This window comes from Glycine soja, chromosome 13 (assembly GCF_004193775.1).
Source record: "Glycine soja cultivar W05 chromosome 13, ASM419377v2, whole genome shotgun sequence".
Lineage (NCBI taxonomy): Eukaryota > Viridiplantae > Streptophyta > Magnoliopsida > Fabales > Fabaceae > Glycine > Glycine soja.
Genome location: NC_041014.1, coordinates 14,053,593 through 14,125,681, shown reverse-complemented (window position 1 = coordinate 14,125,681; position 72,089 = coordinate 14,053,593). Strand labels below are relative to the sequence as shown.

The 72,089-nt window shown below is 31.9% G+C and overlaps 5 protein-coding genes and 1 pseudogene across 7 annotated transcripts in view; 3 read left to right on the top strand and 3 right to left on the bottom strand.

Annotated features, from left to right (window-relative positions):
* The window catches only part of LOC114381176, a 15,010-nt gene extending 10,329 nt beyond the window's left edge, over positions 1-4,681 (bottom strand). The window contains exons 1-10 of one of the 2 annotated variants that reach the window (XM_028340367.1): positions 4,341-4,681; positions 3,369-3,466; positions 3,068-3,154; positions 2,822-2,981; positions 2,604-2,690; positions 1,134-1,883; positions 878-1,020; positions 557-754; positions 320-410; positions 64-229 (exon numbers count right to left, since the gene is read on the bottom strand). In XM_028340367.1, coding sequence (XP_028196168.1) covers positions 64-229; positions 320-410; positions 557-754; positions 878-1,020; positions 1,134-1,883; positions 2,604-2,690; positions 2,822-2,981; positions 3,068-3,154; positions 3,369-3,466; positions 4,341-4,487 — 1,927 coding nt within the window. In that variant the 5' untranslated portion in view covers positions 4,488-4,681. Of the gene's footprint in view, positions 1-63; positions 230-319; positions 411-556; positions 755-877; positions 1,021-1,133; positions 1,884-2,603; positions 2,691-2,815; positions 2,982-3,067; positions 3,155-3,368; positions 3,467-4,340 lie in introns of both variants that reach the window. The other variant, XM_028340366.1, reaches the window with a different exon arrangement.
* A 1,370-nt stretch (positions 4,682-6,051) lies between these two features.
* LOC114382780 (RHOMBOID-like protein 9, chloroplastic) lies at positions 6,052-11,265 on the bottom strand. Of its 2 annotated transcripts, none has more exons than XM_028342389.1 (7): positions 11,039-11,265; positions 9,479-10,022; positions 8,914-9,124; positions 8,624-8,789; positions 7,753-7,923; positions 7,166-7,320; positions 6,052-6,679 (listed from the first exon to the last, which is right to left on the bottom strand). In XM_028342389.1, exons 2-7 carry the CDS (start codon positions 10,014-10,016, stop codon positions 6,406-6,408), a joined length of 1,515 nt encoding a protein of 504 aa, XP_028198190.1. In that variant the 5' UTR covers positions 10,017-10,022; positions 11,039-11,265; the 3' UTR covers positions 6,052-6,405. The 2 variants fall into 2 exon arrangements, with proteins under 2 accessions (XP_028198190.1, XP_028198191.1); XM_028342390.1 differs by having other exon boundaries at positions 10,961-11,178.
* A 12,783-nt stretch (positions 11,266-24,048) lies between these two features.
* Positions 24,049-34,015, top strand: LOC114382061 (O-acyltransferase WSD1-like). The gene is made up of 5 exons (XM_028341294.1): positions 24,049-24,390; positions 25,950-26,519; positions 27,107-27,463; positions 28,555-28,692; positions 33,674-34,015. The coding sequence occupies exons 1-5, from the start codon at positions 24,202-24,204 to the stop codon at positions 33,821-33,823; spliced, it is 1,404 nt and encodes a 467-aa protein (XP_028197095.1). The 5' UTR covers positions 24,049-24,201; the 3' UTR covers positions 33,824-34,015.
* A 5,435-nt stretch (positions 34,016-39,450) lies between these two features.
* LOC114382520 (probable dolichyl pyrophosphate Man9GlcNAc2 alpha-1,3-glucosyltransferase) lies at positions 39,451-49,844 on the top strand. Its single transcript, XM_028341998.1, has 7 exons — positions 39,451-39,541; positions 39,716-40,152; positions 40,750-40,933; positions 41,051-41,158; positions 42,049-42,210; positions 48,747-48,999; positions 49,098-49,844. The coding sequence occupies exons 2-7, from the start codon at positions 39,761-39,763 to the stop codon at positions 49,532-49,534; spliced, it is 1,536 nt and encodes a 511-aa protein (XP_028197799.1). The 5' UTR covers positions 39,451-39,541; positions 39,716-39,760; the 3' UTR covers positions 49,535-49,844.
* Positions 49,845-52,613: 2,769 nt separating this feature from the next.
* LOC114381004 lies at positions 52,614-54,812 on the bottom strand (annotated as a pseudogene).
* Positions 54,813-69,341: 14,529 nt separating this feature from the next.
* Positions 69,342-72,089, top strand: part of LOC114382148 (cytokinin hydroxylase) — a 5,595-nt gene continuing 2,847 nt past the window's right edge. The window contains exons 1-3 of the mRNA XM_028341383.1: positions 69,342-69,667; positions 70,488-70,714; positions 71,297-71,538. Of these exons, the coding sequence (XP_028197184.1) occupies positions 69,388-69,667; positions 70,488-70,714; positions 71,297-71,538 (749 nt within the window). The 5' untranslated portion in view covers positions 69,342-69,387. The remainder of the gene's footprint in view (positions 69,668-70,487; positions 70,715-71,296; positions 71,539-72,089) is intronic.

The following is a 72,089-nucleotide window of genomic DNA, read 5'->3' as shown; positions in this document are numbered from 1 at the left end:
AGAACTTCAGGCCTCATAACATACACAATGCATAATTCATAAACATCATAATTCGTAACATACCTTTTGGAATTGTGCCCTTTAGCTTAAGCACCACAGCATGAGCTTGAGCCACTTCACTTTTCATCTTTTTAAGAAGAGCATCATGCTTCTCCATTCGAAGGGGAGCCACATTTGACAGAACAGCTTTAACCATCTCATTCTGCAACTTCTGCCTAAGACCCTTTTCCTGTAGATAACATGCATACAAAATTATGAACAAAATGTAACAGCAAGGACAATCCAGATACAAAGAACACAACACCTTGTCTGCTGTTACCTTTTCCTTAGCTGCAGCAATCTTGTTTTTTGCTTCCTTCACTTCTTCTGCATGCCTTGAATTTTGATCTTCAATACAACTCCTCAGTTTGCTGGACATATTAAGCAAGTTTTCAACCACTTAAAACAAGATTATGAAGACAACAGAGAAAAAAGAAAGATATGGATAGAGATGAAAACAATAAACTAACAGCAAAATACACGATAAAACTTTTCTAATTGGACTTGAAATACTTACTCAGTAATTAAAGCTTCATCACAAAGAAAATTCAGCAGTGTGAGCTTTTTAGATAAATCCAAATTGTAATATCCACCAACGCCTTCTTGAAGCCAATCCAAAGGAAAATCTTTTAATATATGATCAGATCCAGCAATTAAATCCTCCAATGGTTTCAACCATGAATTATTTCCATTGCTAGTAGTCAAGGATGGAGACCTAAACCCACCAAAGTCATCCATATGACAACCTTAATCCAAGATTCCAAGTATATCATAGAAAAATTATTTCCCCCAAAACTATACACTAACAAATAAATAAAAGCTATAAGGGATAACTCACTCATTTCCTGAATCAGTTAGTATCAAGGTCAACACTCTAATTTGAAACTGAACCACTAAAGTGTTTTGTCCTCGACGCAAATTTTGTTTACGCACTAATTCTCGTAAGATGGCTTCAGCTTCTCCCTTCTTGAGATCAAGAGCCTAATTAAAATAATACGCAGGAATAAATCTTAAAAAGCACTTGATAAAGCAATTATGAATGACTGACAAAAAATTGAAAGAAAGTTGTCAACAGAATTAACAAGAAGGCAAACCTTTCCAAACACTCTGCAAAACTCTAAAAGCTGCAACGCATTTCCAACATCTTCAGGTGGGAGCTCAGTGTCCAATATTTCTGTTAACTCAGTTCCAGGGGGCAAAGGAATTTCCTCTTCAATTTTTTCCACCACTAAATTCATACCAATATTTGGGAACGTTGCTATTCCTACTTGGAACTTGGCACCAGCATTACCATCTACAAGTACAGTGTTGTTCCAATTTTCACCATGCATATGTTTCATATCTGGATGTTTAGAATTGAATAAATAATGTTTTGGAGCCAAAGTCACAGGGACAATGGGATCATTTGCTGGATCTTCAAAAATAGTGTCAGGATTTTTATGCATTTGTGGTTGCACCTCAGAGAAAGGGTTGCCTTTGGCATATTTTCCAAACAGTAAAAGATCATTTGCAGCCTGAGCCTCTGGACTGTCCATCAATATATGAGCAGTATCATGGTTTCTATCTACTTTTGTTTCCTTTTTAGAGACTCCGTTGCAAACTTTAGTTTCATCATTTGCTTTTCCTTTTGCTTCCTCACTTGGAACTTTGCAAATTTTAGGCCTTTTCAGGCTCTTCTTTTTGCCTGCACTCTCAACATTGTTCTCATTAGATATTTCCTTTAATTCTTCACGCTTTGTTTTCTTAGATTTTTTGGTTGATGCCTTCTGACTGATCACAGGGTCAAGCTTTCCATCTGAAGAATTTTCCTTTCCAATTTCTCCTGAGAGAAGTACTACAAGCTCCTGTAAGAGATAACAAACAATCACATCAACTAAAATCCATAAGAGCGTATAAGAGGCTATGATGCATGGCCAAAAGTACAAGTATCACATTAGACCAAATGCTCTAGGTAAATATGACAATTTAAAAAGAAAAAGAATATGGATATGACAATATATGTTAAATAAAATAATTATATTTATAAATTACTTATATTTTATTAACTTGTTTTTCTTGATTTTTGTTCATATAGCTTGTATTTATTCTGGTTTGCCACCACCAGGATGTTATTGCTAATCTTTAATTAATCTCTTGAAAAAATTATTAGAAATGTATAATCTCAATGAAATTTAAATAAAAATATCACACTCAAGTTATGATATTGATCCTTTTTCATTATGCAAGGAAAAAAATATACATTAAAAGTTTTAAAGAGTCTACTTTTGGTACAAATGTACCTGCATAGTACACATATCAATATCCAACAAGTATGATTTGAATACATTGTGCATTTTAAAGTATGGGTGCATCATAGGTAACAAAATTTAATCTAGACCATACAACTAACACGAATAGTTAAGATTAAGTAAGTAAAACAATCTGTATAATCGTAAGGCAAGAATTAACTCCTCTCACTAGATACACCACACATGCACATATGCATATAAACCCTATGCACCAATCAGTAAAACTTATATGCCAATAACTAAGACAAATAAACCAAAATAAAATAACTATGGTACCTTATCTGATGCAATTTGCTTCATAGGTGAAACAGCTTTGCTCACCGGAACCTTATCGGAACTTGATTTATTAACACGTTTTTGCTTCTGTCACCATTAAAAAATCATGAATTTGCATGTGAAGAGGAGCTTCATAAACCAGCAAACATAAGTAAACTTAATTGTCAACCACAAGATATACGGGATGGGGAATGGAGAGAAAAATAGCACACCTTTACCTCAGTAGCTTCCTTTGAAGGAAAAACCCTATTCACCTTGTTCGATTCCAAATCATTAGATTCAGCAGTTTTTGAAACAAGCATTTCAGACACTGACTTGAAACCAGATGCCTTGGCTGTATGAAATAATTGACCAGTAGGTAGTTCACCTTGTTTTTTCCTACGAAGATCACTCCTCTATTAGAATGAACCCACGGATACAATACCAACTCAAAACACACATTCACAAAGATAAAAGAAACTCACCGGCAAAAACTGCAGTTGCAAAAGTTTCTACATTTTGGACACATCCAATTACCCAACTGCTCCACCTCTTCTGCCTTCTCCCCATACCTAATTCACCACAAAAAAATCCTCAGAAGGTAAAACACATTTTGGTGATTTCTACATGTGTGTTTGGAGTTTGGATACTCGTTGCAAAGCAATTAATCTATGGACACTTTTGCAAAGCAAGAAAGTCTTCACCATAAACATGGCCAAAAATATGCTTAACAAGATAGAATGATTCACGGGAAAAAATAACAACGTTTATATTACCGAACCTAACCTGTTTAAGAGGCACTTGTGGCAAAAGTTAATGGGACAAGGTTTCCCTTTCTTCATATTCTTACAAGAAACAGCAAAATCCCTGGTTTTCTGCCGACACTTCAACGTGAAAACCAAGCAAACAAAAATGTTATCATCCAAACAAACCTCAAAATCTAGAACAAAAACAAACAAACTAAACGATACACAAAAAGTAAAAGTAAAACAACATTGAAAACATCATCATCATACAACCCCATCCACCACAGTTTCCCTTTTTCACACAATTCCCACATCCAGATTCCACCCTTAATATCCAGTGTGTAACAACTGGTTCAACAGAATCAGTTATCCATGACAGCAAGTTAGTTCTCCAGCTCAACAAATTCGTTGATATTTAGCTAAGGAGTTACCAATTAGACTTGGTATAAATACCAAACGCATAGTGTAATGATTCATTCTAGAATGAATCGTCTTCGATAGACTTCAATAGAGCAAGGTTTCCCCTGATTTTTTCCTTCTCTCTCTTCAACTCTATTTTTATCTGATATTCAATGGAGTTTCACAACTTTGAGCCCTCTCTTCAAACCACCACACGCCACAACACAAAACAGCACAAAACACAAAGTAAAAGCAAATCTACAACATCACAAACATCGTCATTATTTTCTTTTGGTACAAAACTAAATATACCCTCTACGAAAAACAATCCTACTTCACTATGAGTAACAAAGTTCTCCTTCCAAAAATCTAACCAAACTACGTATACTCAAACCTCAAACTTAAGACTACTCATTCAGCTGAAACAACTTCATAAACCATTACTATATAACCCCACACATCAACCAAAGTTCCCACTTTTCACATAATTCCCACGGTCCCTCACATACCCACATTCAGATTTAGCACTCTCCACAAACCAGCACACCCCACAACGCAAAAACACAAGAAAAAAAGAAACGGGTATTCTCAAAATCTCAAAAAAGAAAAGCACCTGGTGACAAGTTTTCCCATTTGCAGAATCGTAGATTCTGCTTCCCACTATTCGAACTCCGCGAGAATTGGAGCGCTTCGGTTTCACGCCTCCGGCAGCAACCTCGTTCATATTCTGACTCGAGTTGGAGATTGCTGTAATAGCCATTACAGTTGTAAGAACTAAGAACAACACAGAGACCCACCAACAAAGACTCTTTTTGCAAGTGAGTTTCGAACTAAGTCTGAATTTCTTTCTTACAATGAGACATTTCAGCAGCGTAGATTAATAAGGGTGATGTAGTGAAAATTCTAAACGCTCGTTTTTTGGGAACTTTTGTTTTTCCCTCCTTCGACGGTGATGTGGCGGGAACAGGGAAAGTGCGAAATGAATTTGGATTTGCGTGGCCAAATTTGAATTTCGCAGTTTTCGAAGGGTTTCACTTTTTCAACGTTTCGTTCACTCTCTTCTCTCTCCTTCTTTTTGATTAAAAAATGAAGGATCGTGTACTTTAAAACATAAAATTCTTGCAGAATCTCGAATTAAGAACTTCTCTTTTACTCCATTAATTTTAAGATAAATTTTACATTTATCTTAAAGTTGAGATTCAGATTTATACAACATTATCTCTAATGTAAGATATCCCTGAGTTTGAGAGAATCACCATTAAATTTATTTTTATGAGATGTTTAAATTAAAAAGGGTAAAACGAATTATGTATACATTTGAGATCAATTCAAAAAAAAAATCATGTATGGGAGATTATCCTATATTAAATTTGAATCTGAACTTTAAATAAATGGTTTATTTGAAGGATGTAGAAATGTAAAATTTATCTTAAAATTAATTGAGTAAAAGGAAAGGTCTTAATTAGAGATTCAGCAAGGAATAATATTAAGTTATTGAGTTTATAATTTATTTGAAGTTATTGAATTTATAACCCGCCATGCCTGTGACTCATCGGGTTAGTGAACCACGCTAGGTGGGACAAAGCGGGTTGGTGGACTGAAGTCTCTACCCTGTCCTATCAAATTATGATGGGTTGGTGAGCTAACTCGTCCCGTATTGCCAAATGAATTTCATTAAAAAGGAAGCTTATGTATTAGGGACCAAATTAAATATGATACAAAATGTAAAGAACTAAAAGTGTATTTTAGCAAATAAATAAAGAATATAATAATTAGACCATATAATAAAATAATAAGTAGAAAACATTAAGAAAACATAATTGCAAAACTGCATGCCCATCCTTCACTTTTGTTTTCCAATATCTTTAAGAAAGAGCTTTTTTCCACTATGAATATCATTAACAATCTGATCGAAAACCATATAGTACAAAAGAGAAAATTTTGATAGTATTAAAAATGAAAAACTTTATTCAATGTTTTCAAAATATGAAAACTTGTAGACAGTAACAGTGATATATGTTTGTACTTTTAATCACAGTATATTTTATTATTAGCCTTACAAATTTATACATATGTATTGTTCCTGCAACTTAAAATTTCTAGATCTGTGAGAAGATGAATTGGAGACTTTGGAATGTTTGTACTTTTAATGACAGTATATTATATTATTAACCTTACAAATTTATACATATGTATTGTCCCCACAACTAATTTTTTTAGATTTGTTTGGAACAATCAGTGAAAACTCTGAGGCATGTGCTGACAGCATCCGAGACAGAGAAAAATTATGTCTATACAGCTCATTTACAATAAAATGGACTATATAGCACATATTAATCTCTCAATTGTGGAGTGTGTAATTTTTAAAGTGGAGGAAAATAACTTTCTATTTTAAGCATCTATCAAGTATGAGAATTGTACTCTAATCTTGAAAATATTAGTGTTGTGTAACTTAGTTTATTGGGCCGGGGACTGAGCGCGCTTACACAATTATACTTTTGTAACCCTATAATATTTTTATACTAGAAGAAACAGTAGAGCCTAATCTCAGTGATTAGTGCCTCTAATGCACTTCTCACTTTTTACTTCCTTTTTTAAATGTACATGTCTTTGTAGGGCAGTTGTCACTGCCTTCCTTCCAAGGTAAATCTGCTTCAGAAACCTTATGACATGTTGCATCAGCCAAATATCAATATATACTCCAAGGCATCAACAGCTGCTGCATTGACCGATGCCAGTGCATTTGGTGGGGGCTCCATGAAGAAAAGGAATGAGCTTAAAACAATGATGAATATGGTGAATATGAATACTGATTTGCAAGAATCACCATATTTTCTAACAAGTTTAAGTACTTCTTCTTGACCAGTTCCTGATGATGAATCATTCAACTGAAGTATTGGACTAGTTAAAAAGCCATATGCCATGCCTGAGAAGGCTGCTCCAAAGTGTGACCTACAAATCAGTCAGCCACCAAATAAAGGTTTCCATTTTACAATTTAAAGAATATTTTTTTATAAATATAACTTATTTTTTCCTCAATATGTTTCTTCCATTTCTCTATTTTCGGAGAAATTATTGTATGATGTGACTCCACCTCATATCTTTAGTCCTGAATCCTAATCAATCTCCACATGATGTGTAACCGAGTTTTTCCAATTACAAGAAAATGTTAATAAAACTTGGTTATATATCACGAGAAAATTGGCCAGGACCATAGTGATACCAGACCATACAATAATTTCTCCTAGTTTGGCCCTCATGCATATTTTTGACATGCCAAGCTTAACTATTTCACATAACCTTGATATGAAAAGTGGACTTGATCTCATAGGATGAGATCAAATCATTTGCATGCATGTCATTTTAATTTTGAGTTTCTTTCATATTTGTTTGAGTTTCATGAGTAAAACTAATTTTTCTGAATAATGTATGCCATACCATTCGTCAATTGGACCAAAGTGGCTTAATATGAAAATAAGAGCTGTCATAATAACTGCCTTGTGGAACAGGTTCTCTGAAGCATCACTTGCAATAACGTCTTTGTTTTGAATTTGATACATGAGCCAAGCACCAATTATTGCAAATACAGGTCCCTGATTACAAGTTGAAGTTGGCAAGAGAGTTGAAGACAAAACAAAAGGGATCAAACAGAAAGAAAGGTGTTGCAAAAGTTAATCCACCTTCACTAATCATTTGCAGAAAGTTTTGCATGAAATTTGGCATAGTATATGTACTTAATTTAACAAAAATGATTCTCACTTGATTTCTTTCATACCCTTAGAACTTGTGCAAATTCAAAGCCATTATAATTGGAATTTGGGATTAATCAAATTGATGTAGTATCGTTGTTCACAAACATTAAACATGATGGGTGAACGGCAAAATCTTCCTTGGTTTTAGAACTCACATTAAAATATAATTCTCTAGAATTCATTATAATTGAAAAATGAAATATTATAGCATAGTGACTAAAAAAAATGTTGAACTAAAAGGACAATGGTTTAGAATTTTAACATGATACTTACAGTTCCACCAACAGTGGGATCTGGTGTATGTAGAAAACTTATGAAGTTGCAAGCAACTCCACCCAGTATGTAGATCAAGAAAAATGTAAATGAACCATAGCCTTTGCAAACTTGAGGCCCAAATGTTAAAAGGGCCCAACAACTGACAGCCATGTGAAATATTCCTGCATGCTGCATATAAAAAATTACTATGAAGCAGGCATAAGAAGCATAGTCACAGGAGATTAATTTAGCATCTGAAACATATGTCTCTTACACAACAGACAGAGGACACTTTTTCACTTTGGTTTTGCAAAGTGTTTCTAGATATCAAGATTGCATGTGTGATGCACAATATCAACCGATACTAATCATGATAGTTTTAAGCAATGAGTTCCATTCTTTCCATGCAAGTATATTCTAGACTGTAATGGTTGTATTTTAATGCTGTTAGTTTGGAAGTTAAAATTTTAAAATAGAGTCAATTCCAAAAATAAATGTAGTGTAATAACAAAGCGAAAATTTAGAGTTCAATATATTTTTAGTCTCGGCCAATATGACAAATTTTTGTGTGTCTTTCAAATTTTTTTGTTAATTTAGGTCCTCATAAATTAAGTTCTAAAAATGGTTCTTATCACCATTTACTGATGACATGACATGCATCTAGACTTGTCTTCCCACATGTCATCTCAGAGTAGTCGCTAATGTGACTTGCCTAGATGCATATCACCAAAATTCACCATATTTGCAGGGACTAAAAACATTTAACCCGGAAATTAAATCAAACACCAGAAATTAAAGCATGTAATTTTGACAAACGATGATGAGTGTCATGTAAACAATGCTCTATATCTGCAGAATGGAAACACAGACCCAATTCTCAATCTTGTACCAGAAACATTGGTGTTACAAGCCTCCACCATTCTCCAACCATGATCAAATGATTTATCTTTGCTCCATATAGTAGTGGAATAGAAAACAGCTCTAAATCAGAGTTCCTTATAGGACTTGCTATTTCAAATAGAAACACTGCAATGTTTACAGAAGCCAATATGCCACTGCACCAAAAAAAATATTTATAATATGACAAATGTTAAACAAATAATGAGTAAAGAGAGTATGATAGCATCAAGAATAGTCATTGAAAGGACAAAATAAGAACTATGACAGAGCAGGACTTACATTAGGTAGAGACTGGAGGTTTCAACATGCTGCTGTGAATCTATAGCAGACCTTGGACCATGCACACCTTTTAGTCTTCCTATATCCACATAAGCATTTCGTTTCCTAAAGTTTGATCTTTCAATGTCTTTGGTAAGAGATCGTTTTGGTGCTAAATTTTCTTCACTACGATTCTCGACATACGATGGCACATGAGGTTCTTGGTTTGCTCCTGCATATAAAAATACTAACACATTCACCTTTGAAACAAACTTGCTCTTTTCCCAGTTAAACACAATGTTTAAGTGGTTGAGATTTGAGAAGAACTAGTCAACTAGAAGAGAAGGATAATAAGAGAGTGTAAATAGTCTATGCCCTGACAGTGTAAAAGATTTTTACATTATCATCCAATCAAAAAACTGTCATGCATCGTAAGTTGGTTGACTTTTATGATAGTATTTTTCTTAAAAAAATACCAATGATAATTTCTGATTAGTTACCCGTGTAAAATGTTATATACTACAGTGAATAGAAATTACACTCTGAATGAAAAGGCATAATAATAATCAAAGTAACTACACTTTACCACGATTTAGTTTGCCAAGATACTCATCAAGAGATTCCAGTCCAGTTTTTGATCTAGCATGATCATCTATGTGATGCACCTGTATCACCTTGTGTGATGAATCAAATGTACTCAATTTTGCATTATCTTGGAGTTTTCCAAAATAAGAATCTAATGACCTTAGTTGCTTCTCAGTAGAGCTAGAACTTGCTGAACACCAAACTCTGGAAAGGTTTTCTGTCTTTGAATAACATCCCTGAATGAGGCTTAGGTGACTGTCTGAACCACAAAGTTTTGTCACATTCTTATGCAAAGAACATCTGTCATGAAGTATGCTCCTAGTAACATTTTTCTCTTTTATGTTTGATTTTGTGAGGATATTGTTGACTTTGTTCCATGGTTGGCAACTCCTGCAAATTTGACCAGGAATTGAAGAGATGGACCTATGCAGATTATCACACTCAAGCATGAACCTCTTCTCATTCTGCCTCATTATATTTTGGGTTGGCAGATTTTGGTCCTTGTAAGGCGTTTTGTAGAACATAGGAAATGCAGCCATGAAAACCTAAGGAAAACAAAAGGATGAGCCATATCTAAAGGAAGAAAGCATTGTTGTGATCTTGAAAATTACAGTATGTGAGACAAACATAAACCATGATCTTCATAACATTACTGGAATGAAGTCAATGAACCACAATCAAAAACAGACCTTGAGGTTATACCAGGTTTTGTTTGGTTTAAAAAATTTTCTGTAATTACAAAAGTGTCACCTTGCATTCACTTTGTTTCCTACAAGTCTTTGAAAACAGGAAATAAAGTGTAAACAAAGGTATATTTTTGTAATTATTCATGAAAACAGAAATCTTCTATTTTCTATGGTAGTACTCTTGACTTCTGCTTAGTTGCTTTTGGATTGTTTTTTACATGAATTTCTCATAAATGTGGATCCCATATTGAAGCAAACACGCATTTAAGCAAGAAACTGTCAGATAACAAGAATGAAAACCATGCTATTGGGTCTGCGTGCATAGAAAGACAGTGGAGAGAAACCAATCATTTCAAACTTCTTGGGACCAAGTTCGTACAAAAAGAAAAAAAGAGTGTTCAGAGTAAAATCAATAGTTACAGTACTGAAAATCTATGAGGAGAATCACAATAGTAACACTGTTTTTCAGACTATTAACGCTTGTTAAGCAGCCCCAAAATATTTACACTTATATCATAAATGTAAAATTGTACTAATTCTAGAACTGTATAGTATTATTTCAAATTTTACACTAAAATTAGCTTGTGCAACCAAATATAAATAGCCTTTTCTAGCATACAGAAACTTAAAAATTCCTAAAGCAACAGAAGGAGATTCCCGTAAGGCCTTGGTTGTATCGTTTTGAAAATGATGAAAACCAACGTACTGAAATGATGAAGAAAGAAACAAACACTAGACAACATGAAAAATAACTTCCTTCCCCAAAATAGAGGGATAAGGGTACTTGTTAAAATTACCAAAGTTCAAGAAATGATAATAGATAGAAGCCAGCTGAAACTGAAAGGCACAAATGAAAGGTTATTGGACCTACCCACCTGAATCTAATAAGGTGCTACTACAATGCCAAATTAGTATAATTAAGACTTATATCTATAAGCTAAAGAATTGCATAGGAAATCGTGGAGAAGTTGTTACGTAGTACTTCCATTAATGGTATAAGGCTTCATGGTGGTTGTTAATTGACATTGACAATGATACACAATGACAACTAATTCTCTAGTCATTGTGCCTTATCTCTCTTCAGCCATTCATGGTTTGCAACAAGAGATATGCCAAGTTTGTGAGCCAATAAATGCAACTACTAGAATTCGGGTTGGACCCACTTGCCACTTTAAATTAATCTTACACGTTGCGTGCTTAGGCACCTCTAACTTCGTTGGGATTTCAATTCAATCATATGAAAAATGTATGGCTTAGAACTTCTTTGTTGGGGAAAATTAAACGTAATGTGCTAAGGTAAAAATATCTGAAAAAAAGGTTGAAGCATGTGTGGTCGAGTGTTAATTGTGATTTTAGTTTCAATTCTCAATTTTTTTCTGTTGAAAATATATAAAATCCACTATAAATTCTTAATTAAATTGGTGGTCCTCACTCTTTAGTGAATCTAAATCTCAATGTATAAATCTTCATGAATTTATTTGTATAGAAAGATAATTCCAGCAAGGACAATAGTCAATAGGTCTAATGCAAAATTTGATGATTGGACCATTGTTGACTTGTAATACTAATTCTTTCAGCAGCCAATAGATGCATATATAGATATAACACATCTCTTGGAAGAACTTTAACTTTTAAATAACAATTTACTCGAAATTTAATCTGGCCAAGATTATTTTGTTCATGTGTCGTGCGATGTAATATTTTAAGAGTAATTTAAATTTTCCAATTTTGCAGAAAAGAAAAAGGAAAAAGCGCTAGTGTTAATTTATTTTTTTATACAAAAGATGTTTAATTACTATTTTAGTCTTTTAATTTGTTTTTGAAGTTTAATTTGATCCTCTTATTATTAAAATGTTTAATTAGGTTCTCTAATTTTTAAAAATATTTCAATTAGGTCCTTTTATTAAAAGATATCAAAATAAGAGAAGGAGAAAAAATGTTGAATCCCTAATATTGACAAAAAAAATTAGCAATTAATATATGTCGATAAAAAAATTAGGTCCTTCTATTCTAAAAAGTTTCAATAGGTCTCTTATTTTTTTTAAATGAGTTTAATTTAGTTCTATTTAAAATTAAATTTGATTTGATTTTTATGTTTTTTTTGCCGCAGATGAAAAAAAATGACCAAATTGAATCTAATTTAAAAAATAAATGACATAACCAAAGCTTTTAAAAATAAAAGGACCTAATTAAATCACTTATAAAATTAAACAACCTAATTGAACTTTTTTAATAATAATAGAATGAAATTAAACTTAAAAATAAATTAAAGGATGAAAGAGTAATTAAGAAGAAAAAAAAGATTACAATATCAATAACATTTTTTTCTAAAATATAAATGTATACGAAACGTCAATGAATTGATATACATGCAGATCACGACAACTCGGATATAGCAAAGTTTGTGCTGTTCCCTTTTTTGGCATTTTAGTTACCGAATCTCGTTTGGTATGAATTGATGAGTACGATGGGAATATTCTCATTTTAATATATTTTATTCACGTTTATTTATTTATTTTTTTTACTTTCATCTTTATAAAGTATTTTTAAATAAAATTCAAAACCAATATATCTAATCACGCTTTAATTAATTTTATTTAATATCATTTTAAAATTTACCCTTATTTAATTTTTTTAAAACAAATAAAAAATATTTAAGTTTAATTCCTTTAAATATTTAAGTATTGTATGAAATACTAAATGAGATACAATGCAAATAATAAAAAAATTTATTTTTTATTTTCCTAAGATAAAAAAGTTATAACTATGATAGAATAATTTAAAGAGGTAATTATATTGACCCCTATGATTTACTCATCTTACATGTGATATCCCTTCATTTTTTGACCTAACCACCCTCTGGTATTTTTTAAAAATGTCCAGCAAATGAATATTATATTTGATGAATATATTACAAACAATGAAACTTTAGAATAGTTATTTTTCGTTTATAAAATTACTAAATGAAAATTTCACAATAAGATAAAAAAATACAAACATGTTTAAAAAATTAATTAATAAGTTAAAATTAAAAAAGGGATTTAAAAAGTTGGGAAAAGATATAAAGTAATTGTTTTTTCTTTAAATATTATATAAAATGAAAAAATTAGACCTTAGTTAATTTTTTATCTTACTACTGCTAATTTCAATAGTAGCTAATAAAAAAAAAAGAAATGAGACTGTGATGGAACCTCAAAATGTGATGGAAAATCTCTTTGAACCCACCGTTCCCCCAAAACCTCCATATGGGGTTGATGGAGGATATATGAATGTTTCCTTTAGGAAAAAAGTCATAGGATGACCTTCGGTACAGTGCGGTGACAGAAACTTGTTACAAGAGAACGCGATGAAGTTGGAGTTTGAAAATGAGAATAGGTTGTTACCAAAATTCACCATTGAACCGTTGATTCATGAGAACTTGTGCCACCCTTGGAAGAAATGTCTAGTGAGTAAATTACTGGGTAAATCTTTGGGTTTCATGATTATGAGGGAAAAGCTTAAGGCGATTTGGAAACTTAAGGGTGGATTTGACTTGATGGATGTCACCCACAATTTTTATATGATCATTTTTTAGTTGGAGATAGACAAGGAGAAAGTCATTAACGTCATTATCTCACTTTTCGTTCTTGGTCTCCAGAGTTTGTGGCGGTAAAAGCTAATGTGGATATAACCCTATCCTGAATCCGTTTTCCAAGTCTAGGAATGGTGATTATGGGGAGAGTGTCCTTGTGACTATAGCTTCTACTATAGGTAGATAGATAATGCGTAAAATATGTTAGGTTCACATAACGATAAATATATCTTATGCAATAATATTAGTGGACTCGAAAGATTGGATATCAAACTCAAATAATTAGTCATTATTTTCTCAATTATTTAAGTATATTAAATTAAATAGAGATGATTAAAAAGAGGATTTAAATATTTTTATGATTTTGGTTTCTATAAAAAAAACAATTAAATGAATATAAAGAGAGAGGTTTTGAGTTATGATAGGAGTGACAAGGGATTATGACTCACTAGTATCAATTTTCCCTCAATTCTAGTTCTAATAAAATTTCTTCCCTAGTTGATTTCCAAAATCAATTAAAGCCCATGATCAATGTTAGAATATGATATTTGCCTTAAATCAATACCCCAATAACCATGAACTATCAATTTAAGTCAAAGTATAAAATCATTTTTACGGATGATTTATTAAAGATTAACTAATCTATCAGAGATTACCCAAATAATTTGATCATGATATTTGGTGCAAAACATTATCTACCTAGATCTACCAATTACATGCAGATGATCACTATTATGCAATCGATTGAGTATTAAAATGGTCGGTTCCAAATAAATATTAAAATAAGAAAGATAACTAATTAGCATAAAACAAAGAGGAATTCCATTAAGAACAAAGAGAGGAGTACATTTGAATAGTTACATCATAAATCCTAGACTAGGGGGACTAGCCACTCATGATTAGAGCAAAACAAACAACCCTATATAAAGTAAACATAGACAAACCAATAGTTAGGAACAATAATCATGATCCATCCTAGTGGTGTTGTCCATGCTTTTCAGCTCTCAAAATCCCTCAAGGGTCTCTCAAATTCATAAAAAGATAAGAATAAAACTCATGAATAATTATATTACAAGACAAAGACCTTTATATATAGCTTCCTAAAGATAACTACATGAAAAGGCACACTATGGCCATGGTGAATCCACCATACTCGTTGTTGGAAGTGGCGCTGAAGCCTTGGCTATTATGGATTGACTACAACCCTCTTGGTTGACCATAACCCTCACGAATTGACCACGACCATTATTGGATCCTTGACGATGCTCTAGGAGGATTGTTATCATCTAACTATGGTTATGCTAATTACCACAATAGTGGTCAATGGACCACAACCATTATCAAGTGTCGAATTTTCAAATCTTCATAAATTTGTGCAATTTCTAACTCTTCCACTCAATTGAGCGATTGTACTTTTGCAATACAAAACTAGTGTCCAAATGTAAGTTCTATCAAAAAAGTGCATGCTAAATGACACAAAAACTTACACAATATACCACCCAGAAAGTGGTTTATCTATAGACCAATTAAGGTGGATCTCAATGGTCGCATTGCAAGGATGTTGTTGAAATTGATTTAAACATTCTGGTGGTGTTTCATGCTTGATGGTGATTGGTATAATGTGGAATACAAAGGTCTCCATGCCATATGTTCTTTTTGAGGTTGCTATGGGCATGTTACTCGATATTGTCCAAATAAAACTGAAGAGGTGAAGGAATCTCTTAGCGATGATGGTGCGATGGAGGTGACAATAGATACAATTGTGCATGAGTCAATAGGTCAACCAATGAATATCTCGCCATAATCATTGGGCAACAATGAATCTTATGTGTATGCAATGTATGCTTGGTGTGCCTATGACAGGGTAAATGATGAGATATGAGCATAGTAGCCAGGAGAGAAATGCAAGGAAAACCTATACATTAAATGAAAACGTATAACTGAATGCTACCTTGAGAGGTAGTATGAGGTTTATACTCATACAAAGTTTATATAAGCTATCTAAAGGGTACACAATATGTTATGTCTCATGGAGAGGTGACATAAGCCCTAGTTAGGCAAGTTAGAAAAGGATAGTTATGCATGCTTCCATCCAATGTGATAGGAAAGTAGGACCTTAATGAGTGGTCAACAGTAAAAGAGTGATGTTTAGGTGCCTTAGTGCACTAGCAACCTTAGAGTTGATCAAGGTTGTCAACTCTAGGTGCCTAAGTAAAGGTTAAAGTATGGTCCTGGGATATAGAAAAGAATATTTGTTGCGATAGTAGTTGTGCGTATGAGTAACAAGAAAAGAGAGAGACTTTGAGACTTAAGGAAAGAATATTTAGAATAGAAAGTCACCCTAGAGCCTTTAAAATACTCACTAAGACATTATGTTTCATCCCTTTTAGTCTCATATTTTTATAGGTTTGAGCAACTGGGCACCTTAAGGGAGAAAATCTTGGAGCATGGAGTTGCTTGCATAAGATTTTAGTTTTCTACCTCCTAGTACATGAGAGCTAATTTATGTTTTTATGTACATTTGTTATGTTTTGTAAGACACATAAGTGCTAAGAACTTTGATTTAGATTTGTTTATGTAATATATGTTTTAAGTTTTAGTTTTCCCATAGTAAACTTTGATATTCTTATATTTTGATTTTTCAAAATTTAGTAATATAAACATCTAAAAGGTAATATTCTTTAGGGTGTAACAATGGTCATCACATATTAAAGGAGAAGAGTCAACGTAGGTTACTTCACAAAAAAAAAAGGATTCCTTGAAAAAAAGTGTCAATATGGACAATGTTACTCTATTGCTTTCGTTAATGATAAGGACTAAAATGGATTTAAAATACTATATATAATGATTAAATTGAATTATTTGTCAGCATAGGGATTACAAGATAAAAAATTTACAAGTATTTTTATAAATATTTTTGCAAGTTTAAATATTGTAATATAATAATTAAACATAATGCTTTTTAGGATTAACTAAGTTTTTGGTCCTTAAATTTTTTATTATATATGTTATTAAAAAGTTATCAATCAAATTATATTGATTGATAATTTTTTAAAAAAAGTTAAATTTTAAGGACTAAAAAGATATTTAAACTAATTAATCTTAAATACATTTTTAGTCTGCAATTTAATATTCTTTATTTTTCATCCATTCAAATTATCTTTTATTTTTAGTTCTTCCAAATTATGTTTTTTTTGTCTTTATAGTATATTCAATAATATTTTTTGCACTATTCAACTTACTATCTAAAACACTTTAAGAACATAAAATAAAACAAATATAATTTTCAAAGACTATAAATAAAAAAATAAAATAAAAGAATGAAAAATAAAAAATACTAAACTATCATAATTATCAATAGAATCTTATAGTTGGTAAGTTATAGGTTCAAGTTCTCGCTTATCTTAAGTTTTTTTTTTCTTTTTGTATAATAATGTCAATATGATTTGAATGGAACCTTATAAAAACTATTTAAATCCTCTACCACTAAAACAATCCTAATGGATTACTTATCTCCTTTAAGTTAAAATAAATTGATTTTTTTTAAATACCTTTTGAATTTTGAAACAAAATCCTTTTTGGATATGACTTTCTCTCCCTAAAATTTTGTATACAAAAAGATAGTTTCATTTTCTATTTTAAGGAGATTATATATGTTATGAAAAAGTTATCAATCAAATTATATTCATCAATAATTTTTAAAAAATTATTAAATTGTAAAGACTAAAAAAATATTTAAATTAATTAGTCTTAAATATATTTTTAGTGCTTGCAATTTAATATTTATTTTATTTTTTGTCCTTGTAAAATTATTTTTATTTTGAATCCTTCTAAATTATATTTTTTGTTCTTATAGTATTTTAAATAACCATTTTTTCACTATTCAGCATACTATTTGAAGCATTTTAAGGATATAAAATAAAATAAACACAATTTACAAAGACTATAAACAAAAATTAAATTAAAAGAATGAAAAATAAAAAATACTAAAATTAGAAGAACAACATAACTAAAATAACATCATTTCCTATTTTCCTAACATTTTTCTTTCGCTAAAATCTGTATAAGTATGTCAGTATTTTGTTAAATGTTTAAATATCTTTTTGCTCTTATACAAAACTAGATAATACCTCGTATCCTACACTTGTGTTAAGTTTATAATTTGCGATTTTTTATATTATTATATTTTTTATACTATATTTATCAATTATTTTTAAAATTTTATATGAAAGATATATTTATATATGTAAAAAAGATAATTATGAATATTCATATATATATATATATATATATATATATAAATAGTTTAATATTATAAGTGTTTTATTGAATTTATTCTCTAAAAAAATACATATAAGAATGTGCATAGGGATGACAATGAATGGAACGGCTGATATAGGTAATAGTTACACTTTATCTATCTCGTTAGATAAATATTTGTCATGTACTCATTTTTACCCGCACGATATCCCATGGATTTTTTTAATATTCAGGTATATCCGTGAGTACCTATGGATATTTTTGTCAAAATAAAAAAATAGTTTAAAAATAATTTAACAAATATTTATTTTTATTATATTTTTTTTATTTATTTTGATATTTTCTTAAAAAAGAAATAATTTAATTATTACAACTAAAGTCATTCAAATATTCTACAATCTACACAATTAAAAGTGCCCATGAATAATTCTAAATAAATAAGTTTTATGAACTCCAATGAAAATTATTCTCTAAAATAGAAACTCAAATAAAAATACACTAAAATATAAGTTCAAATAAAAGTATATTCTAAAACATAAGTAGAAATAAAAGTTATTTATAAATAATGAAATAAAGAATATTTAAATATTAACATGTAACATGTATATGCAGCTATGAGTACCATTATATTTTGTGTCCATTAATGAATGGGCAGTGAAATATATGTATGACTGGACTCATCATTACTTTGTGAGTACCCGCTAAAGATATTCTTCTAATATTATTATTAATATATACGCTGCCAAATTTTGTCCCCAATATCTTTGGTATATATTTCTTTTTCATTCGAAGTTATGCATACTATTTTTAGCTAAATATGAAACAATTTATTATATATTTATTTTCATAATATTTTAATTAAAAGATAAAGTATATTTTCTTAAATTTGTAATTAAATGGTTGAACATAAATAAAAAGATTAACACATATTATATATTAAATTGATAATTATATTACTCTATTGATATTTTAATTTATTATAATAAGAATTTTTAAAATTTATGACAATTCAAAATTTAAGATACATGTTTAATTAGAATAAATATTAATTATATATTCCTATTAAATTTTTTATGAATAATTTTTGTTGGAATATAAATAAAACTGAAAAAATGGAAGGGAGATAGGGAAATCACATGTAGAATAAATATAATGATAAAAAAAATTTATTTGCTTGAATTAAGTTTAAATTATTAAAGTAATAGTTAATGCAATTTATTATAATAAATTTTGATCGTAAAAAATGTATAATAGATTTTGAAATTAAATATATAAAATGCAATCAATTGATTATCAATTAAACACCAATTTCTTTAGTATTAATTAATTTTTCATATATATATATATATATATATATATATATCAATATATTTTTCATATAATGTGGTTATTAATTCTTTTGAATATTGGAAAGTGCTAATAATGTTTTTATATATATTTTTCATATAACTTGTGAAATGTATAATAAAATTATACGTGATGTATATTTTTCATATATATGAATTGGTAAAATGCAAATTGATCAAATTAATTTATCCATTGATATCAAATTGATAATTAATTAACTTAATAGTAATTAATTTATTACATTAATTTATCAACGTCAATCTATTAATTAATTAATTTATTAAAATGAGTATATTATATTAATGTTAATCGATTGCATTTAATTGTTAATTATATTTTTTTGAATTGAAAATAAAATAATCTCATATAATATTTTTTTTTGGAAGAAATGAATACGTGGTTAGGTGACATTATTTCATAGAATATATTTTCTTTATTGTAGATTCATCTTTTCAATTTTCATCTCGACATGAAAAAAAGGTTATAATGATTTTGTGTTATACCGCATTATAACATCATTACAACAATCTAACACACGGCTAATAGATTTCTGATGCCTGAAAAAGCTTTGCACATGTTTTCATTTTAGTCCTGCATTTAACATATTTTTTTATATTCCGTATTAATTAGTCATGACAACGGGATGGATCAGCCAGGGGTAGTTCTGAGAATTTATGAATTCATAAAAAAAATACTGAATAAGATTTTTTTTTTTTTTTTCTGATATAAGGGCAAAAGCCCAAGGAAACAGAAGACACAAAAAAACTACAATGGAGGCAAAATGCCTACTGCATCAGAAGCTAAACTAGCAGCAATAAAGGGAGGAGGATCTTCTAAGATCCACTTGCTGCACTAACGGCAAGTTATCCTTAGCAACATAATCCGCGGCTATATTTTGACTTCTAAGAACATGCCTAATAGAGAAAGCTATAGGCAAGGAAGCAAATCTTCTAATATCCAGAACAAAAGAGGCATAAAAATAGATACGTAAATTCATAAAAAAATATATATTTTATTTCACTAAATACATAACATGATTTTAATAAATCTTAAAAATATATATCACATTTTTTTATTTAATTTACACTCATGTTATGGTCAATTATTAAATTTAGGTTAACCTGCACATTTGGTCCTCTTAGTTTTCAAAAATCGTAATATTGGTCATGCTCAAAATTTACCGAGACATTTGGTCCGCTAAGTATTCAAAATTGAGAATTTTGATGTGTATGTTAAATTCATTGCGTTGACCGTTAACAATAGCGTTAACCATGTATGTTAAGCGTCACTGATTCATTTTATGTCATTTTCTTTTTCTTTTTTACTCTATCTTTCTTCCTTTTTCCAATTTTCCCTTATCCCCCACCTCATCCCACAACCCCACATGCAATTTACCCGTTCTTCCCCCACTCCCTCAAACTCCTTCATACATTGTCATGTCACGACCATGACAACAATGACACCACCACCACCACAACACAACAAGATGCTAAATCCCAACTTAAACAAATACATTCACAAAAACAAAAATAGCAACAAAAAAAGAGAGAGAAGGAAGGGATGAAGAATTGAGAAAACAAGAACAAAGGAAATATTGAGGTCAAATCTCTTAAAAATCACTCCTGACAGCTTCAACCCTTATCTTCTCTGACACCCTCGTTGGCCAGCCCATTCATCGTGACAACACTCTCCTTACATAAACAACACATGACTTTCATGTCGGTTGGATCTTGCAAAACGTTGTCGTTATTATCTACATTGGCTCTTCCTCCCTAAAGCAATCACAACTAGATCTACAAACAATAAAAACCTTAACAACAGAAAAATAAGACCCAAAATCAAAACCCCAAAACGACCAAATCTACATTGATTTATGCTGCCTTACATCAGCTTCAAAGAACGATTGGAAGAGAGATTAGGGTTGCAACTTTGAAACGTTTCTTTTTAATAAACTTTGTTTTATTTATTTATTATATTTTAATTAACTTAAGCAATCTAACTAGTCACAATTAATTTTTAGTAAACACATGTTAATTGTGCCACATAATCCATTTCTAAGTCAATGTCTGTGAGTGTATGTATACATGATTTTGATGATGTCAAAAGAAGAATTAAACAAGGCTCATTTGCTTCAAGATTAATATAAGATTATTTCAACAAACAAAGCCTTGATTCAAGATTTCTTCAAGATCAAGCATTGCCTCAAAACGAAAAGGTTTCAAGTCATCTAAGGCATATGTAATCGATTACCAATACATGTAATTGATTACCAAGGCACATGAAAGTGTGTAATCGATTACACATCATATGTAATCGATTACCAGAGACTCTGAACATTGGGAATTCAAATTTTAAATGAAGAGTCACAACTGTTCAAGAAAATTAAGTGTGTAATCGATTACACTAATACTGTAATCGATTACCAGAGAGGATTTTCAAGGAATATCGCCAACAATCACATCTTATCATTTGGATTTTGAATGACCATCAAAGGCCTATATATATATATGTGTGACTTGAGACAAAATTGGCAGAGAGTTTTGCTTGTTCAAAATGTCTTATTCTCTCAAAAGGAAATGAGAGAGATATTTCAAGAGAACTTCATTGCCAAATGCTCTCTCAAAAGAAATTCTCGGGCAAACACTTGTAAATCCATTAAGAGTTTCTCCATGGACTTCAATTGTAATATCCTTCTCTTCAAGAGAGAATTCTTCTTTCTTTCTTCTCATTCAAAGAGATTGTTTAAGGGACCGAGAGTCTCTTAAGTTGTAAGGAATGTTGAACACAAGGGAAGAGTTATCCCAGTGTGGTTCAGACTTTGTAAACGGATTTTTACAAAGGGAGTGAAAAATCTCAAGTGGGTTGCTTGAGTACTGGACGTAGACACAAAATTTGCCAAACCAGTATAAAACTGTGTTTGCATTCTCTCTTCGTTGGCTATGATGGGAATCCACCTCGAACACCATCGCACATTCTTCATCGTAATTGTTTGTCTTCACCTCTCCCCCATTCAATTAGTTGTAATCGTCAAATCAAATATAAACATGTGAAGTAGTTTGGGTTTTTCTCCTTTTGGATTTTAAATTTAGCTTGTGATTGTGTTGTTGCAGCCAATGGCATCTCCATGGTGATGGATGACAAAAATGAGAAGAAAAGGAACAAGTTGGTGGAATCAAGAGAGATGAGAGAGGAGAGAGAAATTGTATTTTATATTTTATTAAATTAAACATCAAGTTACTATAATAACCTTAACATAAAGAAATTGAAATAAAGGAGATTTTAATTATTTTGTCATAATTATTAATGCACTCCAATTGAAAAAGAGATGTAAGTTTATTAATAAACCCACATATATATATATATATATGCTCTTTGATGTTGTTTCCTATTGACATTTATTGATGAATAATAGAAAAAGGTCTTTTATATGATGTGATTTTTGGTATAAGCATATGAATTAGTTTTTATTTGTAAATCTATGAATGGTTTAGAAAGTAATTTTGAAATATATAAAACTAATTTTTTTTTTATCTTTCTCCATAAATTGTTTTGGTTTATTTGTATATGTATGTTTTATTTTAATGAGTTTAGCGTAGCGCGTAACACACGTGATTGTGATTTTGATGATTTCGTACCATATCGGTGTGGAGTATATGACTTTTAGGGTAGATCTACCTCTTAGAGACTAGGTAGATGGAGCCAGCACTAGAATGAAGCCATGTTCTATCTTTCTTGGCTCAGTTCTATGTATAAAGATGATCAGCTTTGGGTTGATTTTTGGATACTTTCAAAGATTTTTATGTAATTAAAGTTTTATCTTCTTTAAAAAAAAAAGAATGTGAAGTATCATGAGACACTAAGTTGATTCGGTTTAAGTTTTGTAAATGCATGGGTTGCATTTTAAGATTTGAGTTTTATCTGTTGATTTTAAAATCGAGGAAACATTCATACAATATTTTTATAAGTAAACTACTGAAAGAGTTCGAAGTTGAATAGAATAATATCATTAGTTGTAAGAGTTATATAACAAAGACAGGTCGTTATAATATCCACTTTAATTATCTCAAACGAATCGAGGTAGGATTTTTGGCTTAAGTGGAAAATTAAATTTAATTCTTTATTTTAATCATATGCCACCCTTTTCACATCTGAGTTTTCTTTTAAAAAATGATAATACAAACATATATACAGTATTTTTTTCTCCACTCTTTTTTTTCCTCATCGATCGCTTCATTTATTTCATGTGTTATTTTCTCTCGCTTTTTTCTTCTTTTCTTTTCTTTATATCTTGCTTTCTTTCTACTCTATATAACCCTATTTTCGGAAAAATGATTTGGTGGTCCGACATTAATATGAGTCCTATTATTTGGTACTTAATATACAGTTAATTATCATTATTTCTTTCTCATATATTAAAAACTTAAATAAATTAATATCACAAAAAGATTAATTAAGACCATAAAATACGTAGTTGATACTATCTAAAAATTTCTTCATTTTGGAACATACCTTTACACACACACACAACTTAGTTTCCTTCTCAGACAGAGTGAGTATTGGATGCAATAAAGCTACCACAAATTCTATAATTTGAGAAAACATTATGGAACCGCCCAAGGGTAGGGGGTGCTAGTTGTGTGACCATTAAAGAGGAGCAAAAAACAAACAAACTGAGATATTTAATTAATTACGTACTCTCAACAATGCCCTTAATTTCCCTATTCCCTTTTCTCTCTCACAGTCTCTCTTCCCATTGTATATATCTGGCCCCAACTCAAGAAACTGAATCTCAACAACAAAACTTATTGTCACACTCCAACCTAGCTAGCTTTTTTCTTCTTGCTTGTTATAAGTGAAAGCATGGAAAGATTTGATGGAGAAGAAATTGAAGAGCCAGTGAGTCCAACAGGGCAATACTTGACAAGCTCTTCACTGAGTGTGTACATTCTTGGTGTCTTGGAAACTGAGGTTCCCATCGATGACTCTCAAACCGTGCCACTGCTTCAGAATCTCTTCCTTCCCATCAACTCACGTTTCTCGTCCATCATGGTAACCATGTTCATGACTTCACTCACTCGATCCCTCCTCAATTGTTTTCGGTTTGGTTTTGATAAATTTGTATTCTTTTGTATACAAAGATAGTAAGATTTGAACCTAACACTTTGTAAATTATTCCAACCTCCTGTTATTAGATATCCTTTTCCACAAATATTTATAGAGAAAAAATAAAAGGTTAAAATAAATTAAATTTTCTGTTATAATTTAAAATTAACTTATGTATAAAAAATAAATTTTAATATAAGCTAAATCAAAGAGGAGTTTATGCATAAGTAAATTTTATTTTTTTAATTTTTTTATAAATACTTATTTGAGAACTCGATCTATTCATAGTATGAGTTTTTTTTTTTGTACAGTTTCAAATAGGAGTTTATATATAGTTCTTTGTTTTATTTCCTTTTTAAATAAAAAATGTTTGGATTAGTTGCAAATCTGGCTTAAATTCCGTACTCATGTTTGGAATGTTGGCCAAATCTGGGTCTTAATGAAAGGATTAATTAAGTAGGTTTAAGTAAGTCCATTAAGTGGGAATGTAATTATTAATGGGACAAAATGTGTCGACATGTCATCTGTACTTTTTTTTATCAACGAGTGGGAATCAAAGAGACAAGACAGAAATGGGTCGAAGCTGCATTTTTATTAGGATTTATGTAGATAAATACTATCGTATTGCAATTCAGGATAGCTTTTGATGGTCGTATTTTTTTTATTATAATAGCAACGAGGTTTGAATATTAAGGACTTCGGTTCAAACTATTTAAATCGTTTACTACGAACTAAACTAATTTTAGTGGGTTAATATGTAGAATTAATTGCATCTAGTTTTGTTTAAAATTTGCTTTAAAAAAATTACCAGAGAAAACTATTGCCGCGATGTCAATCGTGAGTGAATATTTAATAAAAAAAATAGGCGATACAAATATTAACAGACGAATATGTTAACTACACTTTCTTTTTTGCTGTGTTAATCTATTGTAAGGAGTGGTTTTCAAAAACCAATTTGAAAAGAATAGAAAAATACTGGATTTGGGTAGAGAAGGAAGAGAGAAATAAGAAGAAAAAAAACTAAAGAGAAAATAAGATATATGTGATGAAAAAAAATAAAAAATGAGACGAAAAATAACAAGTTGCACACATACCCACACGTGTGAGGATCCTCTCCAACATTTTCAGCAAGATTTTCCTTCCAGCAAAAATCATGATCATACATATTCTTCTCTCTCTATTTTAATTGTTATAAAATAATAGATCAATAGCTTAGATTTGGCGAGAGATTGCTGGAGGAAAAAGTGACTAGAAAGATCTAAATCCATACACACATACCAAAGAAAAAAAAAACAGTGCATTATATCGATTATATCATTTCATCAAAATTATATACTTTTGGTCAACTTACCAGAAAATTCACATTTAATGTTTGTGCTATACACATGCATGTACTATGTATAAAATATAGTACATCATTAATTGCGCATACCTATACGCCTTTTCTATTATTAATGACCTCTAAAAAAAATCTAACCTTGGAGTATTTTTGAATTAATATATAGATTAGGGACAAAAATGGGGAGAAAAGGTGGAAAAAAGTTGAAGTTAAGCTGGAGGACCATATCAAAGTTCCTACATTTCCCAATGGCAAGTCATCCAACTTCTTATATGATGAATACCTTGATGAGTACCTGTCCACAATAGCTGTGGAATATTTGCCACATAATAGGCCACTATGGGAACTTCACATTATTAAATACCCAACAAACAATGCTAAGGGTACCTTGGTGTTCAAACTCCACCATGCCCTTGGGGATGGCTTCTCTCTCATGGGTGCCCTTCTTTCATGCATGCAAAGAGCTGACAACACCTCTCTTCCCTTCACACTCCCATCAAGCCTAAGACCCAAAGCATCAATTTCCAACACCAAAGGGGTTTTCAAGAAATTGCCCTCCATTTTCTTCCAAACCATATCCGAATTTGGATGGAGTTTCTTGAAAAGTAACATGATTGAAGATGATCAAACACCAATAAGGTCTTGTGCGGAAGACTTCAAGACTCGCCAAATTACCATCTCAGATGTCACCTTCTCCTTGGATCTTATCAAAGAAGTGAAATCCAAACTTGGAGTGGTAGGTGAAATATCTCTCTCAAATTAATAACACTAAACTTTAATAAAATGATGTTGGTTATATATATAATTTTAAGGATAAATTGCACTGTTGTCTTGTAATAGTTTTAAAATTTTTTAACTTAATTACCTTTTAAATATTATTTTTAGACTTAATTATATTTTTAGTTTATCTGCTATTGTTATTTATCAAAATTAATCTTTTTTATTGTAATTAAAATTGAATCTTTATTGTTTTAATTTTATAATTTTGATTTATTTGTTAATTTGATATCTAATATTTATCAAAAATACTTACGTGACATTACACATTTACGTCAAACATTTCTGTTAAATATTAAATTTCAAGAATAATCACACAATAAAATAATGAAAAAATTAAGTTCATTGATCACAATTTTGGCCATTATTATAATATTTTTTTGCTTTAACCTAACATTATGGGGTTAGTTTGGTGACATAAGAAAAATGTTTTAGAAGGGTAAATCAAGAGTGAAATAATAAGAAGTAACTTAATTAGTTTTAGTCTTCATTCTCATTATCTTGATTATTGATTTGTTTTTTTTTTGGGTTGTCACTAAATTACAGAGCATAAATGATGTGCTTGCTGGGGTAATTTTTTTTGGCATTCGGCTATACATGCAAGAAATTAATCTGAAATCGAGCCAAACCCAATCCACAGCACTGGTGTTGCTGAACACAAGAAATATTGAAGGTTACAAGTCTGTTAAGGAGATGATTAACAAGACCAATAGTCGTTCTTCATGGGGGAATCAATATGCCTTTTTGCATGTTCCAATTCCAGAGCTTAGTGATTCCAAATATGCAAACCCACTTGAGTTTATAAGGGAAGCCCATATGGATATGACCAAAAAGAAAAATTCTTTGGCCACTCCTCTCACTGGCATGCTTCTAGATATGCTCAGAAAACTCAGAGGTCCTGAGGTGGGTAGCTAGCTAAGCTTAATTAAATGCTATCATCTTTCATTATTAATTCTAGGAGATTTGATACTAATTAAGGCACTATTTTTAATACACTTTTAGATTTTTTTAGTGTTGTTTTTCATTCAGAACTAAATTAAAGTTTCACATCAGTAATTTATATTGATCTTTAGTGTAAATCTTTGTTACATAGTTATGGAAGTCAAAATTTAATTTAATTAAAAAATAATATTAATTTTTTAAAAGAATTATATCTAACTATTATTATTCTTTTTAATATTGGTTAAAATTTATTAGTAATTATAAAATTATGTAAATCTTACTCATAGTTGAAGGAGTGTGGCTTTAATGTTCTTATGTGACTTCCAATTATACAAATTAGTGTACTTTGGTAAGTAATTTTAGCTTTTTTTTATTATAATTATGTTTGGTAATTAGTTGAAAATTTTGTTTCACCTTATTCTCTTGTACTAGTTAGTTGAAAAATTTGTTCGACCTTATTAATCATGTTTAGTAAATAAAATTATTTTAATTAGTAGCTGATAGTAATTTTTAAAATATTACTTCAATTTTTATTTTTAAGATGAGATTTTATTTTTTTTTCTCTTCTTCCTCTTGTTAAAATTCTAAATATTACATTGTTTATAATTTTTGTTTTATTGTTTTAGCATTATACTTTAAAATGTAATATAATATTAATAGTAGCATACACAATATAAAATTAATAAAAATAATTGAAACTAAAAATTATACTAGAAAAAATTATTCTATAAATAAAAATTACAAGAATTTAAAATTAATTAAAAAAAAACTAAAACTATAATACTTCAAAATATATTTTATGAATAAAATAATAAAAGTAAAACTTATATAAAACTTCATATAAACATGTTATTTTTATAATTGCTTACATTTATCAACTACTTCAAAAAATAATGGCATCAAATACTTATAATTTAATAAACTAACTTTTTTATTTTGAGTAACTTTTCAACTATTTTCAGTAACTTTTTTTTTCAAGTATTTTTACTAAACATAACCTTAATTGTGCATAATCATTTACATTTTTATCTTAATACCGGGTTTAATTTTAGGCTGCAGCTAGATACCTGCGCAATACTTTAAGAAACTCAAGCACAACAATCTCAAACATCATTGGACCAGTGGAGCAAATGGCTGTGGCTAATCATCCAATTAAAGGGTTTTACTTCATGGTAGCTGGTTCACCTGAGGTATGAATGTACTGTGCTCTTTTTTGTATGTTTTTTACACGCAATCTTGTTTCCAAAAACATGCATGTGGTATACCATGCGCACTTCCCTTTCCATTAATCAACCTTATGTCCGAAAGTTTTTAATGATCCCATTGATTTTTGTTCGTTGGTGAATTTTGTTAGTTGCATCATCAATGCATGTCAACCAAAAACAAAGCCCTATCTGTTTTGTAGTAGATAATTTTAAAGGGTAAATAGTAATTTTTGTACTTCAATGTGATAAAATCGTCCCCGAAAAATGAAAATTCAAATTTTAGTATCTGAAAGTGAAAAAAGTACGATAAATTCATTCATGTGTTAACTTTATCTGTTATCATTAATGAAAGAGTCTACGTAACACATTCATGGATAAATTTGTCCGCGCTATATACATTCATGAACGAAAATGACTATTTATCCAAAATATAATTTAATATTCCTCTTTCTTCCTTTTTTAATTGTTGTAAGCATAACATTACAATAAATACTTAAAAAATAGAAAATAAAACATAAGTTAAAACAAACATAATAATAAGCATAATATTGATTAATAAGCATAATTTGTCCATTATTCTGAAATTTCTAATGTGACAGTATTTTACCCAAAATATATATGAGACTCAAACAAAAATACATAACCATTAAATTAATCCTTACAAAAAAAAATAAGACCCAACTTAATTTTGTCAATACCTAATATTGTTACAATAGAAATTTCATAGAAACAAACAAATTATGCTTATTAATTAATATTATGTTTGTTTTAACTTATGTTTGTTTTCCTATTTTTAGATGCTTATTGTAATGTTATGCTTGCAACGATTAAAAACGGAAAAAGATGAAGATTCAATAATATTTTGGGCAAATAGTTATTTTCGTCTCTGAATGTATAAAATGCTGACAAATTCATCCCAGAATGTGTCATGTAGGCTCTTTCATTAAAAGTAATAGATGAAAGTTAAAAGATAGATGAATTTGTTGCACTTTTTCACTTTCAGAAATTTAAATTTTCATCTTTTGGGAACGAATTTGTCAGTGCTTTACACATGTAGAGACAAAAATAAATATTTACCCTAATTTTAATTAGAGAAACAGGACAAATTTATTGATCAATTAATGTTTTTATAGTACTACAAACTTTTTTTTAAATATATCCTTAGATGTTTAAGATTCATATATAGATCGATAAAGAAATATTTAAAGAAGTGTAATATAGATTAATATATATTAGTTTCGTCTAACCAATGTCCTTAGGAATAAGGAATGATTAGGAATAAGGAATAAATAAGAAGAAAAAAAATTTAAGTTAAGATTACGTTGAAAAATGAAAATCACACTTTTTAATAAAAAAAATAGATCCACTTTTGATTTTTTTTAATAAAGTTTCCCATGACATTATTGATTAGCATTTTCCTTAATACTATAATTAAAGACTAAAATTCCTTGCATTGATTATTGATGCCTTCACCACTAATAGTGAAACATTAAAGGGTATATTTGAGAAAAAAAATAATTAAACTTCGAAATTCCAAATTATCAAATATTTTGGGACATGAAAGGTTAAAGCATCTTGTTCTTACCAAAATCTGGAACTGTGACATGCCAAGGTTGATGCAGCGAATATGGGGTCCCAGACCTTACACGTCGGATTTGAGGTGTGTCTTTGATAGGAGGGGGGACCTGCAAAACAAAAGACTCTGATACTCAAGTAAGAATATAAGTTAGGAGAATAAAGCAAGTATATTCTTAAGTAAAGCTCGAGTGAGCGAGAGAGAGGCACAAACTTATTGCTCGTGTGCTAAGTGTGTGATGGAATTGTGTAGAGGAGTTTGATAGAACATGTATTTATAGTAGTTGAGCGTGACTACCGGTCCTTGTTTGTAGGGTTTGTTATAGCCTTTACAGATAATTTATGACTTGTAGATAATAGTCGGAAGCTTATAGATAATGTTAGAGATAAACATTTGTTTATAGATAAAAGGTAGAAGATAATCATACCTTGTAAATAATGTGTGACCTTATAGATAATCAATTACCTGCCAATAGATAAAATATTCAAATATATTTGAATATTAGTAGATTAGAGATTGTGACACCCTCTACCCTTACAATTATAACTAACTAACTAAATAAATCATACAAAATTTATTTAAAAGATTATAAACACATAATAATAAAAGAAAGAAAAAAAAACATGCAAAATTAATTAATAATTTTTCTTTTTAAACACATTTAATTTAAATCAATTCAAAAGGATAAAGGTTCACATCCACTTAGTGAAAACATAATAGAATTTTTTTTAATAAAAGATAAGATTATCCCAGCTCAAAACAAGACCGTCCACTCTAAATAAATAATAAAAAGAAACTAAAGTAGAAAAGTATAACGCAATTATATCATTCAGTAAATCATAACATGCGAAAATCATAATATGCGAAGTAAAATCCTATGCCCCAATGTCACACATATCAGAGCATATCCCTATCACAAACTAAGTCTCTCCATCTCTAGCATGTGACTCATCATATGAAGGCTCACCTGAAACAAAGTGACAATCAGCCCAAACACAAACACACACACCGGGAGTAAGTTATCACATTCGTATATAATAAAATATTAGAGCTTGTGAAACATATAATACTTAAAGCTAACTTTATATAAATAACATTACCGCACAACATCTCACACATTATTCACACCCATTCAAGTTCGCATACTCCATAAAATAACATCAACCACATTTGTTAATTCAATGAAATTCAAACACAAGCGTTATGCAACAATTATACTAAGACTCAAGCCTATATGCAATGTGGTACCATGTAAGTGAAAAATGACATTGGGGCGCTTAGGAGTACATGACAAAGCACACCACACAATGGGTATACTCGGTCACTCTCACTAAGTAACATCATAAGGTGACCAGTCAGGATTACTCTGTTTTGCGAGAATGCCCCAACCACATGGGATCAACATGGGCTTAAAGGAGCACTCAAACCGAGTATCTTTAGCCCCAAGGCCTAGACTCCGAAGAATCCGTTTGGGCCTCACCTTCCTGATCCAGGTCCAACCCCTAAAATATTTTTTTACACGCAGACACTGTTTATGAGTTATATAATACCCACGACCTCACTTTTATATTTCAAACATATTTAACAAATTGCACCATAGTTTAACCCTTCAGGATTCTAACTAGGAATCCTACAATTTCCTTTAGTACTGCGCATAAAAGTTCTCTCAAGATAAACATTGGTCGGGTTACTGTATAGCTCATAACTCACATGACAAGTAATATTACTACAAATATCAATCACACACTCATTCACAACCATATTTCATGTCTACAGTTTAACATTTCACATTTTAACTAACTACAAAATATACTCAACAATTAAATAACAATGTATCATAATAATAATAACATACAATATTTAACTTCAAGGCTTATAAACAAATAACTATAAAATACACGTAAAATATATATATAAGTATATTATATTCAAAATATATATATATATATATATATATATATATATATATATAACAAATAAAAAGTATTAAATATATATTAATATAAAATAATCACAATAATATCAAATATATCATTAAGTAAATACAAATTATATATAACAATAAAATATATACTCATATTGATTTATATGAACAACATGTATACTTATATTCTAAATATATCTCAACTAAGTTACCAACATCAAGAAAATGCCTAATTACAATGTGAATACAACTTTAGTTAATTTCTTTAAATGATTTTAGTCAATTTAATTATCCAACAATCCCTACACATATGAATTTCATGACGAGAAATCACACACGTGAAATGAAATATAAAGTCTGTAAAAAAAACAGTATCAATATATATGTACACTATACACTGCGGTGTGAAAAAAAATAAAAAGAACAAGATTGAAAGACCAACATATCTGGTATAAACAAAATCACCACCACACAATTTTTATGCTAATTATAAAGAATTCCAATTCCTAAGGTACACACCTAACACAGGAACACATCAATTCTACAACAAACTCGCAACAGAACACCAATTGGTTCATCAAACACACTCAATCCGCGATTAAACATGAAAACATAATTAAACTTCATAAACACCCCAAAATAACCCAAAAATTGATCATCTAGGGATCTCTACACATGTTCATTATAATCCCCAAGCGTGAGTAACTCATCCCTTACCTCGATGTAGTCGCTTAAATGTTCTCTATTAACAATTGTGGCGTCTCTGATGCTCTCTAGAGCTCCTCTTCTGATTGCTCTGTTAGGGTTCTTGTGCGTCAGAAAAGAAGAAAGGAACAGAATGCGTTTTTTAAAAAACTGCTCTAGGTTAACATTTGGTTTATATAGTGAGAATTTATGACCTAATAATTTTTTTTACTTATTTATTAATTTATTAATTACTTATTAAAAGTTACTGTTGTTACAGAGATAACCTATTTGTTGGGGAGTCCAGCTGTTAAGAATCAGGTGTCCATGCTCCTATAACAGGGTAGTCACATGTCTCTGAGTGTCATGTAAGATGTCACATGTATTTTGTGGGTCCTGTACAATACACATCTATTAGTTATATTTGGTTTTTCGTTTGGGGAGTTTCAAATCCAGAGTAGAGAGAAAATTTGTTTTGGTGGTATGTTTGATTATCTTTAAAAGTACCTTTATACATAAAAAAAATTTGGCTAAAAAACTCAGTTTTATAGAAGCAGAACTTGGATTACTTTTGCAATTTGCAAACTTTAATTCAAATATAGGCTGCATCATAGAAAGAAACTAGTAGTATTGAAGTTAAATAGACAAATAAAAAATTATTTATATATAACACTTCTTTTTTGTACTCGCTAATAACATTGTAATATATATACAATACTCTATATAATTCTTTTTATATTTGTCTATTTTAAAATATAATAAATACATTGATGGAGTTGCAGAGTCTCACCATGACGATCATGAGCTACATGGGAAAGATAAGAATTGCATTTGGAGTAGAGAAGGACTTCATCGACAAGCAATTATTCAAGTCGTGTTTGGAGAATTCTCTTGAGATGATAAAGGAAGCAGCAAAAAAGATTTCGACATAAAACTAATCAAATATGGAAGATAAGTACTACCATTATATTCTATTGTTAACATATAATTATTTTATTTAAATATATGTGATGTAATGATTCTGTAATAGAATTTTGTTTGTGTGTGAAACGTATTTTTATTGAACTTGAACAGTATCATCACAGACATGTTTGTTTTTAGTTGGCAAGTCCCTACCATACATAAAAAAGTAAAATGTTTTTTTTTTAATTTTTATTTGTATTCGCTTGTAAATGAGTTTTGCCTCAACTTTGTCTTCAAACTCAATTTGAAATGTAAAAGAAAGAAATGCTGTGTAAAATAAAATTGAGATTTAAGACAAAATTGAGGCAAAATTATGGAATCCAAAAACACTTTTATAAACTGAATATAATCTAAAACATAAAATATTTAAGTTTATAAATTTTAATTCAAATATAAAATCCGTTGAGAAAAAAAGGAAGCTATTCAAATCAAACCATTTTCTCAATTGTGTGGACAGCTTCATAGAATTTTAAACAAATGATCATTAGAGAGTTCTTATCATCTTATAACTTTCTAGTTCGGTATAAAGGTAAAATTAATAGATATATAGGAAGCAATAAATAATAGGCGTATAACCCAATCCTCTCGTCTTTGGTGCTGATATATAATAACCGGGTGTATAAAATGACTAGCATACCTGGATTTGTTAACCTATACACTCATTTTTTTTTTTTAATATGAGTAACAAGTTATATTACTATTGTTGTTTTTAAAATATTTTTTAGTTATAATATATTGATGCACACATATTAAAAGGTAAAGGTGTGTACGATAGGTTGTTAGCAAATCTCACTAACATTTATTAACGTACATATTCTTATTTTTTTTTAGTATACGTGTATTAGTAAGTTATACATTGATGTATTTTAAGACAATATTTAATTATAGTTTATTAATGTGTTCATACTAAAAAATAATGATGTATACGTTAATAAATCCCTAGAATATATATTTAAATCTTAAAATATTTATATAAAAAGACCATTATCTACTATTTCGCTTAGAACCATATAATATCATAAATGGACCTGATTATAGAAAGGTTGTTGTTGCGACTCATGTCCCAGCGTGAATAACTTAGGTGGCTTTTCCCTAAAAAAAACTTAGGTGGCCTTTGGATGGATGATTTTTTTTTTTAAAAAAAAAGAAGTTGTGGACATCACAATAGAGAGAAACATCCCAACTATATTATCACTTTATCCCTATCCATCCTTTGCCAAACAACCCTCATATATTCATAAAATCAAAAGAAAACAAAATGATTCTTTTACAGCACTAATGATTCTGTTTTGGAGGAAATGAAGAAAGAATACATGTTAAAACAAAGAGAGGGCTCTACTAGAATCCAGACTGCTTGATTTCAATGACAATGTATATGCAAGGAACAGTTTATCAATACAATCTGATGCATCATGCATTCAAGTTCTCTAGATATTTAGAATGATCTCTTCATTATTGTGATGTCATAGAGCTTCATTATAACATAAACTTTGTTTGTGAATTTTGTATGGATAATAGAACATTAATGAAAAGATCTTCTTCTTTTGTATGTTGTTTGTTACATGATTTTAAAGTAGTGTTAGATTGGAGCCATTTTGACTTAAGGTTGTGTTTGAGAAAGTGTTTGAGTTACGTTCAATGCCAATCCACCATGAGATAAGGATTGACAGCTGAACATGCTTTGGGAAGAATGCTGCAAAACAACACACTCTAAGGGTGGCATGTGTGAAGAGATTAAATATGATGATGTTATTGGAGTTTGAACATATATTGAGTGAGTTTGGTTAAACTTAAACAAACAACTTTAAAATAAGTGATTTTTTAAGAAGCAGATAGAATTTGCTTCTTAAAATTATTTTATTTAAGCAGAAACAGTTTAGATAAACATACTTAAAAAAACAAAAAAGTTTCTTATTTTAATAAATAAGTTTAAACAGACTGACCCATTATGAAGTTGATTTACTATTTCATTAAACTGAAGTCCATGGCATTGTCAAATTGACTTGGGAGATGGCAACTTGATCTATCATGTTCTGGAGAGACCCTTTCGTGATGCTGTCTCAATGTTGTCAAGATTCTTACAATGTGCTGGAAGAATTAGATATATAGCCAGTTAGAAAGGCCATTGTTTCTAGTTATTCCAAAAATAAAAAATTCACATTTGGGTATACTTCAGGGCCTAGCGGATTGACCAAGAAACTGTCAAATTCTACTGCAAGCCTCAAAATCAGTAGATGAGTGTTGCTGACCGAAGGCATTAAATAACGTGCTTTGCATGATTTTATTTTTCATTTTCAACTAACTACTAATGCTTTCTTATTTTTACTATATTTCTTATTTTAAAGATTTCGTGAAAATCATAAGCCCAGGAAAAAAGAGGAGTTACAAAAGGACGTCTGAGGAAATGATTAAGTGAGATATCAGACTTAATAGTATTTTTTTAAACTGATTTTTAATCGTGGTGAATGACATGTAGTTGATCTAATCTAATGGGATAAGATTTTGTTGTTGTGAAAATAAAAAAATGCCAAAAACAAGATTGAAATGAAAAAAATATTATTGTTATGATCACTAATTTTAACAATGTGGAGGGAAACAATGTCTAACACCACCTTGTTTTCATTGGTAATACTAATACGTGCCTCTGTGGGGAAAAATAACACAAATTTGGCTAAAAGTGAACCGATACGGAAGAAGCATAAAATATTTTCTCACTGAGCATCTAAAGGAAAACTAAGCACTTGTAACATAAAAACTGATGTCTGATAAAAGCAAAATGTTATTTTGTTTAACTCAAATAAAGAGATGTGTTACCTCCCTATTTTCCATCATTTCTTGTCCACCAGCTAAACAAAAATGGAGAGGCTGCCATGATTTAGGGAACTAAAAAGGACAGACATTGCAGGGCATGTTTGGTTTAAAGTTTGTAAACATAAATTTGAATCAAAACTATGTTGGTAATTTAAGTTTGATAAAAACTGAGTTATTATAATGTAATTATGTTTGGATTTTTTTTTGAAAAATATGTTGGTAAAATGAAATTTGTTTGGATAAAACTAATTAAAAGTATTTTTACTTGATGTTGCTATTGGATAAATATTTCAAATGGAAAATGAGTTTTCAAAAGAAACCCCCAAATTACTTCTAATGAAACTCAGTTTGAAGTGAAAAGTTGGTCAAAAGATAACTTTTGAAGGCAACCAAACATGAAACATTATAGGGAATTGCTTGGGACACCCAACATTTTTGTTGGTACACCCAACAATTTATCAAAATACTGAAAATGCCCTTATGGATATTTTTAGTTATAAATAATAGATTAATTTTTTTATTTCTGCAGCACATTTTTTCGTAAAACTACAGTCTCTTAGTGTAACTTGCTTCCGTTAGCGTTCTTTTGTGAGTGTTTGTTGTCACCGGTGATGTACACATGTTGTTTACGGATATACGGTGAAGTTCAATGATTTTTCGTCGCTAGAGAAGAAGAGGTGCATATTTTTTTTTTCAAAATATACAAATTGACAATTCGTATGATTCATACAGATTGACAATTCGTATGCCCAACAGTTCAGAAAAAATGTCATTTTTACACTACCATCGTCGACAACAAACAACCAAAACTCAATGATTCAAACAAAACAATGCACAAATAAACCAAAAATGATAAAGAGAACAACTTATCTCGAAGGAGAATGGAAATGCGTCAAGCCAATGAACGGAGAAGAAGATGAGACACCACAGCAAAGAAGAAGAAGCTTGTTGCGTGAATGGAAGCAAGGAAGAACAGGGAATGAAGAAGAAACAAGGAAGAAGAATGTGTGAAAAAGGTGAGGCAACGAAGGAACAAGTGTGTGAAGAAGAAGCAACAACGAAGGAAGAGGTGACTCGTCCATACGAGTCACTTTTTTTATTTATAGAGAAAAGGTGAAGGGCATTTTAGCCCTTTCACCTTGGTTGTTGGGTATCCCAGCAAAAATGCTGGATGCCCAAAGCAACTACCAACATTATAAGTTTGAGGGTCCAAAAGCATGTTTGAATCCACCAAACGTGAATCAAACATACTCACAATTTACAAGCCGAATGAAGGTTTAGTTCCTAGGCTCTTGGATGTCACAGAAAGATGGTTGAAGCCCATCATTGATCTACATGGTCTAGAATGAAAGCGGGCACAATTGAGATAGATTTTAGTCAAATTGAACCAACAACTCAAACTTCAAAAAACCTTGCTTTAAGCTCGATCATTTTAGTTGAAATATTCCCTAATAGTGCATGAAACTACTTAAAAAGAATTTGATATTGAATCAAGATATTTCACATATCAGGCAAAGAGACTACACAACACAATAAAGTGTGTGTTTGAATAATGTCCAAAATCATGGTAGAGTATGATGAAGTGTGCCAACCTTGATTTTCATCAAATTTTGTATGTTAGGATTATTTTTAAAATCATGGTAGAATCATTTATGATGGACAAAAATCATAATAGAATTGAAGCAAGTAAGAATAGCTTCTACTTCTACCAAAATCAATTATACAATAATCAATTTTGTAAAATCAATTTCATTTAAAATCAATTTTGTCATCATCAATCCAAACACACATTAAATTGATAAAATGTAGCACAATATTAAGCACAAAGAGTAAGTAATTTTGACACCAAACTATAAACTTTCATATATCACAACCATTTTCTAAAGTAATAGTGGTTGAACATAGATAGTCATATCTATATATCAGTGGAAAATTAACTAAAATACATTTTTAGTTCTTTATGTTTTAGATTATATTTAATTTGCTCTTTTATGTTTTAAAGTTAATTTTTTTTATGTTTTTAAAGTGAGTTAAAATGATTATTTTGAAACAATAATCATTTCCAATTTTAGAACACAATGTGGAATCCTATTGTAACAATTAGAGAAGTAAAATTTATTTTATTATATTCATGCACATAAAAATTATAAAATCAAATTGACTTTTGAATAAGAAAAGGTGGTAAATATATTGAAAATTGAATCCAACAAAATATTTTTGAACCATCTAATATTTATTATGAATTTAATTATAATATAAATAAACGTTTATTTTGCGCATTATACATGATAAAATATTAATAATGAGATAAAATTGTAATTTTGATTGAAAATTCTATCCCATTCATTTTTTTGCCACTTCTAAAAATCCTCAATTTTTTTACAATATCATTACTCATATTTTAACTTACAAACTTTAATTAATCTTTTTTACTATTTACTTAATATTTAAGACTTTATAATAAAAATCTACTAAATTTTCATAAACCAAACATATTTTAAAGAAGTCATTAAAAAAAAAGTGATATATATTATATAAATTTTATATACATAACATTATAAGTACTGTAAAACTAAAATAATATAAATATAAAATGTATAACACTAAAATAATATAATTATTAATATAAAATTTATGGTTGGATTTGATTTTACATATCAAATCAATTGATTTTAAAAAAATCCAAATAAACTAAAAAGAAATAAGTTGGTTTGATTTTTGATTTTTTTTAATGATATTTGATTTTTATTTTGAATTTATTTAAATTTTAACACCGTGACGTCGTTTTGCACTTTGGGGTCTGAACTCTGAACCGAGACGCTGCTCTTTCTAACTTTCCTTTCCCGATCTCCGGCCATACCCCATGCCGCACGCAGGTAATTCTCTCTCTGGTCTCTGCCACTCACTCCTTCTCAACTCTCTAATTAAATCTCAGTTTTTTTTTCTTTCCTGATTCTAAAATCAGAAAATAAATAAATAAATCGCTTACGGATGCTACTGATTTTGTGAATCCTGAATGCTGTTCTTTTTCTTTTGAATTTGTCAATTAGATTAGGGAATCGAACTTGTGAATGGAACTGAGTTGATTTTCTAAGATGGAAAAGGAAAATAAGGTGAAGGACACTGCAAGTGATGACGATGATTGTTGGTGGTGGTTGGTTCAGAAAGGAACAACAGCTGTATTCATCACTGTTGGGTTGTTTGCATTGTTGGTCCGTGTGGCTGTGTCACTGCACCCTTACTCCGGCGCTGGCAACCCTCCGAAATTTGGGGACTATGAGGCTCAGAGACATTGGATGGAGATCACCATTAACCTTCCAATTAAGGAATGGTATAGGAACAGCTCCAACAATGATTTGAGATATTGGGGACTTGACTACCCGCCTCTGACTGCGTACCAGAGTTTCATCCATGGGCTTTTTCTTAAATTCTTCCACCCTGACTCCGTTGCTCCTTTCGCTTCCAGAGGTCATGAGTCCTATCTTGGGTGAGCATTTTACCCATTTTCGATTCCTAATTTAACAGATACTGTAAAATGTTTAGGTCTTTGGAATTTGGGAATGTACCTCACTTGCAGTGTAGTCTCAATTTAAATCATGTTTACGTTTCAGTGTTTGAATTACTTAAATGACAAAATTTAGATTTAGTTCCTTTGGTGATATTTTCCTATCAGAATTGGAGGGTCACTTCAATATTCTGCATAATAAGGGTTTGCTTAAAGGTCAGCATAGGGTACCTAAGTGAAATACAAATTCTATTCGAAGAACAACACTAAAAGTATCTAAGGAACTGTATCTAAGTTTGGTACTTATTCATACTCGTTTACGTTAGTCTTTAGTAGAGGCAGCTTAAGGATAATGCAGGACACATTTGAATAATTTAAGTTCTCTTGTTCTGTAATTTAAATCAACAAGTGAATTACAATTGGGCACATTTTTAGGGACCCAAACGACAGTTTATCCATTTAGATTTTAGAATCCTATTGATGGATACGATTCTCTTGCTTTCAATTTAGTTGCTGAGTAGTGAGTATTTTAACTTTGTTATTATTATTTTTATTTTAAACTGTTGCTTACTTCTGCAGAAAACTACTCATGAGGTGGACAGTGTTATCATCTGATGCCCTGATATTCTTTCCAGCTGCCCTGTACTTTATTATTGTTTATTACAATCAATCTTCAAGGACCCGTAAAAGTGAATTAGCATGGCATACTGCTGTGCTATTGTTAAGCCCATGTTTGATCTTAATTGATCATGGCCATTTTCAGGTTTCTATAGAAAATTCTTATGTTGGTTTTGTTCAATGCCTTTGATTCTTTACATATTTTTCAGTCGCAGGTTTGGTAGTGTCTTAATTTTGAATATAGCATTTCGTTGCATTTCAGTACAACTGCATCAGCTTGGGCTTTACCATTGGTGCTGTTGCTGCTATCCTCTCTGGGAATGATCTTGTGGCTTCTGTTCTTTATTGTCTAGCTCTAAATCATAAACAGGTTAGTCTCCTTCATCACTGCATAGGTCTATTTTTCATTTGTTTTATTACTTCGACCTATTTTTACATGGTCTATGTAGTCATACATATATGATTACTCAACCTTACCCAAGAGGAGATATCATTCAAATTTTGCGTGTGTTTGGTTATATTGTTAAATTTGTTAGCAAGGTTTTTCCTCTTACAGACAACTTTATCTGGTAGATGCTTCATTCATTTTCTTGTATTATTTCTGGTATTGGTGTTAAATTGGGATGTCAATTGGTTGGATCTTGTACATTATTTTTCCCTTGTCATGGTTGATTCTTGTAATTTGTTTATTAATTTATATATGACTATATCCTAAGTTTTATCCTGAATATAGCCTATACACTAGTTGAATAAAATGAAATTTCCAAATATTTTATAAGGTCAATTTAATGACTTTGCTATTATGTTGTGTAGATTAAAGTGAATAAGTGACTATTTTTTGGTTGTGTAGTTGAATATGATCTTTAGTTGATAGAACCATATAGTTGCCTGGGAAATAACAAATGAAAGTAAAGTTTAAATACTTTTTCAGTCTTTGCAGTTTAGTGTTTTTTTGCTTGTCGTCCTTATAGCACTTTAGATAACATTTTTTTCACTGTTCAAAGCGCTATCTAAAGTGCTTTAAGGACTAAAAGCGAAACAAACATAATTTGCAAGGACAGAAAACAAAAAAAATACTAAATTGCAGAGAGTAAATAGTTATTTAAGCGTAAAAGTAATGGTTTAGGTAGTTGTGCCAGTTGATAAGCTAAGGACATAATGTACTATATCTGAAGTCAATTACATGCACTCATTTTTTTCTTTTTATTTTGCTTTACTATCCTTCAGGGAATGGTAACTATTTTATGAATATTTTTCCAGATGAGTGCATATTTTGCACCTTCTTTTTTCAGCCATCTCCTTGGCAAATGCTTGAGACGTAAATATCCAATCCTTGAGGTGTCAAAACTGGGGTTGTTGGTTTTAGGAACATTTGCAGCCGTGTGGTGGCCTTATCTTTATTCAACACAATCCATTTTGGAGGTAACAATGTTGTCATTGCCTGCTACATAGTGCATTTTATTATTAATTTCTCAGTTGTTTTATAGTATTGTCCATATTTGGAAGCTGTTAATATTACCTTTACTGTTGTGCTTCCCTTCAACATAGAGGTTTTATAATTTTAACCTTTGTTCAATCTTCATTTGGTCATCCAGAAATAAATAGTGCAATTTTGTTGTCAAAATATATGCTGTTTCTTCCTTTTGTTTATGTTATTCATCCCACTTGCATGAAATCCAGCTTGGGCTATATTAAATGCCTTATGATTGGGTTTTATCTTGAAGGCTACTATTAATCAATTTTGTATTTTTAGTGTTAGAAAGCTTTGTAATGATGATAATAGGTAATTGGATACTTTGTTTGCGCCACAAGTGACAAATATGACACAATCAAGTAGACTGTATGATTGTGTTCTCCAATCTATCTTGTGGGACCATATGATCTTGACTTCAAGTGGGTATGTTCCTGATTATGCCACATGGTTGTGGCATGTGTGTGACTTGTGGTATCAAAGAACTATTCTAAATAATTATTTTGTTTTCTGATTTGCATTTGAAATTCTAGATATTTATTATTTAGTAATAGTATTTGTCCTTTGTGCAGTCCACTGAGTAGTCAGTATACTAATTAATAATCATCTTGGTTCAGTTAATGATGCAGTCCAAGTTGCATGTGTACAAAAATAGTAAGAGTTGGACCTAAGTTATTGAACAAGTAACACAAAAGCCTTGTATATGTCTATAAGGGATGTTTCTTTTCATTTTGGAGCATAAATGAAGTATGTATATGTCATTAGGTGAATCTTTCAAACAAAGGAGCAGATTTATAAAATTTATCGTTGAAGGAGGTGATTGGACGATACTGTCTGTATCGTCCAGTCTAGTCCTCTATGTTGGAATCTATCTTCTCTCCGATGGAGCATCCAATCATGTCTAACAATGTATCACCTAGTCTGTTTAGTTAGTTAGAAAGTGCTAAAACCCATACATTGTAATTTCATTTTGTTCTCATCTTCAATAACAACGACACCCCTTTTCTTCACGTGTTATGATTGTTGGTTTTCTTCTTCCCTAATCTGAATTTGTATTTCTCAGTCTTAAACCCTACAAATTGGTATCTAGAGCTTTGGTTCAGATCAATTCTATATCTGTTTTGTGGTGGGTCTTAATCATCAAAGATCAACCATTCTGTTTTTGTTCGTGTTGAGTCTTCAAGATTCGATCAAGAAGATGGTCAACACAATCAAGATTGAGAAATTCGTAGGGAAGAACAACTTCAACCTTTGGTGCATCAAGATGCGTGCCTTATTGAAAGAACAAGGGATCTGTGAACCTCTCTCTGGCCAACCGATGAAGATTGATAAGTCCGTTTTTGAGCAACAAGAAGAAAAAGCGCATTCACTAATACTTTTGTCGTTGTTTAATAAAGTTCTTTATTAAGTTTTTGAAGGAAAAACCGCTTCTACGTTATGGCTCAAGTTGAAGAAACTCTTCATGATGAAATTAATTTGCAACAAGTTATTGTTGAAACGACATCTGTTTGACCTCCGTGAAGGAAGGTACGCCTTTGAAAGATCATCTGGACGAGTTAAACTCTGTCTTGTTGGAGCTTAGTGGCATTGATTCCAAATTAGAAGATGGAGATCTTGCAATGATTTTGTTAGCCTCTCTCCCCCCTTCATACAAGAATTTTGTTTATTCTCTAAGTGTTGTAAAGGATTGCATTATGCTTGAGAAAGTCAAGTCCAATCTTTATTCAAGAGAGCTTCGACACAAAGCTTTTGGAAATGGTGATGATGCCTTTGCCTCTGGATTATCATTAACAAATTCTGCAAAAAGGACCGAAAAAGAAGAAAGACAAAGGATTCAAGAAGGGCAAAGTTGATTTAAAGGATATTTGTAATTACTACAAAGAACCTGGTCATTGGAAGAAAGATTGTCCTAAGAAAATCAAGGAAGATTCTATTGCAGCCATTGTTCAAAGTGATTTCTCATTAGAAGATAATTTGGTACTCTCGGTTGTTGATCAACAACAACATCACTTTGAACAATGAGTATTGGACTTAGGTTGTTCTTATGATATGAGTCCACACCGAAATTGGTTTGTGATAAATGAGAAGAAATCTGGTTGTAATGTTCTGATGGGTGGCAATGCTCCTTGCAAGATAGTTGGGATAGGTTCTATACAAATCAAAGTGCATGATGAAATTGTTAGAACCTTAACCAATGTTTGCCATGTTCCAGAGCTTAAGAAGAATCTAATCTATGTGGGAGCCATGGATTCAAAAGGTTTTACTTGTTGTGTTGAAGGTGGAGTGATGCAAATCAAGGGGAAAGGTAGGTATGGTATAATGAAGAGAACCAAGCAAGGAAATTTGTATATCTTGCAAGGTTCCACTGTGATAGACTTTCAACTGTTTCACAAGTTGGAAGTCCCGTGTCCAATGATAATTCTCTGTGGCATATGCGTCTAGGCCACATAAGTGAAGAGACCGGAAATTTTGAGCAAACAAAGAATACTTGAAAATCACAAGGTGAAATCTCTTCAATTTTGTGAGCACTACTATGTTTATGGGAAGCAACACATGACAAAATTTCCAAAGATAGTGAACACTACAAAGGCCACATTGGACTGTGTCCATTCTGATTGTCGGGGGCCTTCGAGAGTTCCATCCCTATGAGAAGCAAGGTACTTCTTCTTTATCATCGATGATTACTCAAGGATGACATGAGTATTCATGATGAAGCATATATCTGAAGCCTTCAAATGTTTTAAGCATTGAACACCACTCATGCAGAATCAAACAAGAAAGTAAGTCAAGCGTTTGGGGACAGACAATGGCTTGAAATTCTGTTCCGCAGAATTCAATGAATTCTGTAAGGAAGAAGACATTGCTAGACAACACATTGTTCGACATACTTCTCAACAAAATGGAGTAGCTGAAAGAATGAATAGGACCTTATTGGAAAGGGCTAGATGTATGCTATCAAACTCAGGGTTGAATAGAGGTTTTTGAGTTGAGGCAGTCAGCACAACCTGCTACTTGGTGAATCGCTCTCCGTCCACTGCCATAGATTTTAAAACCCCTATTGAGATATGGTCTAATAAACTGGCTGATTACTCAATGCTAAAAGTGTTTGGATGTCCAACATACTATGATGTAAATGAAGGTAAGTTAGAGCCTAGAGCTAAGAAGTGTGCCTTTATGGGCTTTGGAAATGGAGTTAAAAGGATTCCAAATCTGGTCTCCGTCAAAAAGAAAGGTCATTATGAGTAGAGATATCACTTTTGATGAACTCTCTATACTGCATTCTAAGTCTGTGGAAGATTCAAGCAAGACAACTAATGTCACTAAGCAGGTGGAGTTTGAGAGCACCACAATAAAAAAATTTAGTGATTAGGAGCACTTTAAAGCGCTTGATGATATTGAAAAATATCATCAGGCACAACCCCAACAACATCAATCTGAATCAATGGATAAGTTTGACTAGACGAGTTAGAACCTTACGAGGAAGCCTAAGACTAATGCTGTTAGGAAGTCTCATAGGCAAATCAAAGCACTAGAAAGATATGGCTTTGATGATAGCGTCTCCTATGGACTACAATGAAATTTTCTCTCCAATCGTCAGACACACGTCCATTCATGTTTTACTAGCTCTTGTTGCAACTATGGATATTGAGCTAGACCAACTTGATGTGAAAACAACTTTTCTCCATGGAAATTGGAGGAAGATATTCTGATGAAACAACCAGGAGGTTTTAAGGTGCAAAGAAAGGAAGATTCTGTCTGTAGGTTGAAAAGGTCTCTCTATGGGCTGAAACAATCTCCAAGACAGTGGCACAAGAGATTCGATTAGTTCATCACCTCTCATGGGTACAACAAAAGTCCATACAATTAATGTGTTTATCATAGTAAGGTGGATGATGGTGCATACATCTATCATAAACTGAAGCCACTACTTAGTAGTGAATTTGAGATGAAAGATATGGGAGCAACTAAAAAGATTTTGGACGTGAAAACCTGGAGGGATTGTGCTCAAAATAAGCTCTTCTTAGGTCAGAAGGAATACATTCAGAAAGTGTTGAATCACTTTGGGATGGCAACAACAAAACCAGTATGTACTCTTTTGACATTGTCCATTCATCTCTCTGAACTCAATACTACTCAATTAGAATCAGAAAAGGAATACATGTCTTGTGTTCCTTATGCTAGTGTAGTTGGAAGTCTAATGTATGCCATGGTATGTACAAGACCAGATTTAGCACAAGCTATCAGTGTAGTAAGTATATGGGTAAACCTGGTTAGGAATATTGACAAATAGTTAAACGAATATTAAGGTACATTAAGGGTACAACTGATATTGGACTCATCCACTAAGGAGACACATCTTGTGCACTTGCTGGTTATTCAGATTCTGACTATGCTGCAGATTTGGATGCAAGGCGATTTGTGACAGGTTATGCTTTCACAATTGGCAATTCCCTTGTTAGTTGGAAAGCTACACTTCAGCCCATAGTTGCTTTGTCAACAATAGAGGGAGAATATATGGCTTTGGCAGAAGCAATGAAGGAAGAAATCTGGTTAAAGGGTCTTATCAGTGATCTTGGGTTTTCACAGGATAAAGTTATCATTTTCTGCGACAGTCTGAGTGCAATCTGCTTTGCCAAAGATCAAGTCCATCATGAAAGGACTAAACACATTGACGTTCGATATCATTTCATTTGTATTGAGAAGAGGATTGAAGTCCAGAGAGTTGATACAAGAGAAAACCCAGATTGAAGTCCGATATCGTGAAGCCTGTTCCTAGAAGCAAATTTATGCATTGCCTGGATCTGCTCAATGTAGATTGCTGGAAATAACTCTGTATATCTGATTCAGAATTGTTAATGAACCAAGGTGGATATTGTTGAAGGAGGTGACTGGGCGACATTGTCTGTAGCGTCCAGTCTAATCCTCTATGCTGGAATCTGTCTTTTGTCCTATGGAGCATCCAATCATGTCTAACAATGTATCGTCCAGTCTGTTTAGTTAGTTAGAAGGTTCAGTTAACAAGTTCTGTTTGTAACTGATTTTTGTTATTTCTGTTTCAGTTTGTTATACTCCTATATAAGGGAGTTAATCAGAAGGGTTAAGCGTGACGCTGTGACGAGTGTGCTAAAATCCACACATTGTAATTTCATTGTTCTGACTTCAATAATAGTGATACCCCTTTTCTTCGTGTGTTATGATTGTCCATTTTCTTCTTCCCTAATCTGAATTTGTATTTCTCAGTCTTAAACCCAATATTTATAGATTATAATCTCTACATTGAACACTTAGTCCTCAAATGCATAACTCATATCCGGCTATGTCTCCAATTTTGTGTAAGGTATTATAGGAGTTTGGAGCTACCAAATCAAGTTATCATCCTCTTTTGTGTTGAGTTTGAGTCTGCTAGATAGTTGACAAGACAGTTGTTTGATGAACATTGAATTTGTCCTCCCACTGGGATCACAACATTTTTTTCTCTTCTGATTATCATGATTTTGGGAAAATGAGTTGAATGTTTATTTTGTTGCTATTTTTTTCTCTTCTGATTAACATTGAATTCGTATTTCTGGCAATGAACTATCTTTTTGGGCTTGAGGTTTATTTTGTTGGAGCAAATTGCTAGAATTTTCGGCCACTGGTCTTTGGATGTGATTTTTCTTTCGGATAAGAATCATGTTTATAAGAGATTAGTATTTTACTCTCTAAGTGTTTTTTACTTAGTTTTCTGTTAGACAGTTGTAAGGTTAGTTTTCTGTTAGATAGTTGTAAGGTTAGTTTTCTGTTAGACAGTTGTAAGTACAACTATCAACAGCTTTATCATTCTGTTATGCAACTGCCTATATCTACTGCTTCATTCCCCAACCTATAGTTGGGTTGAATCCTCATCAATACAGAAACATTTTCCTCTCTCTCTTTCTCTCTTCTCCCTAAATCTCTTTAATGTGATACTTTTTCTTGCTTCCTTGTGGCTCATGCCCCTCCTTTTTAAAGTTGTGTTTCTGTTATACGAGGTCATTTAATAGTTTCTTTGAATTTTGATTTGTTTATTATTGTTCCCTTTTCATTGCTGTTGGGAGGATTCCTGATCCTCCTGCTCTGTATGTAGATGCAGTGATAGTTTAAACATCATTATGCATCATGGTTGTTAATAAAATAATGTTTTCTGCTTCCTTCATTGTATTCTTTATTGGAAAACTTGCAACTAATTACTAAATGATTAAAAACTATAATTTCGTTTCAACAAGTTATTCAATTTAGTGAAAGAATTTCACTATCATTCCTGAATGCCAGGCATTCTAATGTTGCTTTGTCTTACCTTTCTTCCAAAATTAAAACTTGTGTTCCTTTAATGTAGATATGGAAGTAGTATAAGTTTAAGCCTAGCCGTAGAGATTGATACATTAAATTAAACAATAGAGATGCCTTCTTAAAACTATTTTCTGATCCTCTCAAAACCCTTCTTATTTGTATGTGGCACTTGTAACAGGTCCTCTCCCGTCTTGCTCCATTTGAAAGGGGAATATTTGAGGATTATGTGGCCAACTTTTGGTGTGCCTCTTCAATTCTCATCAAGTGGAAGAGATTATTTACAACAGAGTCTCTGAAGCTTCTCAGCCTCACTGCAACAGTTATAACCTGTCTTCCTTCAATGGTTCAACAAATAAAGTCTCCTAGCAAAAGAGGTTTCCTTTATGCGCTGCTGAACAGTTCTTTCTCATTTTACTTGTTTTCTTTTCAAGGTTGGTAGTGTTTTTTTTCTTTCATATTCCAGAATTGTGATAATTTTGTAAGGAAAATCTTGTGAGAAATTGTTTGTTCTCCTTTTTTGCTCTTACAGTGCATGAGAAGTCTATTTTGCTGCCACTTCTTCCAGCAACCCTGCTGGCTGTTGAAGAGCCTTTTATTTTTAGGTGGTTCACGCAATTTGCCATGCTCTCCATGTTTCCTCTGATATGTCGCGACAACTTGGTTGTTCCATATTTGGCTTTACTTGCTCTCTTTGTCCTGATAATGAATGCACCTGGCCAACACCGAGTTAGAGAGAGTAATTATTTGGGCTCGGCAACCATGTTCCTTATTTTATGTTGCTATTTTGTTCTTCACATAGTTTACTTGACCATGCATCCTCCTGAGAAGTATCCTTTCCTTTTTGAAGCAATAATTATGAATCTGTGCTTCTCTCAGTTTGTTCTTGTAACTCTTGGCTGCAATATAAAGCAGTGGCTGTTAAATAGACCTGCCAAATTAGAAGAAACAGAAAAGAAGCAAATTTGACATTGGTTTCACTTTTTTAAAGTTGGATGGGTTGTTCTTGTTTGACAGTTGGAAGCGGATGTGACATTTTTTATGCATTTGAGCGATGATTTATAGAAAGGGAATTGATTGAGAGCTTGAGCTGCATTGACCTCAACTGTAATGATTTTATAATCTTTAGTCTTTAGTGTTCGCTGCTCTCGTTGGTTGATTGTTCTATTTCCGTCACCAAATTTACTTGGATTTAGATTTTATTGGTGCTACAGAAAAACCTTTTATATGTATATCGCTCTGCCATTATCTATTGATAAGCATGCACAATTAAGCTACACTATCTGCTCTAATGTATTCTTCTGTGCAGGCTGGTGGAGATTACTATTTTTAAAATCACCATAGGAAAAAGTAAATTTAACACGAGTACATAGTCAACTGCAAGTCAATACTAAATTGCTTATTCGTGCCATTTCATTGACCATTTTCAAACATAAACCAAAAGTTAATAATTTTGAAATATATTTATTTATAATAAAAATAAATTAGAATAACTTTGTACATAAGAAGGGAACTTAAATAATTTCAAATTATGGGTACCCATGGGCACTAGTACCTTATTATTTGCTCTTGTCCTATTAGTAAGCATATACTCATTAAATTATTCACTCTCAACCAGCAGAGTTTTACCCGCATTTCCGTCTGTAAATATAGGAGGTTTATCTTCGTAAAAGAGAAAAATGGACTGACTTGATAGCAAATTATTATAAGATTTTACGATTTTTAATTTTCTTAAGGAAGAAATAAATAATTGTAGGGAAAATAATGGATAGAATAAATTTGAATTTGGATTATAATGGATCGAATAAAAATAATCCATTAATATATTTGAATCCATTAAATTTTTCTTCAAAAATCCGATACATCCATGATCTATTTGATAAAAATTCATCAAATGCATTAATAACAATTTTTTATGAAAGGATATCCAATCCATCCACAAAAAGTAATATAATTTAAAAATTAATTATTTTTTATTTTAAAATACTTTTTCTCTTTTAAAAAGCAACTATCTCAATGATAAAGTCGACAATCATATCAGAAACAACACCCCTTGATACCTTCAATTCTTCAGAAAGTTTTTTAGCATAAGCCTCTGTCTAATCCAAGGCAATTTGGCTCTACCTTACAACAACTTCCTGATCCAGCAAGAAATCGTAGGGATCCAAACCTGCACAATGCTATTTCATTTCCAAATATCTCCTATACCCTGGACCAACATGCTTCACAAATTTCTCCAAGCCAACCGAAACTCCCATTTGTGGAATGAATATCTTCCAAGTTTTACCGTCTTATCAATTTCATTGCTGGTCGCCAACCAACTTGGAATGTTAGTCATTTTACGAGTAACATAAGGTCTCTAAACAATGACAATTGAAGTAAGTCGGTTAGCATTATGCTTCTGCCTTTTTGATGGAGAAGAAGTTGGAGGAATACGCTTTTCATGAGCATAGCCACTTTTAGAAGAGCAATCAAAAGCTGGTGCCTTTGTAGTAACATCGGCCTTTGCTTTTGCAACCGGCTTGAGCCGCTTCCTCTTTCTCAGCATAAATGGTAGCCATAGATGAGTTTTAACTCCTTGATTTCCTTATAAACTCTTCTGCAAAAAAGAAACAAGTTACATAAGTATGGATACCTTAGAAAAAAGAAGCTTATATAAATGTAGGTAGTGGTATACAACAAAAATATACACACCTAAAACATGATTCCAATCCACAACAGAAGTATTAAGCACCATTTTACAAGGGATATAAAGCCCGACTTCGTTAGACAAATATTCAAGCCTTTTTTAGCATCTTTTTCTTCTGGGTTTAAATCTTCTTCTTTTACTACATAAGCCTTGGCCTTCTCAATATAATGGATATAACTCCAATGAACCAACTTCTATATTTGTTCTCCCCACTAGGTTCAACCTCAAAAAGATCATTCCAAACATTTTTTGTTGGTCTCAAAAACACGTATTTATCCTTGAACCCTTTAAATGATTCTTCAGAAGTAACAAAACTTTTCATATATTTGACCCCCTTAAGAGCCAAATTAGAATATCCTTCATTTATTTTTTGCTGCCATGGACCAAACAAACAATGAAACACATTCTTCAAGCAAGGCATTCCTTCAAACTTGCAAAGACATTCAAAATATACTATAAGTTCCCAAGCATTTGGATGCAATCAAGAAGGACAAACTTTTAGAAGATTTAGAACTTCTATTTGAAAGTTGATAAAAGGAAGTCAAACGCCATATGCTTAAAAAAATGACACGTACATTGGCAAAAAATCATCATATGATTGGCCTAACGCTTGCCTTTCCATATCACTAAGTAGTTTACCTACCTTATTTTTTCGAGAGTGTTGCTAGGTGCACCCAGCATTCTTGATAAATATTAAAATTGTTCTTGCTTAGTTTTCCACTTCCGGATCAGCTTGATCCGTAAGTTTCTTCCGGATCAACTTGATCCGTAAGAGGAAAAAAAAATTATAATATACTTTTAAATACAACATATTTATTTATAATATAATTAAATCTATTTTTAATTTTATTAAATATACTATATTTATAAATATTGATTTATTATAAATAATTAATTTTTTAATATATTTTTTTAGAATAAATTTGTTTAGAAGATGATATTAAAATACTTACTCAATCCCATTATAATTATTGTTTAAGGTTATTTTATACATATTAATAAAAATCAATAAATACATAAAAGATAATATTATAAAGAATTAATCATTATTAATATTTATAAAGAATATAAAAAAAATAATTAGTATTATATAAAAAATTAAAATACTAACTACTTTACAATACATTTTTTTACATGATCATTAGTATAAGTGGGAAAATTGTAATTATAAGATAATTTAAAAATATTAGTACGTTATATACGATCTTAGATAACGAATGATGTCCATTTTTTCAATTAATTTTTTTTTACACCCTTTTCAACTTCTTTATTTCAATTATATTTAAAGTTATAACACGCGTGTATATAGACACAAATGGAATACACAAACAATGAAAATAAATAAAACTAACATTAGTAATGAAAATAAATAAAACCAACAATACTCATGAAATGAGTTCATGTACAATATCTGTATATACAAGGAATATCAATGTAAAATATGTATATAAACTAAGCCTGATCAGTGCGCCGCCTGCGTCTACACCTAACGTATACTAGATGGTCCTGTGTGACACTCTTGGCCAATCTGAGGCATTCTTCGATCACCTCATGTGTCGATGAGCCAGGCGTGACCACCCCTAGACTCAGATGGCGCTCCAACCGCTCAGCAATATCATCACAAACTTCCTGTTACATACAAAACAAACTAATTACACAAATTATTATGCAAATATTGAGGTAAATGACGTAAATTATTAGTATTACTTACCACTGCATGTTTGGGCTCCTCCGTAGATGTCGACGATGCTCCTGGCTCCGGCACGCGAGGGATATCCGTCTGCGGGGCCTGAGGGACGACTTGGGGCTGCGGGACGTGACCATGAGGTAGAGGATCCACTGCGTGGCCTGGTGTCATGAAAGGATGGGAGATGCGGAAGAACCAGTCGATGTAGTCACTGGAACACGCCCCTGGCACCACGCACACCTCATCTGCAGGTACGATATGATCCTCGTAGTGCAACCACCTGTCGTGTATATCATCATACGAGACCCATGAATCGACAGGAGGAGGAGGAATGGTCTGCGTGTAACCAAACTGTCGCACGACCCTCTCCGATCGGTAATACATAGCAACAGGCCCCCAGCGCAAGAGACCGGAGTAGAATGATCTGACGTGGAAGTCCCGGACCTCCCGATGCTCCCCATATGGGATCCAACAGACATCCGGAATCCGGAGTCGGTCCAGGCGCTCCCTATACGACTGCGTGCGAATGCTCTTCACGGTCTTCTTCGTCGCAATCCACCTGCACGCACGCGGAGAAGCCTCGTCGTAGTCCTGATCAGCGGTGGACTCCGCAACTGAGGGAAAGTGCTCGTAAATCCAGCACTACAGATGTAACATTCAAATTATAAACATTAATAATGAAAGTGTAACAAAATTTAAAGTTGAACATTGTTTAGCCTGAATGAATGAAAAACATATTTGTTACCTGCAGCAGTGTGATGTAACCGCCAAGCTGTCGACTGTGGCTCAGGGATGCATCGTTCAGTTGGTCATACATATGAACCAAAGCAGCCACTCCCCAAGCGTAACTATCTGTCATACTGAGGTCCCGAAGGGCCTCCAAGTAGACAACATGGACATTGGTTGCACTCTTGTTAGCAAACAGAGTGCAACCCAGCAGGTGAAGAAGATATGCACGAGCCGCAACTGTCCAATGACCTGCCTGGCATCGGTGCTGATATACATCACGTACCCATTGCAGGCGTACGTACGGTTCGCGACACTAGACTGTCTCAGCCCTAACAGACTCTGGAGACACCATCAGCAAGTCCACCAGCATCTGAACCTCATCATCCACGTGCAAGGGCTAAAATGCGTGAAAGTCGCCTATAATGGGAAGATGGAGAAGAGAGGAGACATCGTCCAATGTGATGGTGAGCTCACCCACTGGGAGATGGAAACTAGACGTCTCCCGGTGCCATCGCTCCACAAACACAGACAAAAGTCCCCGATCGCCGGTGTCTACCGAACACGTGATCAGAGGACTTAGTCCTGTACCAGCGATGAGTCCCTCAATGGCAGGGACAGGCCTGCCTAAACTATGGACCTTCCTCCCATGCGAGGATAACTTCAATTCAGGACGCTCCTGAATTGAAGTATAAAAGGAACGCAAAATTCGTTAAAATTATCATTTAAAGGAAAACTAATAGTATAATTTACAAGTAACTAAAAATAAATAGTATAAATACCTCTCCCGTCCATACGCTGCAAACAACGTGATCCGCATACGCTGTAAGCATAGATAGGTCGCTCAGACCACCCGGAAATCCCTGAGGCTGATCCTCAGCCGCCTCTGCGCCTGCGTCTGTAGGAATGTCCACAGGAATGTCCTCCATAGCAGCTGGTGCCTCCATCGGGTCATCCTGAACGTCTGGGTCAGGGATGACTGGCTCATCGACGTGATCCGCAGTCACAGCGACTCGCTGCCTCCGTGCGGATGCAGTAGGTCGTCGACGCTGTGGAGCATCATCGGAATCATCATGATCTCCTCTGCCCACACCTCTGCGAGTGATCTGACCTAAGGCACAACCTAATCCTCTGGTCCTAACCATGATCTGTAAATGAGTACCACAAAATCAATCACTCATTTCATTTTCTCAAATTTCAAGCATTTGGTTAACTCAATTCAATTACTCTAACTTGCTGAGCTTTATGAATCTGACAAACAATGGTCAACAAATTTGTGTTTTTGGTCAACAGCATCTCAAATGCTTAGTGGTATTGACCTTGATTCAGCAAGGTGTTGTTTTATGATTGACCAAAGCTATTTTTATGATTGATGTGTTTTGTTCTATTAGGAATTAATGCTAAGATAGTGTTTGATGTGTTTTGTTCTATTTTTATGATTGACAAAAGCTAGAATAGAACCCATTAGAGGATTGAGTGAAGAAATAAAATAGCTAACTTAAACAAGTGCAGAAGAAGACTTAAATTCTTACTAAAATGTACAAATTTGGATGACTCTAATAGAAGTAACCCACTACTTTAAACTAATTCAATTGTCATAACATGTTCACTTCATTATGATATCAATGTCAATTCCCTCCCTTGTTGGCTATCACAACTAGGACCATTCCTTGTTATACTGCTTGTGACAATTCCATCTAAGAACAACTAGTAAAAGTTTCAATCATTATAGGATTTGGATTAATTGTTCTCCTAACCCTCATAAAACTTTCTCTCTAAATGTTTTCTATATACACTAATTGATTGTCCTTATAGCATTCTATCTAGAAATAATCCACATTGACCAATATGTTTTTGTTGACCAGTTCTATAAAAAGCTAATAATGCTAGTCCTAAATATGTTATGAACGTTGAAATTGAAGTTAGTAGTGTGACCACCGGATAATGATTCATGAAGGAATGATGTGTTTGGATAAACGAAATAGAATCAAACCAGGATTGATGTGTTTGAAGTGTGTGGATAAACAAAAAATTAGGAATTAATGCTAAGATAGTGTTTGATGTGTGTGGATAAACGAAATAGAATCAAAATATACCATTTCTCAACACAATATTGTGTTTTGTTCAATTTTTATAATTCACCATTGGTTATGTTCCATTTTGTAACTTCTGTTCTAATATGTTTACCAAATGCTACCTAAGAGTATAACACTTACCAAAAATATATGATTGGATTCCTAGGAATCAGCATTTAGGACTGTGGAAGGTGTTGGTGGGGGTGGCATCTTTGTGCCCGTGCTTACTCTAGTTGTGATTTTTATCTTTGTAATAATGAGACTAGTTTTACTAGCAATATTTGGTTTGGAATATTTGGATAATTTCATACAAGCACTACCTATCTCTTGGAGTTTTTTAAATGAAGTAATTCATGCTTATCATTCAACGCCAATGGGTATTGATGATGTATTTTTTTTTGTAGGGTGGATCACATCAGTCCGAAAGTAGCATCACATGTGGATCCATTAGGATTTTTCTAACACGTTGTAATTATAGTACCTCTGGTACTCTTTTATTAATATATATATATATATATATATATATATATATATATATATATATATATATATATATATATATATATATATATATATATCCTACTTTGCTGATAAAAAAAATGTTAATCAATATATTTAGAAAAGTTTATCTAAATAGACCCATAAATGTAACCACTGATGTGTGTTTTATTTTATTCATCATATAAGGGGGAGCATCCTAACTAATATGTATGTCTACCAAAAAGTTCATCAATATTGAAACAACCAAAAACAAAATAATTCAAGTTCATTTAAAAGTAATTAAAATGATACTGGTACTTTTACGGATCACCTGATCCGTAAACAACCCAGCAACTTCCCAATGGCGGTTTCCGCCATCGACGGCAACAATGGAGGAAGAAGAAGTACCGCGAAGGAGAAACATACCTCGAGGAAGAAGCTAAGTGTCCAAGATGAAGCAGAAACGCGAAGAAGAACCACACCCACCGTCCTACGCAGAAACGCGAAGAAGATGCCAAGAAGCAGAAACGCCAAGAGCAGTGAAGAAGATGGAATCGTGGCGGCGCACAAGAAAAAGATTGAAGAAGCAGAGAATGAAGAAGATTGAAGAAGAAGAAGCAGAACTCCGAGAAGAAGAAGAAGTTGAAACGCGACGCGGGAGAGAGAGAGGCGAGAAACTGCTGTTTTTTTAAAAAAATTACTGAAGGGCATAAATGACTTTTCCCATTAATTGCTGGGTGCACCAGCAAAACTACTAGGTGCACCTAGCAACACTCTTTTTCCGACCTAGAGAACATATTCTCCCATTATCATCGGGAGACTCAACATACCAACCTCCAACATTATTAATTATGGTTATTGGAAAGTTGGTCCCCAACCTATGATAATTACTTTTCACACCTTGTTTTTATGAGCAATTATTATAGTTTTTCTATAGAATTTGTGTTGATAATTGTTGTTTTTGTAAATAAATTGTATAACATCATTTTAGAAACCAAAAAGACAGTTTTTAATGTTTTTGTGATAAATTAAAATGTTATAAGAGCATATTTTGTGCTTTAAGGAATGAGGAGTTAGAGACCTTCTCTCATCACAATGAGATGGGCTCTTGCCACAATGAAATAGGACTAGTGATCAAGTGAAAGTTGTGAAGATTCGCTATAATGAAGCTACACCTGTGACACCCTCTACCCCTCACATATATATTGATAAAGGAATAAAAATCCAAATATTAATTAATAGTATTTTTTTTTTTACATTTGTAAATACAAGTTTTTCAAAGGGATAAAAGGCTCACATTCACTTTCTTCTACATCATATTCAAACTTGTCCAAATAAATAATAAAGTTATCTCGGTTTAAGCAAGACCGTCTAAGACTTCATACAATTAATATAAAACCCTATATCCCAATGCCACATCCTATCAGAGCATTGTGTCTCGACGTCCTTCAGCACAAGGTTTCTTAAATCAATTCACCTAGTCGTCTGCTCCCCTGAACACAAAGTTCAAGATTATCACATGATTCAAACACAAAAAACACACGAGGAGTGAGTTATCACATTCCTAACTAATAGAGAAACAAGACAACTAGATATACATATCATATAAACTAAATAAAATTTACTTACATGTAATTCACGTAATTCCACCACTTTGTCATTCAAAGTTCACTTTTCATCCATCAATCACACTTTTCAATCATCAATCACATTACACAAAAATCACATTCTCTGATCAAGACATAATAAAACATCAATTTCATAATGAACAATTAGCAAGCGCATGAGACAGTTATGCTAAGACTCAAGCCTATATGCAATGTGGTACCATGTCAGTGAAAAACCACCCTGGGGCGCTTAGGAGTACATAACAAGACACACCACACAATGGGTTTGTCAGGTCACTCTCACTAAGTAAGATCATAGGGAGACCAGTCAGGGTCACGATGTTTTGCGAGAATGCTCCAACCATATGGGATCAACATAGGCTTAAAGGAGCACTCAAACCCGGTGACCCCCAAGGCCTACACTCTGAAGAGTCCATCAGGGCCTCTCCCTCCTGATTCAGGTCCAACCCCTAAAATCATTTTAGCACGCAGACACTGCTAGTGAATTATACAATACCCACGACCTCACACTCGTGTCTTAAGCACGTACAACATATTGCGCTACAATTTAACACTGGTTCCTAAATAGGAACCTGCACTTTCTCTTTAACACTGGTTCCTAAATAGGAAACCTACACTTTCTCTTTAACACTGCGCATTTACACTTTTCTCAAGATAACACTGGTCGGGTTATTGTACAATTCACAGCTTACAACACAAATAATGTCACATCAAGAGTTAATCACACACTTATTCACAACCAAAACTCATTCACAATTTCACATCTCATAATGTCACAATCCACCATCACATGTTTTCACATATCTCACAATTCAACACCTGTTCTACTTTACACTTTTACTCAATCTCAATAACAATATTATAATCTCAAGGCAACATATCATTCCACAATTCATCACATATTTCATTTATAAGCACTGCTCATGAATTATAAAATACCACGACCTCACACTCATGTTTCAAACATGTTTAACACAATTGCGCTACAATTTAACACTGGTTCCTAACTAGGAACCTACACTTTCTCTTTAACACTGCGCATAAACACTGGTCGGGTTATTGTATAATTCATAGTTCACGATATAATTAATGTAACATCAAATGTTAACACATCCACTTATTCACAATCGAATATCATGTCCACACTTTAACATCTCATAACATTCCCAATGATATTCATAAGGTACAACATACACATGTTCATAAAATTTAACCATAATATTCTCAAACTCCAACACTTAATAATCTTTGGAATCATACTATAACACTCTACAATATTATTTACATAAATTATTAATATAAGTAACTATCTCTATATATATAAACTAGCATACATCATATTAAATCACAAATTTCAAAGTAAGCTTTCAATGCACAAATTCTAAATAATTATATGAACACTTTGGTCAGTTTCAATTATGATATTAATTTTTTAATTTATATATAAAAACCTAAACAGCAAGAAAAGAGAAAATACAAAATCAATATCCCTCTCTAAATTTCTTCTTACTTTATTTTATCAATTCATATTAATTAGAAAAAGTACTCAATTTATAGGGTTCATGCTCAACATAATAACATATCAATTTCACAACAATTGGTCTGTCAAACATATATAATTCACTGTAATAATTATAAGGATAAAATGAAATTGCAAAAACACCCAAAAATCCATTCCAATTGATATCTCTAAGGATCCCTACACATATTCCCACTAGTTCCCAATTGTGAATAACTCATCCCTTACCTCTAAGCGGACTCACGTGTCTTCCGACAACGATAGCGGCATCTATAGCGGTTTCCTGAGATTCCTCAAGTTTTTCCTCCGATTGCTCCGATAGAATTCTCGAACGTCAGAGAGACGGAGAAGAGATTGAAGTCTTCGCTTGTACTGTCTTCATCCGATTCCTTTTTCTCCCACCACGAATATTATCTCGCAAATCCCAACGGTGAGAGTGTGCGAAATTGAATTTCGAGAAACATACCCAAATTGCATGAAAATCCAACGGTTAACAAAACCGAGATCGTAGTTTTACCGAAACAGTTTTGGGTTTCTACGGGAAAATAAAAAGCTACAATGCGAAGGGTTTTCCTCTAAGCTCAGACATGATTTTGCAATTCCCAACAGTGAGAATGCTCGAAATTGGGTTGCGAACGTGGTACTCAAATTTCACGACGATCCAACGGTGAATAAGTCTTAGATCATCGTTTTTCTGAGACAGGTTTTGTGGGCTGCGGAAAAAAGAAAGGGTTTTGAGAGGAGAAGGGAAAAAACGAAAATGAGAGGCAGAGGAGACTGAGGAATCAGTCTGAAAAACCTAGCATGTTGTTATTTATAGCTAGGGACATTTACGACCTATTATTTACTCTATTTATTTATTTTTATTATTTCTACTAAAAAATTCTTAAATTTATTTATGAAAAAAATGGGATGTTACAACACCTTGTCATAGCAAATCTACAAGCTGAAGACCTTGAGTTAAGCAAAGTTTTGCCACAACGAGTCATCTCTCGCTTTAGGGAGCAAGGATCAGAAGCATGAAGATAAAGTGTAGAAGTCCTTTATTAATATTGTAAATTTGCTGTAGCAAAATGTGTTCTTTCTACAATGAAAAACCTTCATGGTAGAAAAAAAAGGCAGTCTCAGCTCTATATAAAACTTGTAATTAAGATCCTTGTAAACAACTTTTAGTTCATTTTCTAATTTTAGAAATAGAATTTTGAAAACTCTCTTTCTCTTTCTTCTCTCTTTGTGATTCTTCCTTTGAGGTTCTATTCGGATCATTCATGATCCAAATGAGCTAAGTTTTAAGTTTTTGAGTGAGAGAAGTAGAATTCACGTATGTAATTCTCTGTTTTCTGATCAATTCGCTTAGTTAAGTTGTCCTATTTTAATTCTATGCAAGGATTTGATTTTAGGAATGGAATCACGTTTTTGCATTGTAAAGGTTCCTTGTTCAAGCTCTGAGTTTTAAGTTAAATCACCTAAGGAATTAAGAATTTGACTTAAAACACAAGTATGAATCACTAAGGAATTAGGATTAATCATTTTAGTTTGGACACAAGTATGAATCATTTTTGTTTCACTTAATTGCATGGAAATACTATATGGTGTATCACAGGAAATCAGGAAAAAGGCACGACAAATTCAAAAAAACAATGACTGCCCCCACGTACTGTCTCGTGGGGGTTAGGATTTGCTTGAAAAAGAAACTAATAGAGGAGAAAAGAAAGAAAATACAAGAGGAGGCAATGTTGACTGAGAATACACCATTGCTTGAGGACCCTTCATCTCCCATTGAAAGACATGTGAAGTGGGAAATGGCTCGCACAAAGCGATATGGGCAGATGACATCTGAGGCGGCACAAGAAATATCTAATAGAATTGTGAGTTCATGGTTCACATACAATTTGAATCTATTTTTTATTTTTTTTAATAACCACCTCATTTGATTATTTATATGTCGTGCTTGTTATAGGACTCGTTACAAGAGCAGACGACACAAGGTAGTTTTGTTCCCCATGGTCGAGATGACATACTTAATACTGCTATTGGGCGACCGAAGCATCCAGGTCATGTTCGTGTAGCGGGGTTTGGTATGATGATCAGTCAATATTATGGCAGTTCCTCTACATCAATAACCCAACAACAATTGGCTGACATAATTGGCAGCCTTAAGGAAGAGTGGAGGAATGAGATTATCGAAAACCTCAAGGAAGAAGTAAGGCATGAGATTGAAGAAGAAAACAAGCGGAGTCTGGAGAAATTGAAGCATGAGTTGAAGGATGCCTTAAAAATTGAGTTTTCCCAAATGGGACCGCAGTACTCACCCTTTCTTGAGGTAGATATACAGGCATTAGGTGCACGTGTTAGCACTAAAGGAAGTAATGCTGAAGCTGCTGAGAACCCATCAGGTGAGGAACATAATGGTCGTGTCATACCGACTATGGGGTTATATGTTCAACGAGAAAAATGCAATGTGTTGATGGCCTTGGGGAAAATATATGGGGGGGGTCTTGCATTCACAACGTGGCTTATGCAGATGATGTGGTAAGGGTTAGTGTTGAAAAAGTTTTAGATGGTGACGCCCAAGTCCCGTTCCCGACATCAGAAATATAATATGTTAGGCAGGCCCTTCAAACATTCATTGCATGACCAACAAATCTTGTGAAACTTGTGTCACAGGAGGTAAATTTTGTTTTGTAATATTTGCATTAAGATTTGCGTACATCGATATAACTTACTCACATTAGTTTAATTCTTGTTTTCATTAACCATATAGGAGTCCCATATTAGTCCAAAGAAACTTCCTGAACCAGTTCAAAGGGCGAATAATGTCTTTGAAGATGATCCCTCGCGTCAGTTGATAAAGAGCCTATATGACATTTACGAGAAGCCCGTTGAGTTGAAGTGGGATGCCACTAAATTTGGGATTCCAAATGTAGATGCATCCTTCTTCTTAACATATTTTGATGTAAATGAAATAAAAGCAGGGGACAAATGTTTGAACATAGCTATACTACAATTATGGATGATGTAAGTAAATTTGTGTATGATTTATTAATAACTAATATTCCTTATGATATGCATCACTATCAGGGAACTCCTAAGTGGATTGAAGTAAAGGTTAGTCATTTAATTAATGTTTATTTATCACTAGTGATGTTTAGATGGTAAATTCAGTACACTTGTTTCATTCAATTATTATTTATATTGAATGTAAAGTCATGTTCAAAGCGGAGGCTATAAGTGTGTCTATTATGTGATGCATTGGATGTGGAACATCATAAGCGGGGGTTTAAAGAATGATTGGAGCATGATATGTTTGCTTGAACAACTTTAAATTAGTACTTCACTATAATTTTTAATCATTTTACATGTATGTGACATATTATTTGTACCTTCCATTCGCAATACGAAGTTCCATGGACAGGAAAACTGCCTTTTGTGGGACCAATCTTGTTTTTGCAGGACATTTGAAGTTGCATGGACATGTGAAGCTTGTTGACTTATCAGACCCATGTAAGTTGATCTGAATGTTTTATTTTTTGTACATTTTTGTAAGTATTGAGATTTTCAATTAATTAATACTAACAATTATTTGTAAACATGTTGTTGCTTTCTGAAAATCACAATTCCTATTCGGAGGGTGGAGCGGTGCATGTCTGAGCATTTCGAAACTAGTGATGAAGACAACTTTAGTTGGTAATTTGAATTCTTAACATTGTGTTTTCATTTATCCTGGGGAGTTTACTTTACTATTATATACTATTCTAATGGATGGAGTTTCTTTAGAAGGTATCTCAAGAAAACATTTATGTTCTTGAGAAGAAATTTCACTCTTTGAACAAGGTATCTCGGTCCATGGGATAAGGTGAGAAATTCTTGTAAGCTTAGTCATGAGTCCACTTAAGGTTACCTCCTTGCATCTTTAACTATATTTTTTTTGTGTTGTGGGTCCATGTAATTCTTTTGTTATTCATGATTCTATTTGCATTCTTTTCAATATATGAAAAGAAGTGTTATCACTATGTTTAATGTAGTTTCCTTTTATGCTTTATTATAGCCTCTGTTTTGTACAGTTTAATGATATTTCCATGGTTTAGATTTCAATTTACATAATTTACAAATTTGTGCCTTTGTTCATCTGAAATTCTCTTTTAGTGATTTATTCAGAAATGAAATACATTCAAATTGAAGAATCTTTAGTTTCTGATTATATCTGGACCTCTGCTGTAACAGTTGATGGATATCAATGAAAGTCCAATTTATGTTCTTCTCAATCCTTCTATCAACTACCATGTTGTAGAAAAGTATTGGAGGAGTGATGTTGTGGATGTAAAAAGGTTAGGAGATTGGATGAAGTCCTAAAGCTTGTAGTGGAAGGGGAGACCTTCTATATGATGAGTACTTATACACCTCAGGTATGATTAGAAGAGCACTGTGAAATAAAATTTTGGGAGGATTTAGAAGCTTTAGTCCATAGGGAATACCATTACGAGAATAATATTTTCTTAGGAGGGGATCTAAATGGTCATGTAGGGAGAACATCTAGAGGATATGAGGGTTCATATAGGGTTTACGATCTAGGATAAGGAAATGTAGAAGGTAAATCTATCCTAGATTTCTTATTAGCTCATGACTTCACAATAGCCAACACTTATAGCTTCTTTTTGGTGTTGCTTTGTCTGCTTACTGTACTAAGGAAATTAATTGTGTTATTGCTGGTGCTGGCTATTACAATACAGAACTGCATGTCATAGATGGGATTCCACAACTTATCTTTGTTCGCTCAAGCTATACTATTGAGGTTGGGTTTTATGACTTCTGCCATCCCTTTTCACATTTTAAATCATTGTTTCTCAAGTAATTTATTCACTTCATGGATTCCCTTCTCTCTCCTTCCTCTTGCTTTGCTAAAGACTATTGAAGCAGAACGAATATCAGTTGATCATTTTGCTTATCTTAAGCCATCTGATGGTGGTTCAGCTGCTACACAATGTAAGTGTTTTTCTAGATTATTCTTTGCATTAAGCTATGTCTGAATTCTTTTATTTGTTAATATTCATTGTAAGTTTTGCAATCATTATGGCAGATACCATTCTCAGTGAATCTTAGACAACGGGATGAAAATTTAGAAAGATTTTCTTAGGAGACTTTCCATGGTGCAAATATTAGTATCCAGGTAAAATCTTCTTACAAAGTGCTTTGTTGGGCAATTGATCTTTATGATGGAGTTATTATTGTTCTACAGTTCTAGTATTGTTCTTCGTCTCTTCTTTTACTGAAGAGTTTAAAATTGATTTGCTGCCAATATAAATTATTTTTACACACTGAACATGAATTTGCCACAATATTTTGGTAACAAGGTTTGGTGAGGCCATAGTTGCATTGCCAAAGTATCACAATTAAATATTTTTGCAAGCTTATTTCTCTTCATTTTTTTAATTTTTCCATAATTTAGAAGGTTGGTGATTGATAGCCTTTATAGTATTTGGCAACTGTAGATATATCTCGTGGATACTTGCATAAATGATTATCAGCAACAATGAAGTTCATTGTTGAAAGTGATAAAGGTGTGATTGTGTTAGGTCCAAATGTTTATTCTTTATTTTTATATGTGAATCAATAAAGTACTGAACTACTAGTCTTTCTTTTGTGGAAAATTCAGCTGATCTTCAACAAAGACCACTTTCTCCAGAGATGGCAATCTTTTACATTACCCAAGACACTCAAAGGCATCCTCTACTTCCAGAATTAAAATCTGGTACTTTGATTTATCTTCAATAGTTCAATGGGTAAACATGTTCGCTTGGTGTTGTTAAAAGACTGACGAAAAGAAAAGAAAAAAATGTGGAATTGTTTCACGCCTTAATATCTCACATCACAAGTTGTAACTCGCTTTCATCTTCTGTAGTTGTATTAACCTTGTTGTGATTACATCATGGGAAAAATGCATTAGTTGTACACTTGAAAAGTTGAATTGTATTATGTAAACACTAAACACATCAATGAGAAAAGGTCTTGTGGCTCATGCAACAAAGATATTCTTGGATAGGTGGATTTCGGGTGATAGCAAAAATCTCTACTAAATTCTTTGTCTGGTCCTATTAGTGGTGAGTTAACTGTAGAAACATCTGTAGTTCCAAATCATTCAATTGACATTCGATTGTTTCGAGTTGAGTCCATTCTTCTTGGGGAGAAAATTGTGACTGAAACCTCTCTGGTTCAAACAACACAGGCAAGTGATGCTGTATTTGTATTAATGCATACATGTCAATTCAAAATAAGCTATTAATTCTCTTTTTATTTAGCAGATAGCAAATGGAGATGTGTGCCGTAATTTGACGTTGCCTATATATGTAATACTACCACGCCTTTTGACCTGTCCAATAACCTTAGCTGGGTATGTCCTTTTCGCGATGAATTCTCCTCCAATGTATTTCAATTTTCCTAAGAGTCGTGGTACATCCAAAACTAAACATACACACACACACACAGGCTTATTGTACATGATGATTCTATATTAAAGAACCTTGGGAGAACCACACACTAAAACTTTTTTGAGTTTAGCACTTATAATTTCATGAATTACTTTGTGCATGTAAAACTCATTGCATACTGAATCGACTAAATTTGATGTTAATGTTTTTTTTCTTCATGCAGTCCCTTCTCAGTTGAGTTCAAAGTTGCCATTGTTATAAGCTTTCAGTCAGAGCTAAGTAAATTGCACAAAAAATTTGACGCCAAAACTCCAACACTATGGGTAGGTTCAGGTCCATTGTTAGATTTGTGATCATTTATTAATCTTCACTTTGAAGTACCATTTTGTTTTAAGTTGGCAAAGATGTGTTTCTGACTAGCAGTTTTCTTTATGTGAACTTTCAACTCGCAATGGAAACATTACTGCTTGAGTTGGTTCGGACAAGTAAGATGATTTAATTGTGTGGTTTATCAAAATATGAATATGTGGATAAATATGGAACATGGCTTTACTCATGCAACATTTTAGATAGGTTTAAGTAAATTGGGTATTTGACTTCTCAAGTTTCATGTAATATAACTCAATCTTTTACAACAACATTGCATTGAGAAACATTTCTTAGTCTCTGGATTCAAACTAAGCCGTTCACTCTGATAAAAACTGGTAGTTATTTTAAAAATTATCACGGATGGATCTAGAACACTAGTGAGAGAGGTGGCAAGTACTATTTTTTATTTTAATTTAAATTTAAAACTTTAATACATTATTATATATTAAATTGAAGATATCTTTCTTTTTATATAACTAAAATTTAAGATTATTGTTATCTTAATTAATTATGATTTCAATTCAGTTTTTAAATTTCAATGTACTATATTAATAAAGATAGTTCTTGATTTTAAAACTTTATGTAGTAACTTTTTGCTGTTTAAATATCTTTCATTGAGCCTTTGGAGTAACTATATTAATAACTTTTTGTTCTTCTTATTGTCATGTAATTATACATATCTTATATTCTTCTATTGAATTGTATATAGCTTGTCATGAGTTTGAATAATAGGGGAGGGTTGTCTTAGGCAGTTAATAGCGAACATCAAATTTTGTTGAATTTGACTAAAGCCACTAAAGGTTTCAGTAAGTAAAGCAACTTAAATTGGAAGATATTCAAATTATGTCAGCCAACTTACACCTTGTAACTATTGAAGGATCCATTGAGATAGATTTGTTGGTGCTAGATATTGTCTTAGTGGCTTCCACATGATTTCGAATTTTGAATCATGGGAAGTTTTCTAGAGATTGTTTTTGCAGCAAGTCACCTAAAGAAGCATTGCTTTTGCAGTGCAATCTCTCTTCTACTTGGTTATTGGATCTTCAACAAGGACAATTGTTTCCTTCAAGTTCATATGACTTTTGATATTATCAAGGATCACAAAGAGCATTGGCTTTAGAATCAGTGTTGTCCAAGCACTGATGCATTCTTGATTGGTGTGTGCTTCTAAAGTGCGAGATGCACCTGTCTTCACGTTCCAATCGTATGCAACTTTTAATGATCCTTTAGTCATGTGTAGTGTAACACCGCAGACGAATCACACCAAAATGAGAGGGATTCAGAGGTTGTGTGTGTATGACACTGTACAATCGATGATGACTTAAAAGAATTAATTGGTACGACCTATGCCAACAAAATACATCTATTTTTCAGGGTGTTACATGTAACTTTTGATATCTACCCCTTGTCTAAGTTATATTCAACATCATGCCTATGATCATATATAGCTTATGATATCTGCACTTTAACAACGATCTTTTCGGCTTTTGATAACTCTCCTTTTAGTAGTCTTGCTTTTGATTGCAAAATCTATGTCATGAAAAGCTTCCAATTTAGGCCTATTCTTCACATGAGTGTCATGCTTCTAAATATGTCCTATCTTAATAAAGAACACTCAAATTAAGCAAATTCTAAATATTGTCTGTATAAAAAAAGTCTGATGTATTCATTAAATTTTCATTAAATATAATAAAAATGTAAAATTCATTAGTTTAAATATTATAAAATTTTTATAATATTATATTTATTAAAAAATAGTATTAATTGAACTAAACAACACAATTAAATATTATGTTAAACTATCTCTAGTCTTTTATACAAAAATAAAAAATAAAAGCATTATTTTGGTTCAACTATAAGAAATGTACACTTACTTTTAAATATATTCATTTTAATTTATTTCTATATTTTTAATTTATTATGAAATTTTCTTAATTATGAAACATTAATTACTTTTCTATGAAAATCGATGCATTCATCCAGTTATTATCAATACAAGTCACACTCAATTATTTGACATGCCAAACACATTTTTATTACATTAATAATTTAATAAGTAATTTTTTATCCTTTATTTTTTAATCGATACTAAATTTTCTTTCATACTAATAAATCACCATTAAAATGATTTTTATTAATTAAACGAAATTTTATTATGTAAAATTTAAATTTTTATTATTTAAACGAAATTTTATTATGTAAAATTTAAATTTTTTAAATGCATGTATTTCTTCAATCGGGCAGATAGAGGATGTACTTTTAATTATTATTCTTTTCATGACTTGGTAACTTTTTATTTCTCTATACATGAAAATCACAGAAAAAAGTTATTCAAATATCTACAAATCCTAATTATATTAAATGCATTAGATAAATTATCAACAATGTCTGTAATTACTACGCTTGTCTAAAAAGAAAATCATATAATCAATCTACTCACAAAATAAAACTACACAATTAATAATACCTTGAAGGATGAAATTTTTCCAAAAGAACTCCTTCAATAGACATGTATTTGGCCCATACCCGTTGTTTGCTGTGACAATTAGCGTATTTAATTAAAATCTCTTTTATGTCATTAGAATTTAATTGATTAGAAAAAGTATTTATGGTGTAAACGTTTTTTACAAAGTTATTTAATTATAAATTATGATATCTAGTAAAAAATTTAATTTTTATAATAATTACATTAAAAATTATATTTAATTAATTGACAGTGCAGAATTTTTTACAGCATACCAAAATTAAACTATTTTTTATATTAAAATTTATGAAACACAATTTCTTTTAATATAAAATTAAAAGTAAATGCATCCGAATCCTAAACATTAAAAATACTGTGAAAGACTATAAATTTCAATTCATAACTGCAACTTTAATTATATTTTGAAAGGTTTCTACAGCCGTTATGGCACCTACAATTAATGATGACCGAACTAGCTCCGTTTCAATAAAATATTTTTCCACAAATTTTAATAATTAATCACAATAAATAACTGCAATTATAATTTAAAGCATGATTTACGTCCCCACCAACCCCAGGATTATTAACAATTACACAATATTAATTTATATTTTTTACATAATTAAATGAAAGGATCTGGCCCGTCAAATTGTACTATATATAAGTGACTCATGAAACAAATTCGAGTCTCATACACAATCCTTTGCAGATTAGTATTATATTTTCTCTTTGTAATCATTTTTGTTGGTCTCACCCACCCATGGCCATGGTGATTCTCACAACCCTTTTGGTGATTTTTGTGACTGTGCTATTGAAGGTTGCATATGACACCATCTCATGTTACTGGCTCACTCCAATGCGCATAAGAAAAATCATGGAGAGACAAGGAGTGCATGGCCCCAAACCCCGCTTTCTTATAGGCAACATCATAGACATGACATCCCTTGTTTCAAGAGCAGTTTCTCAAGACATGAAAACCATCAACCATGACATTGTTGGTCGCCTTTTGCCACATTTTGTTGCATGGTCCAACCAATATGGTATTTCTCTTTTTCTTTTGTTGTGTACACACATATAATTTTATGTCGTGACAGATCTGAAAATTTTAATTAAGTTGTGCAGAATAATATTTATATATAAATATTTGGTAATACTTATATATATTATTGATTTTTTTATTAATTTTAAATTATAGGAGAAATTTACAAATGTACTTCTGTATGTGTGCGCGTATATGTGAAGTTATGCATATACAGAACATATCATATGATAATGTGAAAAAATAAGAACTGTTAATTAAGCTTAAAATTCAACAAAATCAATTCTTGTCATATCTATCATTCATGTTTAAATGTATGACCAAAATTTAGAGAATTATTATGATATTCAGAGAAATCCAAGAGTTTTGGTATCATTATTTTTTTGGGGCAACAGTTGAATGAGTTTGAGCACATCAAAGAAGATAGAGAAAGAGGAAAAAAGGGTTTCTCAATAATAAAATTCTTAAATTTCTGAAGATACCATGAAATTTCTCTCAAATTAGTTATTCTTGCATGCATCTTACATGTCCCTTTATGTATATATGTATATTTTTTTATCATGTATATGTATACAAACGTGTGTTAATTTCAATTTCTTTATTTTCATATTTCACTAATAAAAATTATAAAGGAACATATTACATGAGAAATGAAAACAATTAATTTAGTATTAAGTTTTAGCAGTTAATTATTTATCATTCATGTACGTTTTTATGATCAAAATTAACTGTAGTCATGTTTCATCAAATATGGCCTTATATATGTGTATGTATACGTGTATTAATCTTATTTTGTTATGGGCGTTAATGGGATTATGTAGGAAAGAGGTTCCTATATTGGAATGGTACAGAACCAAGGTTGTGCCTAACAGACACCGAAATGATCAAGGAGTTTCTGTCAAAGTACAGTACCACATCTGGGAAATCGTGGCAGCAACAACAAGGGACCAAACATTTCATTGGGAGAGGCTTATTGATGGCAAATGGTGAAGAGTGGCGCCACCAACGTCACATGGTTGCCCCTGCATTCATGGGAGACAGACTTAAGGTATATATATATATAGGTTTTGATGCTAATTAGTTAGTGACATGAATCTTTTTGGGTTGTGTTTTAGCAGTACACTTTTAATGTGTATTTTTATTATTATTAGTTGAAATTGTTGGGAATGTCAATTCTAAAATTTCAACAATTAATTCAAGTGAGAGTTTTTTAGATTAAGTAAAATATTGTGGCTGTTGGTATGTGCGGAAATAACTTTTAAGAGAAATATCCCTTAGAATTTTAAGAAACAATCAATTTTTTATTATTTAGGAGATCTTTATAACTCATCTCGCCATCAATACTAACAGATATGAGAAGAATGTGCAGAAACAAAAGAGATGTGAGTCTAAAAGACATGATAGTCTCTTGTGATTGAGAGTGTCTGTCATTTGTGTGTTAGGTTTTTTGTCATAAAAATTTATTGAAAATCATAAAATCATATCAGAAATTTCACTCCTTATTTAATAAGTCTAAACGTAATTTTATAGTTTTCGATAAATTTTAATCAATAATAAAAGGTGTTTTCCTAACACTCTTCTTGATTACAAATGATTTGACTTAAAATGCTGATGAATGTTTTATGTATAGAGCTATGCTGGGCACATGGTGGAATGCACAAAGGATATGCTTCAATCACTACAAAATGCATTAGAGGTTGGCCAATCTGAGGTGGAGATTGGAGAGTGCTTTACTGAACTAACTGCAGATATTATATCAAGAACTGAGTTTGGCACAAGCTATCAGAAGGGAAAGCAAATATTCTATCTCCTCACACAGCTGCAGAGTAGAGTTGCTCAAGCAACTCGCCATCTTTTCTTTCCTGGAAGCCGGTATGTGAATCTAGGATTTAATATAAAGCAATTATATTGAGTCGTGATGTAATCTTTTCCTTATAAAAAACAAACTCTTTAGTCTCAATTCTTGGATTTCCACATCAATCAAAATCATATTTATGTCTTTTTTCTCTTCTTTTTTTTTCTTTGGTACCTTTCCATCAGCTCCCGTAAAGAATAAATGACTTTCTGTTGTAAACTTTTATAGCATAAAACTAATTTAATTCTTTGCAATCTTAGTCCTTTCTCTTAATATATGCTCAATCATCTTTTTATATAATTTCATTATGTGACTCATGAGTTTTATTTATATGCAGTTTACTCAATTTTGAATCTCTCAATTATTCTTAAATATAGGAACCAAATGATAACTTGTTCTTGTACACACTTTTAAACTTATGTAGAAATACCATTTAGACCAACTATTTTACTGTTAATCATTGATCATATCCAGAAATTCTATTACCTCTCTATCCTGAATTCTTCAAAAACAAGCGAAATTTTGTTTATCTTCTTGATTTTTTTTAGTCATTCCACATTACAAATCT

Coding starts and splice junctions, on each gene's coding strand:
- LOC114382780 (XM_028342389.1), bottom strand. CDS start 10,016: ATGGCTGCATTTCCTATGTTCTACAAAACGCCTTACAAGGACCAAAAT. Junction 8,790..8,913: donor ACCTCCAGTCTCTACCTAAT/GTAAGTCCTGCT, acceptor TTTTTGGTGCAG/TGGCATATTGGCTTCTGTAA. Junction 7,924..8,623: donor TTGTAACACCAATGTTTCTG/GTACAAGATTGA, acceptor TTTTATATGCAG/CATGCAGGAATATTTCACAT.
- LOC114382061 (XM_028341294.1), top strand. CDS start 24,202: ATGGAAAGATTTGATGGAGAAGAAATTGAAGAGCCAGTGAGTCCAACA. Junction 26,520..27,106: donor TGAAATCCAAACTTGGAGTG/GTAGGTGAAATA, acceptor ACTAAATTACAG/AGCATAAATGATGTGCTTGC. Junction 28,693..33,673: donor TGGTAGCTGGTTCACCTGAG/GTATGAATGTAC, acceptor ATGGAGTTGCAG/AGTCTCACCATGACGATCAT.
- LOC114382520 (XM_028341998.1), top strand. CDS start 39,761: ATGGAAAAGGAAAATAAGGTGAAGGACACTGCAAGTGATGACGATGAT. Junction 40,153..40,749: donor GGTCATGAGTCCTATCTTGG/GTGAGCATTTTA, acceptor TTACTTCTGCAG/AAAACTACTCATGAGGTGGA. Junction 40,934..41,050: donor TTGATCATGGCCATTTTCAG/GTTTCTATAGAA, acceptor GTTGCATTTCAG/TACAACTGCATCAGCTTGGG.